The 72,089-nt window shown below is 40.6% G+C and overlaps 1 protein-coding gene across 4 annotated transcripts; it reads left to right on the forward strand.

Annotated features, from left to right (window-relative positions):
• Positions 1-4,547: 4,547 nt before the first annotated feature.
• On the forward strand, positions 4,548-56,143 carry GFPT1 (glutamine--fructose-6-phosphate transaminase 1). 4 transcript variants are annotated; one of them, XM_072937605.1, is made up of 19 exons: positions 4,548-4,745; positions 14,676-14,783; positions 16,766-16,873; positions 21,870-21,995; positions 25,022-25,080; positions 26,202-26,336; positions 27,740-27,801; positions 29,343-29,422; positions 32,585-32,690; positions 34,366-34,529; positions 35,415-35,510; positions 39,922-40,019; positions 41,435-41,555; positions 42,269-42,426; positions 47,100-47,214; positions 47,491-47,618; positions 48,147-48,314; positions 49,006-49,167; positions 49,830-56,143. In XM_072937605.1, exons 1-19 carry the CDS (start codon positions 4,739-4,741, stop codon positions 49,872-49,874), a joined length of 2,046 nt encoding a protein of 681 aa, XP_072793706.1. In that variant the 5' UTR covers positions 4,548-4,738; the 3' UTR covers positions 49,875-56,143. The 4 variants fall into 4 exon arrangements, with proteins under 4 accessions (XP_072793706.1, XP_072793707.1, XP_072793708.1 ...); XM_072937606.1 differs by lacking the exon at positions 4,548-4,745 and adding an exon at positions 4,806-4,846; XM_072937607.1 differs by lacking the exon at positions 4,548-4,745 and adding an exon at positions 4,841-4,859.
• Positions 56,144-72,089: the final 15,946 nt, after the last annotated feature.

Here is a 72,089-nt window from a genome sequence, read left to right on the forward strand (position 1 = left end):
GTCTTCTGTTCTATTCAGGCTTTTAGCTGACTGGATGAGGCCCACCCATATTATGTTTGTTTTCTTTTTTTTTTTTTTTTTTTTTGGTGGAGGGGGAAGATAATCAGGTTTATTTTTTTTTTAATGGAGGTACTGGGAATTGAACCCAGGACCCTGTGCATGCTAAGCGTGCACTCTACCACTGAGCTATACCCTCCCCTCTGCTCACACATTATGGAGGACAATGTCCACTTCATAATGTCCACTCTACTCAAAGTCCACCAATTTAAATGTTAATCTTATCCAAAAGCACCCTCACAGAAACATCCAGAATATAATATTTGACCAAATATCTGAGAACCCGTGTAGTCAAGTTGACACATAAAATAATGAACCTTCTCAGTGGGTATTACCTTCATCACCAACCTATTTCTCATTCCTTCTTCCATGTCTTGGCCTCCTTTCTCTGGCATTAGCATACTCAATTCCACATGCCCTTATATTGTCCCTTTCTTGGCCAGTGTCATCAACCAAGGTAATCTGTCCAGGTCTGCCTTCCTTCTAAATTCAGAATTATCTTTACCTTATCCCCATCAAAACTTGGGTTTCCTCAGTGACTTTTTCACACCTGGTATCCAAATGAAAAGTAATCCCATAGTTTTACTCTGAAGTGTTAGTAGATTATACTGATGTAAGGTAGATCTCTTTGGTGAGGGGGAAGTGTTCTGCATTAAGTATAAATGTACAGGTGGAGTTTAAGCAATGTGTTAGGGAAGGAGTGGAGGTAACTTCGGACAAGGGAACTTCTAGTTCCCTATCATCCTATTTTGTGAGTGACTATCTAGTCCTCTCTAGTCAAGCCCTAACTATTAAACATTTGGTTCCCTTCTTAATGCTTCCTTTCAAAAAAGGGCAAATGCAAAGATGCAAAGTTTAAGATAGTATTCTTCTTTAGGAAACTGGCAATAGGTTAATTATAGCTAGACCTTAAGATGCTTGAATAGAGTGGTGGGAGATGATACTGATAAAACTGGCAGGAGTGAGATCCTGAATAACCATATGTGTGTGCATTGGAGGCTGGACTTAATCCTGCAAGTGAAGGGTACCCTCCGAATCGGAAGTGGGGGAAAACAGGATCTGAATTGTGTTTTTGAAAGATCCCTCTGCTGTGAAGGTATAGTGATGGAACCATAAGGGTTCACTTAAGGGGTCTTTCTGAGGCTCTGACTGCTGACTTCTGTTCTTGTGTTCAATATTTCTCAGAAGCCTTCGTGGCTCAACCTGCTTCTTTTTCCTTTGATACTTGCCACCATCTTCTGTCCACTGAGGTACATACACCTCTGCACATAACTCCCTAAAAAGTGGGATATAAGTGCCCCTGTTTCCCATATTCTTGAAATGCACAGGTCTTTTTATATATTGAGATATAATTGACATATAACATTATATTCGTTTTAGGTATACCACATGATCTGATATATGTATATATTGCAAAATGACCACCCCAATGTCTAGTTAACATCCATCACCATAGTTACAAAAGTTTTGTCTTGTGATGAGAACTTTCAAGATCTACTCTCTTAGCAACTTTCAAATATACAGTATAGTACCATTAACTATAGTCACCATCCTGTACATTATATCCCTGATACTTATTTTATAGCTGGAAGTTGGTACCCAGGCCTTTTAAACTTTTTAAAAATGTTATTATTATTATTTTAATTTTTTTATTATTTTTTAAAATTTATTTTGAGATTTTTAGGGGGAGGGAGGTAATTAGGTTTATTTATTTATTTATTTATAGAGGAGTTACTGGGAATTGAACCCAGGACCCTGTGCATGCTAAGCAAGTACTCTACCACTTGAGCTACATCCTCCCCCTCCCCAGGCCTTTGTAACTTTAATAATTTTATTGCTATTAGAATTCAGATAAGGGATAACAAAAATCACAAACATAAGGACATTTAAAAGTCTTTAAAAGCTATTTCATGTATGGTTCTTCATTTCTTTAGAAATGGCAACAGGAAGGCCTGGTGGTCTTCAACCCATCTGGCTGCATGGCAAGAAGAAGGCTGAGAGCCATCAGATTTGGCAGGACTAACCTAGTGAACAGGGAAATGGACTTACATAAAAAGACAATGAATGACACTCCTTACCACCTTCATTACCATCTTTTTTTTTCTTTTTTTTAGTTAGTTCAGAACTTTCGTTCAGGAGACAAAATCTCTTCTATTTCCTCAGATGTTTGAATTAGACCCAGATGTCCCCTTTCCTTCACAGATCATTTATTTTCTTCTTTTGCAGCCTTTATTCCCAAAGGTCCAGCTAAGGCAAAGCTCCGTCTAGATGAGGTCACAAAGTTCCTCTGTATGAGTGTCTTGACTGGCACATGGTTACAAAGGGCTCTTTGTTGCAGTGGGTTGGTGAAGTTATTTAAGTTTGGGCTGGGAAAATATTGACCTTCAAAGTTTCTTCCTTACAACTGGTACATAAGCACCTTTCAAAATAGCTGTAGAATGGAGATGGACAAATCGATAGTCACGATGGAGTAGCAAGCAGAAGAGGAAAGAAGGGGTCAGTAGATTATTGTAGTTTGAGTTTGAGAGCTCTGGTGGTACTGCTGCATTTTCCTTGTGGCATCAACAGGTTTTCTAGCAGTACACAAAGGTATTGTTCAAACTTTGTTTTTTTGAGGGGGAGATAATTAGGTTTTTACTGACTTATTTATTTTATTTATTTTTAATGAAAGTACTGGGAATAGAACCCAAGACCTCATGCATACTAAGCATACATTCTACCACTGAGCTATTTGCACCCCGACCCTCTTCAAACTTTGCAATAATACCTTCACTCCTTGGTAATATCACTAAGGTCCTAGCAGAACCTCTTAGATGAGGGTTCTGAGGCTAAGATGTACATACACAGAATCTCTGCCTCTTGAATTAAGAAATGTGTTGTCCACTTTTTTTTTAACAGTGCCCTGGGTGATTGAGGAACTATTAAGGGCCTGAAATATTACAAGGTTTTCAGGTGAAAAATACTTTCATTAGTTAAATGTCACATTTTCTGGCTTTTCTTTGAGAACAGTGATGAAAAGGCATTTTTGTTCCTCTCTAAGAAAAACTGAAAAGCCCTTTGCTCACTTGATCAGATAACCAGCCATAGAAAGTCAGTTCTGCTAAGAACATATGGCTTTTTTCACTCATTCGAAGACTGATCCCTCACTTTGTGCTAGGGTTTATACGAGGTGTTAGGTATGTGAAGATTTTTTTCTCCAAAACTTAGCCTTACAGGGATATATACAAAGAAGATCATAAAATATCGAAGCATACTGCTTTAAAGGGAGCAGCTCAAAGAATAAGAGGTCAATGAACAAGGGGGGAGACATAAAGGGTTCTTCCCAAGAGGTAGTATTTAAGAAAAGACGGGGTGGGGAATTCCCCGAAGAGTAACCAATAAGTGCAAAAGACTAGAGAATGTTGGCCCGTATGGGAATCTACCTGCTCACTGTTGTTGGAGTGTAAACGTGGGGTAGTAAGAGAGAAGTGAGGTAAAACCAGACTTCTAGGGTAGGAGTCTATGCAATGTTCTGTAAGTCATGCAGGTTTTTATTTAATTCTAGTCTTGGACCATTAACAGAGTTATGATAACCATCTACATTTGATTAAAGATCGCATTTAAATCGTCTTAAAGCCAATGCTCAGATAATAAATTCTCAGAAACATCGTCTCTCTGATTAAATCTCTCTTGGCAGGAATGGTGCATTAATTCATGGAATTAATCGTTCATGAGTCAAACTAGGTCTGTCAAATCTAGGCAATTCTTACAGTCCTCTCCCGTGGGCCATCATAAGTCTGGGCCAGCAGAGTTTTCCTGAGCCCAGGCGCGAAGAGTAGGATAGTTGAGCCTTACATTCGACCCCTTCCCCCTCTGCAAAAAAAAAAGGGGGGGGGTTATGGAGGCAATGGATGGGGGTAGGAAAGGGGAGCAGAGGGCTTTAGAGGCCAAGCATATTACTTAGAGCTTAAGTCGGGAACTGTTACCAGAAAGACTGGCCGAACCTGAATGGAACCTCACACCCCTCACCTCACGCAGTTTTTGGTATTTTCCTTCAACCTCATGTCCCCTTCCACCCTGGCTTGTCTGTTTGCCCCCCAGGATCAGGCCTCCTGCTTTCTTCCTCCTCTTTCCCCGCTTGGTGGGATGCCAGAGCTTGAGGCCTTTGATTACACCAGGCGCGCGCCCCAACGCTATTTGCTCTGCTAACAATTCCATCCTCTGTCCTAATCTGTCCGTGGTTGCCTGCCAGCCACTGAGTTCGTTCTGCCCCACAGCGCAGCGCCTCCCGCTGCTCGCCCAGGGGCTGGGCGGCTCCAGGATCCTCAGGCGGATGCGGCCGCGAGCCAGTGCCACGTCTCCGCTGCCAGCAGGCCAGCGCCTGCGTGGGCTCGGGGGCGGGTCGGGGCGGGCGGCGAGGGGAGGCGGGATCTGCGCGTGAGCGGCGCGGACGCGGCCCAATGGGGCCTGCGGGCGGCGGCGGCGGCGGCGCGCTGCGCGCCGGGGGGCGGGGCCCGGCGGCAGTTGCTGGCAAGCCCGGGAGGCCGAGACCACTGTCGTTGCCTCGGCCGTCGCATCCCCGAGGGAGTCGTGTCGGCTGCCCCTTGGCTCCGAAGCCCGCGGATCGCCCCACACGCTCTCTGTGCGCTCCCGAACTCGCCAGCCGCTCCCCGCGCGCCCTGCCGACCGTGCCTCCTGCATCATGTGCGGTAAGGGGGCTGCGGGCGGGGGGCGTGTTGCGCGGCGGTGCTGGGGTGCGGTGCGCGCGCCGCTGAGGCCGGTGGCGCCGGCGGGAGCCGGAGTGTGGAGGGTGCGGAGTCTCGGTATTGGGCGCGGGGTGTACGGCGGCGGCTGCGGGTGCTGGGGGCGGGGGCCGGCCTGAGAGCTGGAGGGGAGAGGGTGGGAGACCCTAGGAGGGCACCTGAGAAGAGGGCGGGTCCTAGGGGGGACCTGGGGGCCGAAGGGGGATTTGCGCGAAGAAGGGATCCAGGAGGGAAGAGAAATACCTGCATTGGGAAAGGAGCGAGGGCCGAGGGAGCTAAGATGTGGAGGGGAGTGACTTCAGGAGTCTACCAGGTGAGTGAGGCAACCTGTGGCACATCAGGTGAGGTCTCTTGAATTTATCTTACATTTTTCTAGGATTTATCTTTTTAAAAATATTTATTTTTAGTTAACTTTATTTCGGGCAGACCCAGTAGAAGATAGAAACATAGCTAGAGCTACGACAATGACATTACACATGATCTTACTTTCTGCCACCCCTGTCTCAACAGAAACCGTTGCTAATCAATACCTTGGTGAATCGGCCCGGAAGTGACCGTGGAGATAGATCTTACGTCATTTATTACTTGCGTGTGCATCCATTTAAAACACTTACCTATGAAACATTGGTCTACATTTAATGTGTTTTACCTGGAACAGTTAAAACAGAAAGTTAGGCCCTTTTATTCCGTGTTTTGAGACTTAGTCCTCTTACTATTACCTAAAAGCACCAGTTAAAAGGAATTGTCAGAATTATATATGAAATGACCGCTATGCTCTGAAATTGGTATTAACTTGGCTATTGTCAGTAAAAAGAATTGAATTCTTACCTTTCTTACTGAAATTTAGAACTGACCTTACCCCTGGAAGAAAGAACACTTTTTTAAGCGTAGTATGTTTGTAATAAAATTGAAGCTATCTGGGTAACTTATTCTTTGTAGCCTTTTGCTAGAGGAATTTAGCAGGAAGTAGCTTATAGTCATCAGTGTATATTTTTCCTGTATTTAACTTTATGCTAATTTCAGCTTCTGCAATGAGGAGCAGGTTTAAATTTAGAGTAGATTAAAAAAAACGCACAAAAACAGAAAGCTATAAATAGCTTGCTAAAATTATTAATGTAGAGCTGACTTTAGAATCATTTATACTTTTGCTATGTCTAGGTAGTAGAGTGGTTTTGCAAAACACATAATTGAGTTCGGAGCTGTGAAATAATGAATTTGCCACCTGGTTAATCCCCAGTGTGCTTCCTTTGGTAATTAAGTGTTCCTGAGTGATAAGGTCTGTGCCTAGTCAAGCCACTACCTGGCTTTCTGATTGCAGGTCATTTCTTCATCTTGTTACAGGAGAAAAGGAAGTCAGAGTACAGTGGTGTAAAAATAAAATCAGATCTGGTTTAGAAAAGGTTTGAATAAGGGTGAGGCTTTTAGGGTGGAGATTAGGGGTTGGGAGTTTTCAGAGTCAACATCCCCATTCCACAGGGTTTTACTGCTGAGGTAACAGACAGGTGATAAGCAATAAAAAGGAATTAGTGTTTGAGGCATTTCTAACATCCTGCTTTCAACCCAGACCAGAGTTTTACATGATTTCAGGAATAGGGTCCAGAATTTATCTCCTCTTTAATGTAAGTTGTGAAAGTTAACTGTTAAGAAGACGAGTTTGTCTTTATTTTCCTCCCACATCTTCATTACCGAAATAAAAACTCTAGGCAGATAAATTGGATGGGAATGAGATTAAATGGCAGAATTTACCTTCTGATTACCTGCTGTTCAATTTTTTCTAAATGATTATTTCATTTCAACACTGCAGAATGCTGAAACGGAAGAATGAGGGCTAACGATTCTTTCTGACATGCTTTTTTCTAATCAGAAATACTGATAAAAGTGTTGTAATATTTATCAGGTTGTTTTGGGATGGATGTTAGTGTTATTGAGAAAAAAAGATTTTATGATCAAATAAATTTAGAAGCAACAGATTAAACAATGTTGAGCTGGCTTTTTTTTTTAATTGCAGGACATCTTAGAACTTCTAATGTGCTAATAATAATAAGTGTTCTGAATCTCCCAGAGAAAAGTAGTGTGTCTGTCTAGGTTTATTTTGTCTTCCTCTTATGCTTGGTTCTTTGGAATACACTTTGTCCTTTTAAATTTGTTTTACCTTTGGCTTTGGTGAGAGAGCGTCAATTCACTTAAGCTACCCACAGCTTTTAACAGATTTTGCTGTTTTTTTTAATAAATGTGGGGTTGTACCCTTCTGGTTCTGATGGTGTATATAAGTGACATTTTTGTAAATGAGGTCATATTTAAAAGCAGTAAGAGAGCTTCAATTTAAAAATATTCTGAAGTGAATCCTTCACTTTTTTTTTTTTTTTGGTAATTCTGTTGTCTAATGGCTTTGGGGCAAGTTGAGGAATGCTGAGACTGGCTGCTCAGATTAGTCATAAAACTAGTACTATTAACATATCCTTAGAAATCATACTGGGTATAAAGTAGTTGGTTAAGAAAATAATTAATTACTTAATGAGTATTTCCCCAGTTGCGTTCCCTGGAAAGGGGAAAGTTAACAGGTCCTGGTAATGAGTAGTAGAAGGTAGGAAAGAGTTTTGTAACACATAAGTTTGGGAAATTCTGCTTTTGAAGATTCGTAATTAGCAAGATTAAAGGTTTTAAGAAGTTCTACAAATAAACCTGTTAACTTCGTTTAACCCAGTATTTCTTAAACCTTTAATTATGGAGACTTTCTTTCACCTCATCCCTACTTAGCGTTCTCTTTCTGTGGTATAGAAATTTTTGACTGTACGTTTGAGGTACCTAGAAAGTGTTAGAAGATATTTGAAGTGATCGCTTTGTATTTGGCATTCTGCCCATTTGGAGAGATGAATAAAACAAGGGAATTGCCTTCAAGGAATTGCTGTCTGGTTGGAGGAAACAGTGACTACGTGTGCAACAGGTGTGGGTGGTAATTCACAGTCCTTGTTCACTTCCACGTTGTAGACAAGTGGAATGAATACAAATTCAGAGACAAGTTAGGCCAGGAATGTCCTGGATGATAGGGTAGGACTCTTACTCTGAGGAATGATGCCAGCTGGTAGAGAACTAGTGCATCATGAGAGGTACCACTGATGGCATGTTTTACTCAACAATGAATGGAGTCCGAAACAAATTGAGAACTACTACTAGTGGGTTTGAAAGACGAAATAGAAGTGCCAGGAAAAGAGGCCAAAGAACAGCGGTGAGAGGTAGAAGAGTTCTGGACAGAGTCTGCAAGAAAAAGGTCCTTCATGTTTAACACTGCAGAGAGAAGTTAATTGCATTTGGCTATAAAGAAATTATTAGAGAAGTTGCATTATATTGAAGGCAGAAGGATTTGAGGTTGTGTTGAGGAGGAGAGCAAGTATACCAACAGAAGAGAGAGTTTTGTGAAACTGAGGTCCCTAATAGAGTTGAGAAGTTGAGTTCCTGACTGTGAAATTAATACTGGTTAAGTCATACATACTCTAAGCATTGTCTCTAAATTGACCAAAAGTTGATTTATATCATTGGATAATAAAAATTCAACCCACTGTTGTGTAGGGTTCTCAGAATATTTTGATGTTAACAAAAAGTTCTGTATTTGCAAAGTGGAGGAATCACTTACCGAGTTACAAGTAGGAGAGGCTGGTTCAAGGCATAGTATGCTTTGTTTTCAGTCTCTAAGGAAGGATGAGAGGTTATGAAGGGTATTATAGTGTTAAGATGAAGGCAAAGTCTTCAGGTCTATAAGGTAAGAATCTACCAAACATGAGAAAGAAGCTGGAAAAGAAAAATGGGGATTTGAGAGTAGTCTAGATTCTAGGCTTTAGAATAATACCTGGGGGAAGTTTGAAAGTTAGACAAGCAGTGAATTAGCAGGATTGGTCAACATTTGGGAGGGCCCCTATGAAAGTGGACCTGAAATGGATGGATGACTTGAAATGGATGGACTTCACTGTAGAGGTGCTCAGGGGTGCAGGAGTGAGAGCATAATGAGCCCAGAGGGGCTGCCTTGGCAGGATGATGAAAAATTGTGGTCCGGTGTGATTGATCAGAGAGAGATGGGAAAGGTGGAATGTTGGGAGATTTGTGAGCAGGAGGTGCAAGCATTTTTTCAGGAAAGATGATGCCATAGGTAGACTGTGAGGGAGTGTATAATTAGAGATGTCAGGGTGTAAACAGTGCTTTGAATTCCAGAATGCTAAAAATGCAAGATAGAAGTGTGTTTTAGCTCCTTCCCGTGGCAACATGTGTTTACAACAAAGTAGGGAACACTTGAAGCAGCATTTTGTAAATAGAAAAAAGATTTTTGAACAATTAAAAAACACACAAATTATTGAAATCTCTCATGTGTCACTTCATGTAAGTTTTTCTTTGTGTTTTTAGGATTGTAGAAAATGTTACCTCAAATAATATTTCATCTTTTAAAGGAATCTTGCCTATAGAATGTTCTTTTGTAATTACATCATTGACTGTGTTTTATGGCAGGTATATAGTTGATGTGTTTAAGTTAATTGCAGAATTATTTATAATTACAAAGAGTTAGAAAAACCTCAGTAAATTGGGGAATGGTTAGGTAAAATATGAGGAATCTATTATGGACTATTATAATTATGCAGCCGTTAAATAGAATAGGGTAAATGACATAGAAGGATCTTCAATATCTTAAGAGAAAAAAGTACAGAACAGCATATATAGTATCATCACATTCATGTGTTAAGAAAAACTCTATAAAACCATATGCATGTAAGTTCATATATGTAGCAAAATTCATAATTGAAGGACTGAGACTGTGTGTGGAATTAATAGTATATCTTCCCATGTGAGGGTGGAAAAAGATTTTTCACAACTCATTCTATAGATTTTGTGTAATTTGAATCTTTAATGATGATGATTAATTAATGCGTAATGCATTATATGAAAAAAATTTATATGAAATTTGTGGCATTGTAGATAAATGTTGATTCAGAAAGTATAAAATTTATAGAAGGAAATTAAATATTGATAAATTCGATAAGTTCCAGTGTCTAGGGTCTCAAAATATTGAAGTTGTCAAGTAAAAAAATAGGTAAAAGCAGAATTTCTTGAAACTAACATAATATTGCAAGTCAATTATATTTCAAAAAAGTAAAATTTCTTATTCATAAAGACATAGATATAATCAGGGATAGAAACTTTAATAATTTGATTAGTCAGCTCATTTGCATTCCGTTTTCATTTCAATAAGGTCTAGCAGTCTTTGCCTACAACCAGATTGCTTTCCACCAGGTGTGTCAAATCTGATCTAGGCCATATCTGAGTATTTTGTTAAGCAGGGTGCTCATAAGTGCTTTTATGTCATTGAATTTAAGTTGCCATTTTCTGAGAATGATGGCTGTAGATGGAAGCATCTGCTTCAGTTAGGGAGATATTTATTCCACATGTGTTCCATTATTAAGAAAATTTGCACTTTGGAAGTACAAAGTGTGCTCCATACAACTACTGTGTGTGATATTTGTGCAATTACCAAAGCTGTGGAGAGTTGATGTTAAGGCTTTTGTGGTTACCTTAAGCAGAGCTGGTTATTTCGAGGTTTTTGATAAGATAGATCAAAGACTTGAAACAGGGATCAATCTAGTGATGGCTACTCTAATAAGCAAAACTCAGAATGTTGAATGATGAATTCCTCCCTGTAAACATGCCCTGCATACCTGATTAGCAGGATATTTGCCATTAAATTTTCCCAGCTACCTCAAGGTTACAGCTAACCCACTAATCTTCAACAACTGTGCTGTCAAATTGACAGATTCAATCTCTTATATTTCGTTTTCCTAACCAGGGATAATTTAGGTTAATCCCCCTTCTTTGTCCCAGCTCTGTTACTTTGATCTTAGAAAATTTCTTTACATGTGTCGTCCTTTTCTTCCTTTTAGTTCCCGCCCAGTTATGAAAGGAGAAATATTGCTCCTACTTCCTCCTCTATTCCTCCTCTTCTCCTTTTCTTTGTTTCAATAGTGAACCAAAAAAAAAAAATGACAGTAATGATTATTAGCAATAGTTGTGTTTCCTCTCAAGGAAAAGACAGGTTTTGAATTGGAATTGATATGTGGTATTTCATTGAATCTGAGATGCCACTTTGGGAGTGGGTGTAGCTCGGTGGCAGAGTGCATGCTTAGCATGCACGAGGTCCTGGGTTCAGTCCCCATTGCCTCCATTAAAAAAACAAACAAAAAAACCCTAAGATGCCACTTATTGAGAAATGCACCATTTTTTTTATGGATCACAAAGAAAGAAAATATGAATGTCTTAAAATCAATGCTGTCAGTATCTGAAGCCCTGGAAAGTATTCTGAGGATGCTTTCAGCCTGTCAGGCTAAGCTATCTGATTGTCTTTACCTTAAACCTGTGATGAATCTTAGCATCACTAATGGGGACGCACTAGACGATGTAAAATGCATACGTACTTGTGAGTAATTCTTGTCCGCCACGGTTAACTGAACTCAATCAGGCCTTTAGATCTTCCAGTTTACAGGATATGCAAGGAAAAGAGGAACTGGTTAGACCAAACTATGTGGAAACAACTAGACATGGCCAGAGGTGAGAAGTTCAGCCAGAAAATTGGCCCTGGCTTATTAGTAAGTCAGTGTCTTGGGGGGAAATAGGGCATCAGGGGAGAGCATTCTGGATTCAAAGAGATCTGCGAGTCACAACAGTCAAATATGAGGTGTGATCCCTTATTATATTCTAGAATGAACAAATCAGCCGTAAAAGACTTTTTTTTGGATAATAATGTCTCTATTCATATGTGAATGTGAACCTTGTATTAGGTGATACTAGAGCATTACCTTAGATGTGACAGTAGTATGGTTTCGTAGGGAAATGTCCTTGTTTTATATATGTTACTTTGCTTTTATTAATTCTTAACAATATGCTCTGAAAATACTAAGGCCCTTCACCAGATTTCCAGTTTTAATTTAGTAGAACAAATCATGTAAATGTTGTAACAAAGAAATAAGATGTGCTGTCTGTAGAGGTGTTAAAAAGTGCCAGATACACCAGGAATGGTGCTGTGGCAATCAAAGAAGAATCCTCAGAAATCATAGGACATCAAGCTGGCAGGGACTGAAGTTGTCCTTGAAGGTCGGAGAGAGGAAGTATTTGGCCCTTGTGCTGTGACTCCCCATGCAATAGAAGTTGCTCATCAGTCATGGCTTTCCTTCCTGTGTAGGAAATGGGGCCACTGAATCCTTTTCAGAGATGCTTTCTAGGGCTGCTACCAATTAATAACTTGTTGACACTAGTTGTGAAACCTGTTTTACCATTTCTCAGTCTAACTTCTTCATTTTGCAGAAGGAGAAACTGAGGCAGGGTGGTGTACTGGAAAGCTTTGGGGACATGAGTTAAAAGAATTTGCAAGATTTCTTCCGCACAAGAAACTTTTTCTATGAGCTAATATTTGTTTAGTGTGAATTTTATTAGTTTATCAAATATTAAAATTTAAGTTTGTATGGAGATGGATATTGCTTTAGAGAGTCTATCTTCCCCTATAAAATAGTACTCAGGATCTCAAGATTCACACAGTGAGCCTATATGAACCAGAGAGATTGAAGTTGAATATAATATCAAAGTTGAATGCTGTTGTTGAATTACATGTGTTGAAAATAGTAAATTTAATATTGCATCACTCTGAATTTAAAAAAAAAACATGTTGAGTCTATAACTTGTCTTAAAAAACAGTTGCTTTTTGTCATTAACATTTAAATTGTTTAACAAATTGGTATTTGATTATTATATTTAATCTTTAATTCTCTGAATGTATTACTTTTACCACTAGAATTAACATATCTTTAAGTGAGCAAACGAAACCAAACAAACAAACAAAAAACAGAGAGAACAGATAATGCAGGGTATACAGAAGTAGAAATGTAATGTTGTGTACATGAAATTTATATAATTTTCAAACCAATATTGCCTCAATAAAAAAAAACTTAAGGAATTACGTTATTAAAAAAAAGAGAGATGATTTAGTAGTGAACTTTTCTGGATGTGCTGCATTATTGGGATTTGGGCTTCCTCTTCAAGGCTTTCCAGAGTCCTCAGCCTGCAAAGAATTTTCAACAGTGTGATACGTTGTATTAGTTAATGACCTAGCAGATTATTTTGCAGTGTTGGAGAGCAGACTAGCTGAGAGTCAGAATTCTTTAGCACATTTATACCAAAGTTTTATTTTGGGAAAATACTTATATTTTATGTATTGTCTGTTCATGAGCTGATAAAAATACTTGTTTGGGACTGATAGTTTCTGTGTGCATTTCGTTGTTATCAAAGGTCAGTGACCCATGATGGGGGAAAGTGTAGAATACATAAAAGTTTGATTTACAAGTGGGTTATTGGTTTAGGTTGTTCATATTACAGCTGTTTTATTAAGGAACAGCAGTAACAACAAAAACCCCAGACCTCATGCAGTGTTGTGGTGCTGTGAAAGTGACATGCCTGTACAACACATGGTAACTTTACAAATCTTTGCAGTCATAATTTTTTTAAGTATGAATGAAATACAGGATTTCTATAAGTCTTTGGCCTTGTACTGTCTTTTTTTGGGAAAGTTCAAACGGTTGTTTCAGGTTGTTTTGGATTTTAGTTTTAAAATGTGATTTTCTTTGTATTTAAGGGTGTGGTAGTTTATCTGAAAAAATTGCACCATACTCATCATGGTAATCAGCATACACGTTATGGCTTTTTGTACCATCATACCATAGTATATTGGTACATATTGGTATATGTCGAATATTAACAATGTAATATTTTTGTATGCTGAAATGTTTTGATAAGACTAAGCTCTTTATAGAAATAAAGATACCTTTTCAAATAGAAATGAAAACTGGTCATTCTGGAGTTCTCCCCAGCAGAATTAATCCCCTTAAGAATCAATGGCATTATAGTGTAAGATAGTTGAGAAAAAGGAAAGTTCTTTCATAAATAAGCAACTTTAATTTACATTTCCTTGTATTTTGATTTTCAGTTTTTATACGTTTGAGCTATATATACCCTGGCCAAAACACAATCATGGAAGAAAGACTTCAGATAATTTCCATGGCTGCTGTTCCTAAAACGTGAACTTTCTTTTCCTGTGTTCTACTGCCTCTTTGCTTTTTTGGATCAGTTTGCATTGTACAAGTTCCTTTATTTATAGTTTTGCTTTTCCAAATGATTGCTCCTTTTCTATGAGTTCTCAAGAGTTGTTAACATGGATTATAGTTATCTGTCCTTTGCTAGTATCTGGTGGACAAGTAAGAAACCATTTTCTCTTATGATGATTATATATTTTTTTATCCCACTTTTCTCTAAGATTGAATTATTTAGATTGTGAGTATTCTTCACATCATTGATATTTATAAGTTATTTATTCCTGAATGTATTGATAGCATGGTCATTGGAAGTAAGAAAAATTATTCCGTCTGTATAGCTTTGGAGGGCCCATATGCTGTTTAAAATACTTAGTTAAGAAAATGTTTTCCTTTAAAGAGAATGCTCAGTGTATAGGACATGAACCCCAAATTTTGGTGATTGGTTAATTTTGAAAAATTAGATTTTAGTTGACAGAATGTCAGTGATGGAAGGTATGACCAGTCTTACAAGATTTTTTTGAAAAAACTAAGCATTTATTTTGATGTATTTGCTTCAGTCTTTTATACTCATGAGAAATTCTCCTTTGAAAAAATTTCACTGCCTTTGACAATTTGAAGTGAATATTTCTTTCCTTTTTAAAGATGGACTCTAGCTTCACATTTTTACACATCTTGGACAATTACGCAAATGAGGATTTTGTCATAATTGTGCCATTTTGATTCTCTAGTCAGAGTTTTCTATTAAGTATTTGTTTACTTGCAGGTATATTTGCGTACTTAAACTACCATGTTCCTCGCACAAGACGAGAGATCTTGGAGACCCTAATCAAAGGCCTTCAGAGACTGGAGTACAGAGGATACGATTCTGCTGGTATTTCCTCTAAAAAAATATTATGGGTGTTGTATGATTCTTGAATCTAAATAGGAAGGTTGTTTGTTTGTTTTACTAGATTCTTTTGTTGTTTTCAGTAAATCTAAAATCTGAAGGATCTTTTATTATGTTTAAAGGGTTTGTTCATGTAATTCCAATGGTATTACCATTTATATAGAGTATTGCTTCTTAGGAGCATCTTCTTTTGGTAAAAATGTTACTATGAAAACAAGTCTCCTGGGGCATTTTCATTATAGACCAGAGTTCTTGAAGGCCTTGCTCGCTAAGTTTTTTTTTTTCCTTTCTTGTAATTTTAATTTCTTTTTCTCCATGGATTCCATGCTCCTGGCATAATGAACTTCCCTCAGATTCTTCTATCTTAAATAAATAAAAATAACTTTTTGTCAACTTTATGTTCTATTCTAGCTCCTTCCCTTAATTATATCAGGGCTCACCAAAACCACCCCCAGTTTCAGTGATTCCCTAGGAGGCATACACTCCAGAATTCTCTCCCCGTGGAGTCACACAGGATGTTCCCAATTCCCTTAGCGAGATGGGTACCGTGTGAAATGTTGTGTACCGGGAAAGGTCATTAGTAGACCTCGGTGCCCAAGATTGTCATTGGGGGCTGGTTCCATAGATGCCTTCTGCCTAACTTGTACCAAAATCCTAGGCTCCTAGAAGGGAAGCAGATATTCACCATAAGCCACCTTGTTTGCACCAACAGCTTAGGTGCAGTAAGCCATTCTAAATCAGTTAGGGTGGTGGGAACCCTCCTGAAGTCTAGGTTCACAGGTGCCAGCCAGAGGTCACCTTTGCAAGGAGGCCTTTCTAAGGATAGCGGCCTTGGGCTTGCTATGTTAACTTTTTCTGTACACTCAACATTGCTGGATGTAATGGGCATTTGTCTTCCATGGCTTTCCTCAGCAATGGAAAGTCAGCTCCTCAAGTCCTTTGTTCTTAAAGTCTCTCCTTAGCTTCTCTGACAGTACATCTTCCTACCACGCCGATTATTTCTTTTCTGTCTGGTTTGGGGGCTCCTTTTCTTCCACCTATTGCTTATACTGATATTCTTCAAAATACTTTCCTGGGCATGCTTTTCTTCTTTTGTATCTTTGCGGGTGAGCTCTGACTTCATCAGCCTCGTGTATGTTGGCAGCTTACAATCCAGATGTTGTATTTCCTGAACTGCAGACCTGTGTTTCCAACTGCCTCCTCGAAATTTCTCCCTGGATAAACCACGATATAAACTTTGCATGTTCATAATTGAGCTGAATACACTTCAGCTCCCACCTGACTTTCACTCTGTATTCTTTCTGTGTTCGTTTTATCAGCAATCATTCAACAAGTCCTTTGAGCCTGGGAGGTGTCCTGCCTTCGCACGCCACAGGCAGGCAGTTCTGCTTCTCAGCATCACCTGTCTCTTCATGACCTTTGTGTTGTTTAAGCCCTCTTCATTTTTGCTTTGCTGTAGCTATAACTTCAGACAGCTGGTGTCATTTCCAGTTTTTCTCCTCCAGTCTTTCCAAAGAGAGGTTTCTAAACTTTTTTTGCCATATAACTGCCCTAATTGAAACTATTCAGCACTTTTCCATTACCTTGGGGTAACTTTTTTCAGATGTCTTGGGGACGTTAGTAGACTCTGGAGAGAGGAGTTCCCTGACATTTTCTCTTTATCCTGCTTCTGAGGTGGAGGCCTGTCATCTGTGTTTCTCCACTGTTCTGCATTTGCAACCTGTAGTTCTTTTACTGTCATCTAAAACCACACTGTATTGTAATTATTTTTTGCTTGTCTGTCTGCTCAATAGACTAGAAGCTGTCATGGTTCTTTATAACAGGTTTTCAGTAAACGTTGAATTGTTAAGTAAATGAATTAATTAGATGAAAAAATATTTTTTTGACTTAGAAGCTTTGCCTTAACAATGATAATCTGAGTAATAGCCAGTTTCTAAATCTTGCTTTTCTGCCTCTTGATGATTTAGGTGTGGGAGTTGACGGAGGTAATGACAAAGACTGGGAAGCAAATGCCTGCAAAATCCAGCTCATTAAGAAGAAAGGAAAAGTTAAGGCACTGGATGAAGAAGTTCACAGTAATGTACTTAGTTTGATTTTTGTCCCCCCTCCTCTTTTCTTCCTTTTCCCTTCCCTACCAAATTACTCTTCCTCCCGTATTTTGGGACCCATTTTAAGACTAGTGATTCTTCAAGTTGAAGGGAGGGAAGAAAAGTAGTTTTGATTCTGTCTGTACTGGTTTCAGTGTACCTTGATTTGAAAACTGATAGTAACTAGGAAAGGAAATGAATTATGTACGTTGTGTTCTGAGCAAGCTCAGCATCCTAAAATGAAGTAGCCATCATTCCTGAGGAAGGGCCTGTCACAAAACAAAAGGTATTATCAGTGGTGCCTTTATTCACGTATCTTCACTTGGTAGCCGTCTTCACTTTGGGCTAAAACTAGTTTGGGTGTTAGTCGGTCTGGATGTTGCACCTTTCAGTAGGTCTGATACAGTCAGGGAAGTAGCATATGTTCCCCTCATGATTTTCTTACTTCCCTGGCATAAAGTAGTTGCCAGAGATACACGTTCCACTAAAGAGTCTGTACTTTACAGTATTTAGTTCATTACAGTATGCTTATCCATTTTATCTTTTCACAGGAAACTTGAAAAACAAGACAAAAACTTTGAAGTAGATTGATTGGAAAAACATTTTTAAAAAATCCCCCATAAACACCAGGAAACTCGATTTTTTATATACGTAGTCAGATGGATGCCATCATAATCATTGTGAAGGAGTACAGGTCGTAGAGGAGAATGATGGATTCAGTCATTTTTTGCTTTCACATAAGCCAAACGTTTAGTTTTGTGGTACAGTTGACACTTGAACAACATGGGTTTGAACTGCGCAGATCTATGTGGATTTTTTTTTCAAGAGTATACACTACAGTACTACACTGTCCGTGGTTGGTTGAGTCTGACAGGGTAGAACCTTGGGTATGGAGGGCCAATTCTAAGTTATATGTGGATTTTTTTGCTGCGTGGTGGGTCAGGGCCCCGAAGCCCTTGTGTTGTTCAGGGGTCAGCTGTGCTTGTTTAACAAATTAAATCAGTACTTATTTTGCATGTGTTGTGGGTAAGATTAGCTTGGAATAAAGCAGACACCCAAATAACTACACTTGAGAAACTGCGGTTATAAATAGTCGGTCTGCTGTGTCTGTCGCATCCTGTTTACCAGGCTGATTATAGTAGGTTCTACAGGAAAGAACGAACATTGCTCTAAGATCACAGGAGAGCTGGTTGCCACAATCTGGGGAGACTTGGGATATGGAAGGAATGGCTGCTGGTTATATTTGGGCAGTGAAGGTGAGAAGGGGGGACCTTCTGAGTAGAATAGCTTGAGTAAAGGTAAGAGTAGGGAAAGCAAGTTTGATGGAATAGGATATAGTCCTTTTAATCTACATTGTTGGTAGATGGGTGTGGAAGGAGGGAAAGCAGATTGTGACCCGAATCATCTTTGCATGGCAGCATACTGAAACATACCTCCTCCTACGGGAATGTCGTCAGGAAGCAGGGGGGAAACGGGTACTTGCAGACAGACATTCCTGGTGAATTTGTAACTGATGAATCACTTGAAGAGCAGTCTGGCAGTGTCAAAATGGGAGACACGGTACTAAGTGCCCTCTCTATAGTCCTCATAACCCATGAAGAAGGTAAAATTACCATCCTCATTTTGCAGATGAGGAAATTGAAACTCAGAGGAGCAGGTACTGTCATTAGATGGTGTCAGCAGTAAAGGCAGTGAAATTTGGGGGGCAGAGGAAGGACAAAAGAGGGCTGCTGCTCTAGGGAGCGACAACAATTAAAGATTTTTTTTTTACATTTTATGTCTTAAAGGTATAAAATACAAATGGTTATATGTTAACATTTATTATCTCAGGGTGTAGGCATTTCAGCATTTCATTATAACCAGTAAATTTAAATATACTTGAACTATTAAAAAAAAAAAAGAAGGATGACATCTGAGAAAAGGTACACAGAGGGCAAGAAGCCTTGGGAGTGAAGGGAGTGGGGGGCAGATAGAAGGTGCAAGAAAGGAAGTTGCTGAGGCGCTGCCGCTCAGTAAGGTCAAGGCACAGGTAGGGAGTGAGCCTTTATAGGAATTAATGTGAGAGAAAAACTAATTAAAACAGTTAGGAGGTGAGGAGGAAGCCTGAGTAAGGTGGAGACTGAGGGCCTATATAGGTGGGATTGAGGCTTAAGGAGAGTTTAGAAGATGTCTTGAGCCGAGGAGATGAGAGCTATGCTCTTAATGAATAAGGAACATGGGTACATGTTCTTTCAGTGACAACAGTGAAATAGGTTTCTTGATTACCATGAATCTGAAATGGACTCAATTTACAGAATTCTGTGACTTTTCTTCAGTGTTGCTTGGCAGCTTGGAGTGAGTGGAGGAAAGAGAAAACAGTGTGGAGTTATCTGTGCTTAATGTTCAACGAGGAGCTTTAGAATGGAGTAACAGTGAATGGGGAGAGTCAGGATTGGAGTCGTGATTAATTTATAAAACATGAAACATTTCTTGTAGGAAATATGCTTATTGTAATAACAATGATTTTTTTTTCTTATTAGACATTAGATAGTGTTCCTTTGGCAACAGGGATATAGTTATGGTAATTACCATGAATTTAGAATGGATTCAATTTAGAGACTCTTGTTACTTTCTCCCGTGTTGCTTGCCAGCATGTGGGGGGACATACTGCTTTTAATTATAATTAGCCCAGAAAACTAGTCATATGTTTTCATTGCTTGCATCGAGCTGTTAAATAGTGAAAAACAGTAATCCTTACTTTTCTGAAGGTCATTTATCAGATCGCCTTTGTTATTCAGAACACAGCTAAGCCAGGAAAGAATATATTGAAGGTTTTATCCATTGATTGAGTGAGCCATCAAAAGATTGAGTATCTGCCCTACATAGCTTAATGTGTAGGATTCAAAGATCGTAAGACAGGCTACTGTAGAACTTGAATTCTGGTAGAAGCCAGGCTGACGTGTCATAAATGTTGTAATAGTACAGCAGAGTATACCATTGTGCTTCTGGAGTGCTTTAGAGTCAACCAGCCTTGAGTTCAGATCCTGTCTCTGCTTCCTGTTAGCTATGGCCTAGGGCAGGTTCTGTGACCCCTCTGAGCCTCAGTTTGTTTATCTATAAAATGGAGACAATTGTACCTAACTAGTCAGTAACAAAATGAGTATTTATTGAGTGCCCCTTATGTTTCAGCCATTGTTCTAGGCCCTGAGGACAGAGAACAAGATAAAGCAAACTCCCTGCCCAGATGGGGTTTACTGTCTGGTGAGTGGGCCAGACAGCAAACAAATACACAGTGTCAGGTGGGGATTAGTGCTGTGAAGAAAAAGTACGGCAGAGGTGACATTTGAGCAGAGGTCATGGACTGTGAAGGAGGGACTTCTAGGCAAAGGGAACACCAAGTGCATAGATCCTGTGTGGGCTGGGCCTGCTTGCAGCTGAAAGTCAGTGGGGCTGGAGCTTAGTGAGTGGGGGGAGAGTGGCAGGAGATGAGGCTAGAGTGGTGGCTGGGGGCTTGGTTGTGTAGGTCTCAAGAATGGTGGATTTTACTGTGTGTGTTGTGGGAAGCTGTTAGGAAATTTGCATAGGGGAGTGACAGGATCTAACTTCTGTTTTGAAAGAATCACTTTGGTTGATGTGCAAAGATTAGATTACGAAGAAGGAAGACTGGGCGCGGGGAGGCCAGTTAGGATTCAGTTGAGCTAGGCCAGTTTAGAGCTGATGGAGGCTTAGGCCCCAGCGACAGGGTTAGAGTGGTGACAAGTCTTTAGTAACTAGCACGAAGTAAGCGCTCAGTAAATGTTAGCTGTTGTTCTCTTTGTAGCTTTGTTAGTTGTTATTTGTTGGTAGCTATGTGTTGAGAGCTTCGAGGAGTAATTGGAGAGGGTTGGGAGATGAGGATGGAAAGATAGGTGGGCCAGATGGTGAAGGGCCTCATAAAACATGAAAAGGCCTTGTGAGAAAATGGTTCTCTGGTTGTATGTTAGAATTTTAGAATCTTTTTATAAATCCTCGTGACCTGGTTTAGGATGATTCATTTGGGTAGCTAGGGATGCAAACCACATTTTAAGCAACTGGAAGTCAGTTCAAGGATTTTAAGCATTGTTTCCTGATCAGATTTATATTTTAAAAAGACCTCTGATTGGCCAGTATAAATCCCACCAAGACTGTGTACTAATAAAATGCATGGACTTTCCCATTCAGACTTCTGAGCAGTTTGTTCTTAATTTAGTCCTAATTCTGATAAACTTTGTTATCTGGTTTCTTAGCCAAATGAATTTTATATTGGAAAGTTAGAAGGGGGCATTACTAGTAAATACTAGAACTTCCCCCCCACCCCCTGAAGAAGCAAGAAGAGAGAACTTATAAGGAAAAGGAATTAGAATATCTGCTTTTCAAGACAAAGGAGAATCTGCCTATATCTTCATGATTTCATGGTGTTGCTTTGTTCTCAAGGACTGTTCTTTGATTTTGGAAGCTCTCCATAATTGCAGTTTGTATTGTGAAATATGTTTACATTCACTGGGGACCAAAGAAATTGCGGTCGTAAGGTGTTATGGCACTGAAAATAAATTTATTCTTACATATCTAATTAAAGTGATACTTATTTTTTTAAAGGAAAGAATTAAATGTAGATTTTTAAAAATCACACTAACTCTTTTTGTCCATAAGTTTAAAGATTTTCAAGCCTCCAGAAAAGTTGAAAGAGTAGTACATTAATCACCCATATACTCCATCTGGTTTTACCAGATGTTAGCATTTTGTCACATTTGCTTTATCTCTTTGTATACCTTTTTTTGGTTGTTACTGGAACCATTTGCCCTAAATATTTCAGCTGCATTAACTCCTCTAAGTCTTTTAACTACTATTTTGAATATGCCTGATCTTCAGTTTCAATCATTGTATATTCTAGGTGAGCAGCACTGTAATAATTATATTTAAATACAGCTTATAGCATTATCTCCACAGCATGATTTAATATTGGAATTTTTCATTTTCTCTTCTTCAGAGCAACAAGATATGGATTTGGATATAGAATTTGATGTGCACCTTGGAATAGCTCATACCCGTTGGGCAACGCATGGTGAGCCCAATCCTGTCAACAGCCATCCTCAGCGTTCTGATAAAAATAATGGTATGAACAGATTGTATGTGCCTTGCAATGTTTGTAGGGGGCCAATAATGGGAGAAGAATGAAAGCTCTGAGTTTTCATTATTTTAATCTGGAAAATTTCAAGCCTATTCCGAAGTAGAGAGTATGCAGAATCTGACGTGTCCATCGCCCTCAGCTTTAACATACATCAGTACGTGATCAGTTATGTTTGTTTATACCCCGACCCAGATTATTTTGGAAGTAGCATTTAATTTGTAAATATGTAAGTACGTATCTCTAAAAGGTAAGGGCTTAGTAGAAGGATGTATCTATGTCTCCTAAGAGACTTCTCCCTTTCTCTCCTTTTTCCTTGCAGTTTACTCTGTTGTTTGTCCTGTAGAGTTTCCTACAGTCTAGATCTTGCTAATGGCATGTATCCTGTGGCATCATTTAACATGATTCTCTGTTCCTTCCATTTTTTATAAATGGGTATGATATTTAGTTACATGCATAATGTTTGGACATTTTTCTTTTTGTATTGTTAGAGGTCACTGATGATCATAGCCAAGAATAATGATTTCTTTAGGGGTTATACAATGGCGACAGTCTAATACTATCATTCCTTCTTCATTTATTATCTCAAATACTTCTATAGAGAGAACTTTTCCATATCAACTGCTTGATTACCCTGATGTACAGATTGTACAGGAAAGACAGAATAAATGTTTGAATTTTTTCCCCCCTTTATTTATCATTTTCCAAATGAAATGGTTCTAATGCTCTAAGATGAACAATGAGCTCCTTTTAATTACTATCAATTCATGGATTTACAATCTTTCATATGTTTCAAAACGCTGAGGTATCTATATTGATGCACGAATTTTCGCATCTTTAGTCACTGGGAGCTTCCTGAGGTTGGCTCCTGAGTCCTTCTGCTGTGACCCCAGTAGGCTCAGTAGTCTGTTATTTTCTGGCAGTGCAGGATGTTCCAGGTTCATCGAGCCTGCCCTAGACCTGGAGCCAGCCATTTCTCTGAGTAGCCCTAAGTAGTTCCTTTTAGTGGAAATGATACTGAAAGACCATAAACCAGGTCCTGGAAGTGCTTATTGCGCGGGCCTTTTCAGTGGGCAGAGCCTGTGTGGGTGTGTGCATGTGTGCACGTACACATTTCAAGAGAAAACAGCATGATTTTACACTAACACTTCTAGTTCATATCTGGGGCTGCACGGCTTTACTGTTAACCTCATTGATCTGTGTATTTCCCGTCAATCACACTTAACTTAGTTCTTCACACCAGCAACGTACTTACTGGATCTATTGCATGATATGCATAGCACAGACCCATAATACCAACACTACCGCAACAGTAAGTTTACTGTTTTTTGTTAATTTTTTCTGTCCTGAGGGTACATCTCTTAAGAATATGTAATCAAATTACTGTGTTTTAGAGTCACTTGGGATAATTCTTCTTTATGTGGCTGTGCTAATAGCTGGAGACAGTGTTATGTTAATATATTTTGAGCTTTAGGGATTGATTTTCTTTAAAAAACAATTTTATTTAAAATGTTTGCATAGTTCTGAGGTTACTCCTATAAAAAAGGCAAATGAAAATAAGTCCTAGCTTCTAGCTTGTTTCCTCTTCCTTATTCCACCTCTTCTTTTGTATAGCTGTTAAACAACATTTGTAGAGTCTGTTCTACCATTTTAAAAAAAATAAGCAAACACATATGTTTATGTGTGTGTACATGCATATATGTGTGTGTGTAGGTCCCTTTACGGTAAGATTTTGTAATTCAGAAGCTACCTGTTTAGGTTTTTCATAATTGTTGAACTGGATTAGCATGCTAACAACCACTCAAACTTTCAGTATTGACAAGGTCTTTATAAAATAAGATTCCTGGAAAATTTTATCTAGATTATATTTAGAAAATTTGATTGTGTTTTAAGGCTTTACATTAGCCATTTATGATCCTCTGTATTTTAACATAGAAATATTTTTTAGACCTATTTGTGGTGTCTTTCGTGGTACCTTTTCTTTCTTAGAAATCTAGTGAAATGTTTATTTTATCATTTGGTTTGTAGTGCATTCCGTTCAAGCTCATTTAATGTCAGACCAGAATGTCAGATCTTTAATATGTTAAAAACATTTTGATAATTTCATGTAAGATTGAATTTAGTGGTAATTTCCTTCCTGACTTAAATGAACTTTGTTTCTTTTTTAATTTCTTTTCTTTTTTAAATGGAGATACTGGGAATTGGACCAAGTACATTGTGCATGCTCAGCATGCGCTCTACCAACTAAGCTATACCCCTACCGCCATACATGAACTTCAAATAATAAATCCACATTAGTAGTCTTGTCTTTACATTCATGTCAGTAGCTACAAATAATATTGTCGGCTCTTGATTGTACATGCTTGTATTTTTGAAAGTTATTTGTCAAAAGAGATGAAAATTATTCCATTATCATATATATTTGATCTTGGAATACTATTTTAACATTCATTTATCTGACATTCTAGGAATTTTCTGGACCTTGGATAAATAAACTATAGAACTTAAAAGCTGGTTTTTCTTATGAAGTTCTTTAACTTTAGTTTTAAACTCATTTAGTGTAGATTAGATAATTGTTTTTGGTTGAAAGCCTTTCTCTTTAAAGGTAGGAATGTCTTACGCATAACAATGAATGACAAAGAAGCTGGAATAATAGTTATTTAGTTCAACTCTCTCATATTACAAGTGAGGAAATGGGCCCATAACCATATTTCTTGCACTTGGTAACACTGGGCTAGTACTTTAGCGACGACTGAAGTTGATGTCCCTAATTCCAGTTTATTGTATCTCCCCACTCTTCCCACCTCTTAGCACTGTGTGCTTCTACATATAAATTATGCTGCTGGTCTACCTGAGGATAGTCTGATGATGAAAAGCAGATAATACTTGATTACGCCTAGATGTACAGCATGTAGCAATTTTTTGACTTGCGAAAAATCTATTAACAGTGATGGCTATTTATAATGTTTATTAAACCTATGATTTTTTGTCATCAATACTTTTATCTCTTTTAGAATTTATTGTTATTCACAATGGGATCATCACCAACTACAAAGACTTGAAAAAGTTTTTGGTAAGTAAAGTGACCTGAAAAGATCACTGGTCTTTGAGAACACTTCTAACTAGAGCAATGAGGCTGTTTGTTGGGATGTGCAGTAAATCCTGTCTAGATACGATCAGGTAATCCCTAAGTCACCTCCAAGGGTTTGGTGCTTTACTGGAGTTTTCTTTGTTGACAGTGGAACATTTTTGTTTCCTGTATGAAAAGGAAATAACTATTTGGCTTTATTATAAATGACCCAAAAGCTCAAATAACATTGGAATTTGAGGGAAGTGTCTTTTGAATTGTGAGAGACCTTGTTTGTCATTTTTAAAAGATTCTAGAGTATGTAAGGAAACTCAAGACAGATTAAATGAAGGCTTTGTACCCTAAATAGCTGTGTACTGTATAATAATGGTAATGATGGTGACCTTCATGGGTGCCTTCTCACACCTATCCAGTTCAACCTCCCTCAGCGACAGAAGCCTTCTGTGTGTGCTGTCCCAGTAGGGTCGCTGCTGTCCACATGTGGCTGTTGAGCTAGGATGAGTGAGGAACTCAATTTGAAATTCTATTTCACTTTAATCATTTTAAATTTAAACAGCCACGTAAAGCTAACAGCCATTGTATTGGACAATGAAATATCATTAAAAAAAGAATCATTATATTCATTATGGAGTTAGTACTTTGTGAATGGTAAATATTTCATTATATTTTAATTTTTTTAAAATGTATTTAAGTCATACATGGCATATATAGATTTATATAATTATATGTATATATTTGGTCACAGAGAATACCTTGCTATATTTATTTATTATTTATTAAGCCTTTTTTGGGGGGATGGGGGAGAGATAGTTAGGTTTATCTTTTTTTTTTGTTGAAGGTACTAGGGATTGAACCCAGGACCTCTTGCATGCTAAGCACATGCTCTACCACTGAGCTGTACTCACCCCCAGTACCTCACTGTTTAGGATTCACCATAATTAGATGGTGACCTTAATTTCAAACAGTGGGTAACTGGGGTATGGTGATCAAAAAATGATTAAAAATTAGTTAATGAGACTTTAGAGGAAAAAATTCCATAGAAAAGATTTGGATATTATGAATATTTCCTTAAATGTGTCAAACATTTTTTTCCTTTCTAATTACAGGAAAGCAAAGGCTATGACTTTGAATCTGAAACGGACACAGAGACGATTGCCAAGCTTGTGAAGTACATGTACGACAATCGGGAGAGTCAGGACACCAGCTTTACTACCTTGGTGGAGAGGGTCATCCAACAACTGGTATTAAACCACACTTCTAAAGATAATCATTGCCGACATTAATCCCAGTAAACTCTTAATAACTTTGATAAGAAGAAACTATGCAAATTTCTTGAGTAATTTTTGCTTTTATTTCCCATATATGTAACTATTCAACTTGAGTAATTTTGGGAGACTATTGTTTTAATGATTTTACTGCTTTCACAATAGTTTTGTGTTATGGGTATTAAAAATAATCCAAAATCCAAGAATTTGTCCAAAAATTGTGGATATACACACAAAAACTCATACACACTACACACTAACATATACATAGCACACATTGTCGAGGATTTATCTCTTTCTCCCTTCTTGCTCACTCTAGTGTTCGTCTCAGTAACTTAGCAAAGGGTACCTTCAGCGAAAGGCACACTCTTTGTTCTGGGATGATGTCTGCCTGTCTCTGAGCCAGTACAGTCAATTTGGTTTTCCTTATAGGGACTGTTCCTTGGCCCTGTACCTCTACAGAAGATTATTTCCCAGCCCGGGAGAAAAGTGATATTCTTTTGATCTCATCCCAGCTGCCCTAATTAAAGATTAAAGATATCAAAGATACACAAAGGCCCAAGTACAGAGTGACTTCCACCCCCCGACCCTGCTCATAACTCTAACTTTCCCATTTAACAGCCCCTTACCTCTCTGCGAGGGTCCAACCGTCACCTCCCCTCTCCCCCCAAATCTTACGATGCCTGCAGCTAAAGGAGGAGTCAGGAAGGTGGAGAAGATAGAGGCCTGCTCCTTCCTTTTCCCCAAGGCAGAGTAGTGTGCCTTCCAAGCCTTTTCCTGTTTCTACTCATTGTATAACCCAGTTTGTTCTATTCCTTCCCTCTCCTACCTTGCGTTTCTCCTTCATTCATTCTTGATTTCCTTAGGCCCTGTCCTTGAGGAGTTCGGGTTGAGGGGGTGGCATGATGTGCATGTTAATAATTGTGATTGTGTATACTTTTCTCTCCAATATCAAGGTCAGAGAGAATGGAAGTTAACAGTGGTGTAAAGTTACTAGGCCAGAGGATGGGTTTTAGATATGGAGGTTGGAATCATTTCTAATCATGTCCTTCCGTTTCTGACGCATAGTATGGGAGAGATGAGGTACCTACTGAGAAATGCTGGTAGCATGCACAAAACTGGCTGTCCAAATAGTATGTTTTGGAGCTTTTATCTGTTGAGCCTATTTCAAGAATTGGCTTATATAAAAAATGGGTCTTGGATTCATCAAGACCCAAAAGTAAGCGTCTACCTAAAATTTAGACTCATTTATAAACTAGTGCAAAAGAGCAGTTATATGAACAAAAAATTTCTATATTGAAGTCAGTATATTTTAGGCATTTACACTTGATAATTGATTATAGTATATATATTGCTAATGCATTTTTTTCCCTCTGTAGGAAGGTGCTTTTGCCCTTGTATTTAAAAGTGTTCATTTTCCTGGCCAAGCAGTTGGCACAAGGTATATATAAATTTAATAATGACTAATAATTTTATGTGTTTTGAAACTTTTGAATTGTAAGCTTATTCTCTGTACACTATAAATGGCCCTTCATTTTAAAGGCTCTGCCCATTTTTAGAGATATTTGTTTGAGTTTACAGTCATCCCTTGGTATCCATGAAGGATTGATTCCACAAACCCCCATGAATACCAAAATCCGTGTATGCTCCGGTCCCCTATATAAAATGGTATAGTATTTGCATAGAACCTATACACATCCTCCTGAACACTTTGTCATCTCTAGATTACTTACGATATCTAATACAATGTGTTATGTAGATAGTTGTAAATACAGGGCAAATGTTATGTAAATAGTTGCCAGTATGCAGCAAATACAAGTTTTGCTTTTGGAGCTTTCTGGATTTTTTTTTCCCCAAATATTTTCAATCCACAGTTGGTTGAATCTGCAGATATGGGGCCCATGCATATGGGAGGCCAACTGTTTATTTTCATATGTTCCTTCTTGTTTGTTGTTTTACCATTCTTCCGCTTAACAGAATTCCTTAACAAAACGAATACATTTTGGCATTTATAATTGGCCTTTTGTCTGTAGTGGGAAACCATTGTTACTTTGTGAATTTGGTTATTGAATATTCTGTAATTTCAAATCCAAAGCATTAACTTTATCCATATTTTTTGGAACTGTATATTCTACACAGAGTCTGAGATAATTGTATACCATCACGACTTTTGCCAGGATATTTAAGCCTAATTCTGAAGTGCTTTTTAGGACAGTGCGGAGCCCTAAGACTTGGGAGAGAGACCTGTCTGTAAAATGAAGTCAGGATGACTAGAGAGAAGGTGCTAGACACTCATATATTGTTCATATATCGAAAGAAGGGTTCCATTTAACGTTAAAAAGAGAAAACATTTCAAAATTTGTAGATACTGACAGGCATATGCAGAATAGATAAACAAGATTATACTGCATAGCACAGGGAAATATATACCAGATCTTGTGGTAGTTCACAGCAAAAAAAAAGTGACAATGAATATATGTATGTTCATGTATAACTGAAAAATTGTGCTCTACACTGAATTTAACACAACATTGCAAACTGACTATAACTCAATAAAAAAAAAGTTTAAAAAAAAAAAGGAGAAAACTTTCTAACGCATTTTTATAGGACAGGGGTCTGCAAACTTTTTCGGTAACAGGCCAGATAGTAAATATATTAGGCTTTCTGGGCCATGTCGCCTGTGTGGCAGCTACTTGCTGTTGTAATGTGAAAACAGCTGTAGGAAATGTGCAAAAGAGCAGGCATGGCTGTGTTCCAATAAAAATAGACAAACCTAGACTGTGGGTCAAAGTTTGCTGACCTCTGTTACGGAATATTTTTTAAAAATTATGTTTATGTCGTTCTTTTGTTATATCTGAAGTCGAACTTGGAGGGAGAATTTAAACATTATTTGAAGAGTGTTCCCTCATCGTATTTAAATTTTACATCATTAGTGCATTATTTATAAAAATGGTTTAATTCTGTTTAATTTTGTACTGACAGACGAGGTAGCCCTCTGTTGATTGGTGTACGAAGTGAACATAAACTGTCTACTGACCACATTCCAATACTTTACAGAACAGGTAAAAACTACTACAGCATGCCATGGGGAAAATGTGTCAATTGAGTGCAGTAGATATAAAGAATTGTTTTCCGTAAATTGAGTAAATGTAAATGTTAGATCCACTCATATATAAAGTTCTGTCTAGACATGAAAAAGATGATTTTTTGTGATTTCTCTGACAAGTAGGTTTTTTTTCTGTTGTATATCCTTAGCTAGGACTCAGATTGGATCAAAATTCACACGGTGGGGATCACAGGGAGAAAGAGGTGGGAAATGCACTCTGCATGGATGGGGAGGAATCTTATCCTCTTTTGTTTACTAATTCTTTGTTCTTGGAGTGAATGTGCTGGGCCTCTAAAAATGTGCTTATTTTATGGAGAAACATTTTGACATTATTTTTCTAATTTGCAGAATATATTTTGTCTGTCTGCTTTTGGCATAGAAAATTGCGTTTAATAATTTGTTTCTTTAAAAATCTCTGAGATTTGAGAAAACAGTTGACATTGTAAAGTTTTTTTCTTTGTTTTAAATTAAAATCATATAGAATACATTATTATAAATAAGATGCTAAAATTAGGACAAGAGCATTGTGTGCTAGGCTATTATAGATTGAACTCTGTGGTAGTTATTTGAATCATTTAGCCTGACTTTTAAATTAAAATATGTTTTAATGGTTTTTTATTTTATGCATGATATTGTTTACATTTTACTTTTAGGTTTACATTCGATATTCTTATTGGCTTTGTTTGAATTTGGAATTCTTGTTTTTTTTTTTTAAATTTGAAGTTTATCTTTTCAGCTATACAAACAGGATCATTTTATTGTTATAATTAGATTAAAAATGGTGGGCTCCTTTCATTTACTTTTTTACTAAAAGCTTTCCATGTAAAAGATACAGGGAGTGGTAAATTTAGGAAATTAAACCCCAAATTATTAATGCATAATTCTTGGTTTCTTGGAAAAATTTAGCAAAGTACTCTAAACCTATTTATCTTTAAATAGTGACTGCTTTCACTGCTTTATCTAGAGCAGAAAGTCATTTCCTTAAATAACCTTCAGTCCTGAGATGTTAGAACTCCTTATTTCCCTCCTCCCACCTCCTCTCTTTTCAGAAGAGGAACTACCAGTATGAATCTTGGATCCAGAGCAGATTTCTGTTAATAATTCTGCGTGTGTATTTACTGCTTATATGTTACCTTGCACATTACTTAGGCTACTTTTAGAAGCAATGGAAAAACACTGGCTAAAGTCCTAAGTTGGAAGAAAAATTGATCACAAGACAGATCTTTTTGAGATCAGGGCTTGTCTTTTAGTAACCCTGATTTCTCTAGCTCCTAGTTGGTAGATAATATGTGGCTTAGTAGAGTTTAAAAAGTACAGCCTTTTAAGAGGAGAGTGTAAAGGCTGTGTAAAGGGAGACACTGGACTGGCTTTCAGTTTGCTATTTTTTTCCAGGATGATAATAATTGTATTTCACTTAAATCAAAATCAGATGAGATAATCAGTGTATCCGAAGAGATTTTACAGATTCTGAGAGTCATATGGATGTCAAGTAGTAATGTTCTTTTCATTTAAATAGGCAGTGATACCTCAAGTTCTTCTAAATATTGTGATTAAATCTACCTTGTTACTTGCAGAATGAAATAACCAATATTTGGAGAAACAATATGGTAAAACTCAATCGCAGTAGGACATTTTATAAGCAAAGCTGGTTGTATTTATTTTAGAAAATGCAGGTGCTGGCCTGTCCTTTTGCTTATTGTTTTATTCACTTTTTTACATACAGTAAAGTTCAGTCTTCTTGGTGTACAATTTCATGAGTTCTGTCAAGCACAAACAGTTGTAATAACCACCTCCACGATCAAGATAAAGAACAGTTTCATTCCCTAGAAAGTTCCCTTCAGCTGCTCCTCTCTAGTCAAGCCTTGTCCCCACACCCAGCCCCTGGCAAACACTGATTTGTTTGCTCTTTCTACAGGGTTACCTTCTCTGAGATGTCATCTTATACTTATTTTTCAAAGTGTGGTATCTTTTCTGCTGTTGAACTTGGTTGGGGAGAGCTGTTTTGTTTTCATGCCTAAAACACAGCAAATAATGATGGACTTTGGAGAACTTTGGATATATGTTTCTAAGAATAATTATTACAAAGTCTTTATAGACATGGATTTTAGAGGATGGACTCAATATGAGTTTTTACAAGTATATTTATGGTCTTCTGTGGCCATTGTGTCCATTGGTTATAAGTTCTGCTATGTCCTGATCTTGGAGAAAGGTGCTTTTTTGGGTCTCTGTGACATTTATATAGTCTTAAGTTACTAGATATTTTCTACATTTGGCTAATTTGTCAAACTTCATTATGGTTTCTAGTTTTGACTGTAGTTGTGAATAAGCAAAAAGGAAAAAATACTTCTTCATCAATGGCTTGATGAATTAAATAGAGATGCCAGAATTCTAAAGTGCTAGAATTAAAAGATGTTAATCATTGCACAAGGACCATGCTTTATCCTGACTTAAATGAAATGTAAGAAAACCCAATTTTAAGGAGAGGTTCTGGGTTTATAGTTCCAGTCCTTAACAGCAGGTGCCACATGTGATACACCTTGGTCAGAGCATTATAAGTGTCTTTGTTTTATTTTTAAATCAGAATTAGTGTAGACTGCATCTTGATTTATTATGCTGACTTACTGCTAAAATCTAGAGAAGTTTTGTTATGAGATCGTAAAAATTAATTTGCCATTAGCCTCTTTTATTTTTCACTGCACAGTTCTGATATTTGTGATGTAATTTTAACGATAAGTTTAGGTATACAAACTTAATACGTATTAATTCCATGAAGCTTTGTTTAAAGTTAAATTAAGATCAGGCTATACATACATTAAAAAAAGACTTAGTGACATTATTTGCTTTTTACTTGGAAAAGCGATATTACATTAAAAAATGTATGATGTAGCACTGATCTGCCACGCTCTTTTTGATAGTTGCTCTTTCACTCTACACCCTTTGTCTGTTCTTGTTGGCTTATTGCATGGAAGTAGAGTGATCTACCTGGCACTGAAAAGTTGCTGAAATTATTTTGTGTTGCTATGATTTTTTTTAATTCATTTTGTAGAAAAGAATGTATCTTGATATACTGGCCATGGTTTTCTGCCTGTTTGCTGATTCTGTGAACTCTGTGCTCTAGGCAAAGATAAGAAAGGAAGCTGCAATCTCTCTCGTGTGGACAGCACAACTTGCCTTTTCCCTGTTGAAGAAAAAGCGGTGGAGTATTACTTTGCTTCTGATGCAAGGTGAGCTTCCTTAGCTCATTCATAGAGAATTTTAGTAAAGGTTCTCATGCTACAGGGAACCAAGAAGTCCTTTGGTATAAATCAAGTCATATTGTACAGGAGAACTTTGTTAATTAAGGATGTGAAAGTGACCTTTTTTGGAGACAGAGTTCTAGATTTTCTCAAAGTATGTAGGTCAGTTCATAGAGAAGAGGTAATAGTCCTTGAGACTTGTTCCGGTGTGTTGACTCTGAGCTTGTGTATTTTTTTCCCTCTTCTTTTAGGAGCCTTATCCCAGGTTTTTAGGGAGAAGAGATTTTAGTTGGAGAGGAGAATAGCTTAGGATCACATCAATTACAGCTTAGTTGCTACTCTGTATTGTAGTTTTAGTCCAGCTTGGACACTTTTCTTTTTAATTCAGAAGTAATTGGCAGCGGAATCACTCTGTAGGAAATAGTACTAGACTCAGATATTTTGAGAAAAAAGGCAGTGGGATGCTTAGTGGCATTTATAAATGAAATATGAGTAGTAATGAGGATAGAATGGAATCACTCAAATCGCCGACAGTTATTTGAGTCATTCATTGTGCCTGAAAGTAAGAGGATCTAAAAATGAATAACCATGCAATTTAGGACCGCAGTGGATGTGTTATCTCAGTAGGAAAACAGGCTTCACTGTTTTCTAAAATTTACAGGTGTGTAAGGTGTGTAGTCAGTGAAGTGTGTCATTAAGTAGGTTTGTTACGGAGTTGACAGTTATGGCTTAAATAAACTGAAGGTTGCAGAAGCATGTCAGCCTTTTTTCATTCACTCATACATTCACATTGAACACTCCAGCAAAGCCATGCTGGGCTTAGGAGATAGTGGTGAGTAAGAATAAAAATACTGCGTGTCCTTAAGGAGCTCTTCCTTAATGGGGGAGACAAATTTTAATCAGTCGGCACCAAGTACAGAATTCCAGCCATGACAAGAGCTACAGAGTGACTTAACCCTCCTGTGAGTACATTTCTTTGAGGGAACGATGCTTGAACTGAGGGTTAAGGAGATATTAGGAGTTAACTGGGTGAAGAGGTGGAGGAAAGAACATTCATTCTCTGCAGATGGATTGCCCCTTGGGAGTTTGGGATGGATGTGAGTGTGGCTGGAAAAGAGAGAGGAAGTTTGGTAGGAGGTGAGGCCAGAGAAAGAGGTAGGGGTCCTGGTGAAGGCATCTTGCTGTTGAGCGGTTTGTTGGGCGAGGGAGAAGTCTTGCTTAGATGTCCATTTGGGAAGAAATGGGGAGGTTGGAGGGAGTGTGGCTGGAAGGTAGGAGGTTCTGCAGTCATCCAGCCAGGAGCTGATGGTAGCTTGAGCCGCTTTGTGGTGGTGGACATCGAAGCTCTGGGAAACATTTAGGAGTTATAACTGGGGGACTTAGTGATAGGTGGAAGGAGGAGGAAATAGCCACACTTTCTGATCTGATCTGATCTAAGTTGGTTTTGGTTGCCACACACAGCACCTTTTCTACACTGTCCACAGTGACCACCCTTCTCCTTCATTCCCCTGTAGGGAACAGCATTGGTAACCAGAACGTTACCAGAGATACTGCAGGTTGATGGAGTTTGTGTTTAAATGTGGTGCTTTTGTCCTAATGATAGTTATATTTATAATCATCATCCTTGATTACTGATCGCACTGTCTCCTTGAACATCCGGTAGTGCTGTCATAGAGCACACCAATCGCGTCATCTTTCTTGAAGATGACGACGTTGCAGCGGTGGTGGACGGCCGTCTCTCTATCCATCGAATTAAGCGGACTGCAGGAGACCACCCCGGACGAGCTGTGCAAACCCTCCAGATGGAACTTCAGCAGATCATGAAAGGTGACCGTTTTTGTCATATTATAGCTTGGCGTCCTTCCTGTCTTAGTGAAGGAATCTGATAACAATGTGAGCAAACCCTTCCACCTGATCAGTGAAGGGATAACCTCCGAAAACATAGCTGCTGGTTGACATGACTTCCCCTTCAAACTTGTTCATGGTGAGTTGTTTCTAACATTAAAAAGAAATTGATTATTTAAATAGTACTTGATATTTTTAAGATACTTTGTAAACATAGTTTGTGTTCTGTTCTTTATTCCTCTCTCCTTCTCTCTGTGCTTCAGTTTTCTCGTGTGTGAAATGGGGATAGTGGGACTCACTTCACAAGGTTGTCTGGGGACTAAGCCCTTAGGACAGTGCCCGATGTGCTTAGTGAGCCCGACGTGAAGTTTGCTGCTGTTAACTGTTCTGATACTGTGATTGTGGTTTTTATTTTCCGTTCTGACGGGATTGTGGTGAAAATCAAGCCACATTTATTGCATAACAGCTATATGTCAGGTCTTTACTACACTGCAATGCTATGAAATGGCTGCTATTCTACATTATTCTACAGATTAAGGAATTTCCCCAGAGCCACTTAGCTAGTAAGCGATAGAACGGTGATTGGAACCTAGATCTGATCTAAAATGTAAGCCTGTCCCACTGCCCTGTTTTGCTGTAGCTGCATATTTGAGGTATGAAGTTAATGAAAGTGTTTTTCCTCCTTCCTTGCTCAGTTTTCTTCACATGCGGTAAAATACCGTATATGAATATTGTTCTCTATCGCATGACCTTTTGTTTCATTTCTTTTACTAAGATTCTGTTAAAGGAGAAAGACTTAGTTGTGTACAAATTTCTTATCCTTTGGATTTTTTTTTTGTTTTAATGATACAATTTTTATTACTTTAGGCAACTTCAGTTCATTCATGCAGAAGGAGATTTTTGAGCAGCCAGAGTCAGTGGTGAACACAATGAGAGGAAGAGTCAACTTTGATGACTACACTGGTAATTACATAAGTTATTTTATTGCTTCAGAGTCTTCTGTGGGGGTTGGCATCGACAGCCTGCAAGTTCATTGTGCTTTACAGCCTTAGAACCACTCCACTGCAAGCCATCAGAGGAGTCCAGTCCTCTTTTAAAAATCCTTCAGTGTATGGTTCTACTGATACGAGGTGCATTGGGTTAGTGAGATTGATAAATCCAGAAAGTAGATGATGGGTTACCAAGGGCTGGGGAGAGGCGGGGAGTGGAGAGTCGGTGTTTAGTGGGTACAGAGTTTAAGCTTGGGATGATGAAAAAGTTCTGGGATGGATGGTGGGGATGGTTGCACAACCATATGAATGCGCTTCATGCCACTGATTTGTACACTTAAAAATAGTTAAAATGCTGAATTTTATGTTATGTTTATTTTACCACAGTGAAAAATAAGGGAATAATAAGTAATGGTTGCCAGGAACTGAGGGGATGGGGGTAATGGAGAGTGTGTGACTGCTAATGGGTATGGAGTTTTTTGGGGAGTTAATGAAAATCTTCAATTTGATAGTGGTGATGGTTGCACAACTCTGAATGTACTAAACACCACTGATTGTACGCTTTAAAAGGGTGAATTTTATGGTCTGTGAATATTAATAAACTGGTTATGAAAAATATAAAAAATGACTGGAAAGTCACATTTGAAAGTTGTCAGTTATGGGAATATTAGGGTAATTTTCCTGGAAAAAAGCCCTTTAGTGTACCACTTAAAACATTTAACATCTTTTCAGTTCAAAAATCCTTTACTGGGCGCCTGCTGTGTACCAGGGACTGTCCTGAGAGCCGTGGATTCTCAGAGGAATGAGACCCGGTCCGCTTGCTGGCCAGCTTACTTGTATCTCTGCAGCCTAGCTTTTCTCTCCCAGTTTATAAATGAGTAAAGTGTGAACTTCCCAGAGGTTTTCCAGGTGTTGGCCTAAAGTCTTATGGAATAATCTGTCCCTTCCTGCATGTTTAAGGTAGGGGTGAGAGTGCAGCTCTGGTCTTACTCCTGGAAATTTTCGTTAGACCTTGTGTTGCAGGAGTTTTTGCACTTGCTGAGATGAGCTTGAGATTGACTGCCTGTGGTCATAGGACGTCCATAAACTGTTGATTGCTGAATGAGATTTTCACAACACTCCTGTTTTGTCATGACCAGTTAAATAAACAGTTCAGCAAACAAGCTTTGAGCTAAGCTTCTCAGTGTTAGGAATTAGTTTTTGATGTGAAATCTTTTCCTGAATCTGTGTTATTTAAACAATATTAAGTGCCTTTTCCTTTGTGCCACGTTCTGCTGATAGAGAATAATTTCTCTGAATAAGTGCTGTTTTTGTGTACTTTTCTGAGTGGCAGCACACTCTTTCTCAGGAGGAGAGGTTTGTTGAAGGCTGAATCATGAATTGAACATCTGTGTGCGGAGAACCATGCAGAACGTATCAGGGACTGTGGGAAAGTTACCTCTGCTGTGGTCTCCTCCTTGAGGTTCTTTGAAGAGGAATGCATATATAATTAACTGTTTAAAGAAAGATAAACTATGATAAATGGCATTAGAAACACAGTTTAATGTTGAAATGTTTCAAGTTTAATGTTGAATTTAGAGAAAGTAGAGGGTGAATCTGTTTGTGGGCAGGGGCTTTGGGGGCCAGAGATGGTTCCGTGAAGTAGGCGAGTGTGGGTTTAAAGGCTTTGAACGATTTGAATAGGTGAAGATAAAGATGGGGGCATTGCAACTGGGTGGAACACATTTGCTAAGGGAAGATAGTGGAAAACCATCAGAAATTTATTTGTGGAATAACACGCAGTCCAGTTTGTCTGCCACATCTAGTACTTCAAAAGGAGTAGAGAGCAGTAAGTCTAGGAAAGAAGGTCGGAGGAACTACCAAGGAGAGCTTTGGATGCATTCTTTTGGGTATGAGGGGGACCTCCGTTTGTAGAAATTGCACAGCTATTAGGAGACTTAGGAGCCAGGGGTGATCATACCTTTACCAAGGTGACCTGGGTGCTGGTCTCCTGTATGCGCTGAAGGAGCAAGAGGCTGAGCTGCAGTTGCCAGTTAGGATGTTGTCCCGTCTGGGGTAAAGCAGTGGGAAGGGGAGGGAAACGGGGATCAGGGAAGAAACAGGAGCACTCTGCAGCAGGACCTGCATCTGCCTGGGCTGGGGAGAGGGGGTGTTGAAGACGGTTGAGCTGGAAGAACTGGGAGAGTAGCAGTAAATGGGACGGAAATAAGATTAGGAAAAAGGTTTGTTTTCTAAGGGAAGGGAATGAGATAAACTTTGAGAAGTCATGATTTTACAACTTTTATCTGTGGTATGTGTTCCTCATAAAAGTCCTGTAATATAAACAGGATAGCCGTTACCCTTTTTTCATTGTTAAGATAAGGAAATCAGACTCTGTCTGTATGAACGTCTTGCCAAAGGTCACGCTGCTAGTCCTTTTCAGAGCCAGACTAGCTCCCGTGTTCAGTGCTGTCCCGAGAGTGCTGCAGCCCGCCCCTGTCCTCCAGGCACTCCGGCTGCTGCCGTCAGTACCAGCCTAGCTTCTCAGAAGTAGGCTTCTCTCGAAAGCATCCGTTCAGACCATGGGTGACTCCTTCCAGAGCTGTCCCAGACGCCCCTCAGTCAGCACGCAGTTTGCTTGGACCAGTGTTAGGGAAACACTTGTGACTGTCTGATCTCAGCATCTTGCCTCCTGTCATTCTTGGTCATCATTTGAAACACAAGTCCCTCTGATCGTCCGACTGCTTTATACTTAGTCATCTCCAAACCGGTTTGCCTTCGCATGACTCCCCCCTCTCCCTTGTGGTTTCCTTTCTTCCCACATCTTTTCAACCCATGCTGAGGCCCGTGGGAAAACACTGTAGGCAGAGGTACATGAAAAGGAGCAGCCAGAGGGCCAGGCCAGTCTGGCTGCAGTGGCCTGGGTGAGAGGGGACGTGCTGGGAGATGCGGTCAGAGCGGAGCAGGAGACAGGGCGTGTGGCCACTCAAAGGCCATAGTGAGGAGTTTGGACTTCATTTCAGTTATTTGGGAAGCTGGTGAAGCTTTTCATGTTTTATTTTCCATTTTACTAATTTCTTAAAATAGAGAAATATCACAATACCCTCTCAGTATTGAAATTTAAAAGGAAAAGCATAAAAATTACTCAAAAATATAAAAGCAAGTCATAGAGCTTGGTTCCATATTATCACTGGTTCAGGTAGGAAAGAGTCGGGGAGGTGAAGAGTGGGGGCAGAGCAGACGGACGGACGGACGACGTGTCGGACGCAGGAAGATGCTGCCTCGGGTGTCCGTCAGCTGTGCGCTGAGCTGTCTGGTGGCTGCGCTGCCTGGGGCAGTATAATCACTTGGCAGCGGCTCAGAGTGTTAGTTGACTAATTGAATGACTGTTGGATGAAAGTTTCTCACAGGTAGGAAACTAGCCTTGTATAGCAGGGTCTGCGGACAAGGCACCGGAGAAGAACGCATACGTGGCTGTAGAGACAGAAAAAGAAAGCGGACAGACCCGTTAGCGGGTTTTGAGGTCAGAGTTGTGTTTTTAAAGAATCCCTCTAGAAAGTTATTCTGGCTGTGTGTGGAGAACAGGCTCCCGGAGGAGGAGAGCAGAGTCGGGAGAACGTGGCTGTCGTCCGGGGAGGGCTGCCGGCTCGGGTGGTGACGTTAGAGGTGCAGCCTGGCGGGGGGCTCACGGGACTTGCTCGCGCCCTGGTCGTGGAGCAGTCGCGGGACGTTGATGAATGCGGGTGGCGTTTGCTGAGACAGGAAAGACTGAGAGGAGAGTGGTTTGTATCGTGGTCGGAGTGCTGTTCTGGGTTCATAATGAAAATGGACATAACTAAAATGATTTTTTTTACCCAGGCAGACTTAACGGAGATATAATTAGATTTAATAAAACTGACCATTCTTAGTGCACAATTCAGTGAGTCTGGGCAAACTTCCGCAACATGGTCATAATCCTGAATAACCTGCAGTCCAGACCCAGCACAGGTCCTTCACGCTAGGGATCTCCTCATGCCCCTTTGTAGTCAGCCCTTTCCCCACATCCGCCAGCAGCATCTGCTGGTCTACCGTCTGTGTCCCTATAGTTTTGCCTTTAAGATAACTTTTAATCTAAAGGGAATGTGAAAACTACCAAACAAGGTAGAGTGTGGTAAGTACTGTAGTTGTGTGGGCATGCTGAGGGGAGTGGGGAGGAAGGTTAATTACAAGTTTGGGGTGGACAGTTATGTTGTGAGTTAATTTAATTTACTTTTCAAAACTAGAGAGAACTATGCTTCTTAAGAGGAATATGAATTCTTTAAAAAAGCCGTGTTGTTACCCAGATTGGCAGTGGACGTGCGTGAAAGTGATTGCCTACTTCATGTGGTTCTTTCCTAAATAGTTACAGACACACACTTTTATTTCAGTGAATTTGGGCGGTTTGAAGGATCACATTAAGGAGATCCAGAGGTGTCGGCGTTTGATTCTTATTGCTTGTGGAACAAGTTACCATGCTGGTGTAGCAGTAAGTGGCTTCTTAAAATTTTAATTGTGTTATGTTGGGTATTAGAAGATCTCTGCAGACCAGTGGTATCTCAGCAACACACCATGTAAAACTGTTTTGTTAAAACATCCCGTTTTCTTTTCATATAGTGATGACAAAAATCAAGACGATGTGGGGGAGAAATTTTAATAGCTACTTGGAATTATTTATCAATGGGTGATCCGCTTTAGAAGGACCTTTAGATATGCAGGTAGAGCACTGCAGCTGACTTCATGAAAGGCTAAGACTGGACAGTTGTCGTGCGATCCCGGCCTGGTGGTCCCGAGTGCACGGCTGCTTCTGATGGAGCGGTCACGGGGGTTTGTGGATCGTTGTTCACTTGCCCCAGACAAATGGCTGCGTGAACCTCAACAGGATTTTACTTGGTGGGCACATTTGTTCTTTAAATTGTTTTTTTGGAAGCTGAAATTCTGTATCAAAGACATACATTGATTGTCAGTATAGACGCATAGGAAGATGACAGTCTTTATTCCAGTAACTCAGAAGCACATCTGGTTTCCTTGCAAGAGACAGGTTGTGGGCTGTTGATGTCAACTTCTGTAAGTACAGAAGACCTGGACACACTCGGTTTTTACTTTAAGGATTGATTTCCAAAGTTCATGAAAGTCATTTTTTTTTATTTGCTGGGGCATAAATATTAATTATCTACCGTTGTGGGAGCCATTCATTTGCCTGGTTGAGTGAAACCAGCTGGTCACCCAGCACTTGCTTCTCCATAGGCTTTGTTCCCCCTTTTCCTTCCCCTGCACCCACCTCGCCCCCAATCACATGACCCTAAAAAGGAAAGTTTGTGCAGTTTTGAAGGGAAGAGTTGTAAGAAAGTGATTGTTTTGAGCATGGGTAAAAAAGAATGAATTAAAGACATTAATGAAAATTAAGGGATTGGGTAATTCAGTGGTGGCTTAGATCTCTTATTGGATGAGCCCTCTATTCAAAAATAAAAAAAATTTGATTAAATGTTTCATCTAATGCTAAGCCTGAACTGTAGGGCATAAATTATTATGCTGTGTTAGAATTCTCTAATTTGAGGAGACTTATGTAAGAGTTTTGTTTTGTTTTTTTGGTGGGTGCTAACTTAGAACAGTGCTTTTTCCCCTTCTCAAAAATTTTTTTATGTGTGGGTGTATTTGCTTATAAGAATACACACATTGATTGTCTAAAGAGACTTGTGCTGAGATGTTAATGGTGCTTATCTGCTGGGTGGAGGGATTTTGGCTATTTTTTCATGCTTTAATCTGTAGTTTTTATTTTCCAACAATGCATATGTATCATTTTTATAATCAGGAGAAGTAAAAACTACACATTGAGTCTGAAGTAGTTCAGTGAAAAACTATTGGAAGTATAGGTTGTATGACCAAGTCATCTTTTCTCTGCAGACACGTCAAGTTCTTGAAGAGTTGACCGAGTTGCCTGTTATGGTGGAGCTAGCCAGTGATTTCCTGGACAGAAACACACCAGTTTTTCGAGATGATGTTTGCTTTTTCATTAGTCAGTCAGGTAACCTGCTAATTTTAAGGACTTCCGGAAAAGGAAAGTCACTCTGACAATTATAGCATGCATTGGCAAAACCCATATTTAAAGATAAACTAGGGACGTGGGGGGTACAAAGGCAGAGTGCATGCTTGGCGTGCATGAAGTCCTGGGTTCGATCCCAGTACCTCCTTTAAGGGGGGAGAAAAAGAAGAACTGGTATTGCAGGTGACTTGAGAAATACAGGTTTATTTTGATTTTATGGAATTCTGAATGAGTTAATAAAATTAACACATTTTATACCCAGAAGAGCTGAGTTTTCAAAGACAGGGAAAGGAGAGCCTAAGAAGTAGGATCCTGTAATTAAAAATTTTACAAATTTATTATTTTAAATGCATGTTTTAAAACAAATGAGGGGAAAGTGGGGGAGGGATAAATTGGGAATTTGGGATTAACAGGTACCCACAACTACATATAAAATAGATAAACAACAAGGCCCTGCTGTATAGCACAGGGAACTGTACTCAGTATCTGTAATAACCTATCTGGAAGAATTGGAAAAGGTATATGTGTAACTGAATCACTTTGATGTACACCTGAAACACTGTAAATCAACTACACTTCAATTAAAAAAAACTGAATGATATAGGTGAAAGTGTAGTCAATTTTCTGTTCCAGCATCTAAGAAACAGCATGTGTTGACTGCTCTGTGTGTTACTTTTGTCTCCCTTTTTACACAGGTGAGACAGCAGATACCCTGATGGGTCTTCGATACTGTAAGGAGAGAGGAGCTCTAACCGTGGGGATCACGAACACGGTCGGCAGCTCCATATCAAGAGAGACCGACTGTGGAGTTCACATCAATGCCGGGCCTGAGATTGGCGTGGCCAGCACAAAGGTAAATTCTTGACTTAGTTCTCATGTGATTATTTAATCACTGTGTTGATGAAACAGACTAATCTGTATATTTCATTTGTTAGCACTAACAGTATTCATGTAGTTTACTAATCATTACGATTATCTTAAGACTTAAGGGTCAATAACAGATGAAACACTTGATGTCCCCTTCCACACCCTCATCCTAAGAGTGTAAAAGAGACAAATGTACCTAATGTAAGTCCACTTAGGAACGATCTCTGCTGGCTCTCCCCATTCATCACTTACATTCCTCTTGCCACATGGGGTGGGACTCGTGGGAAGTATAACGTCCTCTTCTTTGATTAAGTACAGTCGGGAGTTAAAAAACAACAGAGTAGAAACATCCCATTTAATTGTAATGATTTTGTCAGTTTCATTTACGTAGTTACACTTTCCTAATAAATGTGCCAGAAGATGCACAGCTACCTTTGAAAGTCTGTAAGGAAGAGTGTGCTTTTGGTAACAAATTTGGTGACTTGAAAGAATCAAAGTGAGTATTATATGACAGTATCTGTTTCTCCTTAGACATTCATCTGTGGAGATTTAAAAGCACCTTAAAAAAACAAGACAAAAATAAAAACACCTTCTTTTTTTTTAAGGTCTAGTGAGACTGCTTTGCTCTTTGAATCTGGGGCACACATAAGGTAGTACTAGTAATAAAAATAGGAGGCTTAGAAAGCTGTGTAACTGCAAAAGATGTCTCTCTGCAAGTATATTACTCTTTATGATTTCAAAATTTCAGTTTCTTATGTATTTTTCTGCTGAAATTAATATTTCTTGCTGATTATTTAATAAGCTGCTTAGATGTTGAAGGCTTTGAGTTTAATTAAAGATGTGTGGACGATGATGTTAACATACAAGACCGCATTTGGTTTTTTTTTTTTCCTTTTAAAGAACCTCGTGGAGAACTTCTTTGTGGAGAAGTTATAATTCCCACGTAAAAACTCTGAGTTAGGTTTTTGGTTTTTGGTTACTTTGATATTGCTAACACTATAATTTAGAGAAAGCTGAATCCTGAATTTTCTCCATGTGGTAATTAAAACACATAAGATACTTGTGCATGGGTTTCCATTCTGTGCCTGAATCAATAACCAGCCTCTCTCAGGAGCAGCGAGTGGATTCTTGGAACAGCGTCCAGACAGACAGTTTTGATCAGGGCTTAGAATCCCAGGTCCTTCATTCAAACACATTTGAAACAAGGGCTTCCCAGCGTGTCATGTGTGGGACATGGAATCACACCGCACTGAACGGACGCTGTTGATTTACCTGTTTTTTGGTGGGGGGAGGTAATTAGGTTAGTTTGTTTTTGTTTGTTTGTTTAAATTGAGGTACTGGGAATTGAACCCAGGACCTCGTGTATGCTAAACACGCACTCTGCCACTGAGCTACACCCTCCCCTTGTTGACTTACCTTTTCACTGAATCTTTCTTGAACTGTGAGCTGCCAGGGGAAATACAGTTTTTTTGAATTCTAATTAGTTCATTCATGAAAACGTAAATTTTCCTCAGTGTTTTATTATAATTTTCAAACATACAGCAGAGTTAAAAGAATTTTCCATTAACCACCATATACCCATCACCTAGATTCTGCCAGTAACCCTTTTTTTTGCAGCTTTACTGAGGTATAATTTTCATACCATAGCACTCACAATTTGAAGTGTAGTTTTAGTCAATTTGGCTGTGTGACTGTCACCACAGTCCAACTTTAGAAGACTGAATCTCCTGAAAAAGCTCCTCCGTGCCCCTTTGCAGTCAGTCCCCACTCCTGCCCCTCAGCCTCGGCTTCAGGCAACTGCTTTGCTTTCTCTTGCTGCATTATTTCATTTTCTAGAAATTTCTTAAGGATACAGCTATATAATGCATGCTTTTGTATCTGGCTTCTATTTAACATGAGGTTCTTAAATTTATGTTGTTATTTATATAAGTAGTTCCTTTTTTTTTTGCATGCCCTTTAAAAAAAATCTTTTTGTTTTGAAATAACTGTAGATTTATGGGAAGTTGCAAAGATAGTAAAGAAGTCCATATACTCTTCACTCAGTTTCCCCCAGTGGTTACATCTTGTTTAAGAAAATAAGCATCGTTTTATTATATATACTTTAATTTCTTTAAAAAAATGACTCCCTGAAAATTTTTAGTATTATGGTAGTTTAGTCTTACTTTAATTTTTCTTCTATTCTAATTTTGTTTTCTTCAGCTGCCTTAGAAATTCTGGGCTTGGAGTTATTTAAAAGTTTGGGATGTTTAGTTATAGACCATTTATGAATGGCAAATAGAAGTTTATATGTTGACGGGTGATGAAAGAAGTTCATCTTTGGCTCCGCGATGGAGCTAACACAAGAACTCTGTGATCTTGATTACAAATTCCCAACTTTGCTAGGAAAACTGTCAGGGTTAGAGAGGTATTACTAACTTTCTCATAATATCAGACCATCGGCAGTTTGATATTTCTGTGGGAATCAATGGGGATAAATGTGCAGATTCAGCAATTCTGTATGTTATTGCAGGTGTTTAGAATTTCACCACAGTACTGACTTTTGTTGATTTTTAAGAATAAACCAATATAATTTTATTTTTGGCTGAATAAAAAGTAAAAACCAAGTTGAAAAGTTCAGAGTCAACATTTTCCTGGTAAATTCTTTCAAACCTCAGTAATTCTCAGTGTGAGATGTAGCTTATTTTTCTCATAATTGGTTTCCTGATATGTGTTGATGAAATGAAGAACATGAAATTGTAAATTAAGCTTAATGCAATAGAAAAATGTGTGTATTAAAGTTACTCTGTTTAATATTTGTACTTAAAAACCCGCATTCAGGTGTTCTAGGTCCAAACAAAGAAACATATTCTGTAGAATAACATTTTTAGTTATGGGTTGGAGGAACGGGAATGTTCATTATCCTGAACAATTTGAATTGGGAACGGTTTAGGTAACCCAGGAGTCCAAGATACTGGGTCTTGGTAGTATATTCTGTGGTTAGTTAGTTGATTGAAAAGTGAACTTTAGTAGGAAGAAGTTGGACAGAATCTTTAGTCTTGCAACATAAGTTCCATCCAAGAACTGAGACTACAGGAAATGTCACAAACCAGTAGAGAGAGAGAGGGTGGGGCGAAATGGAGGGAAGATTGAAGATTGTGTATTTATAAAAATAAAAACAGAAGTTAACACCTTGCACTAAAATTAGTTTCAGGTGGACTAAAAATGTGAAAAAAAATCAAAAAGGGACAATGAAAACAACAGAATTAAGAAACTTTAATAAATACTTACCTGATGTTAGGATGGAAGGACTAAGTTTAAAAGTACGTACTGTATAAAAGTTAAAAAAATAAATAAAACTTCTGTGTCAGTGAGCACCATTATAAACGTTTAACCTAAACCAGAAAAATGTATTTGAGCAATAGAGACCTTCTTAAGACCGACATTAAAGAAAACAGACCCAAGTGGAAAAACAAGAATAATGAAATTAACTTTCAAAAGAGGAAAAGCATAAATGGCTAACAAACATGAAAAAATCTTAGGCTTTTGGATTCAAGATACGTTTGGTGAAGTAGTAGTGAGAGTCCACTGTCCAGCAGTCTAATGGTAAAAATTTGTTAAAAGGATCATTCTCAGTATTGCAAAGAATGTGGTAAAGTAGGCATTCTCACATCTGTAAGAGGCTACCGGGAATGAAAATGGTCTTGGCAGTGCGACTGCAAGCCTTAAAATATTCGCACTACTATAGCCTGGGAAAATAAGTGTCTTTTAGTTCAGGCTTTCATTAATAAAAAGTTTGTTTTGAGCCTGTATGTTAGGCATGATGCTAAATGCTTTATGTTTGTTTCATTTAATTCTCATAATTATCTTCTAAGTGTTATGTGTCTTTAAGAGATGGGCTGCGTGAAGCCCAAAAGATGAACAAACTTCTCAAGGTTATTCCACACTCGTAGACGAGGTAGAGAGCAGGCTGTCCTGGGAAAGTGCTTGTGATGTCAATTAAGAATAAAAGCAACCTATCAAACTACACCTACTAATAATTTTCTCAACAATATAAAGAAGAAAACAAAGTTAAGTTTTCACAGATGCTATTAATATAATTATTCCTATTAATTAACAAGACTGAGGATTATTCTTATTTCTATTTACTTTCCTACAGTTGAACTTTAAAAAATTTCTTAGCCAGACTTAAAAAAAAAAAAAAAGGTGGGGGTGAGAACAGACAGTAGGCAGAAGTGAAAAATCAAAAAGAAAGTTTAAAGAAAACCCGACAAAACCAGTGCAAGTACCTCAAAGAGAGGCGTTCAAACCCTTGATTTTGACTTACATCCAAACCTTAACAGATTTACTCTCTGCTCACCTTCCTTTAGCTTGTTGCTCTTTTTCCCATTCTTGAGGGTTTTAGGGATTTCATAAGCAGTCATTACAGGAAACTTAACATTTTGTATCTGGAAGTAAAGGTGAAATCGTTTGTTCAGACTCAGAAAAAGAGATCCTAAAGCGTGGATTTCCTAAAGCGTGGTTCAGTTGGCTGTTGCTAATGCTGTTTTTTTTTTTCTTTAAATAGAGACTTTAAAAACCAATAGGAATTTCTTGTTTATTTTCATCTTTTTTTAAATTAAAAGCTCCAAGTTCTTCAAATGCAACTGCAGCTAATTGGTCTGTCCTTTTGTGGTGTTTCAGGCATATACCAGCCAGTTTGTGTCCCTCGTGATGTTTGCCCTCATGATGTGTGACGACAGGATCTCCATGCAGGAGAGACGCAAAGAGATCATGCTTGGCCTGAAGCGGCTGCCTGGTACGAGGACGCTCACGTTCTGTCCTTTCCTTGTCCGAGGAAGTGGGAGACGGGTGAAATTCTCCTCTCACCCTCACGGCTGTGGCCTGTACCTATTTAGTCAGTAAGATCTTTCCATGTTCCTCCTGTGCATCTGAAAACCCCTCACTGATAGCACAGAAGACTAGAAACGTTGGTCTTGTATCAGTGGCTACCAATATATTGCCGTTGTTATCATTATTATATCCGTCTAGTTTATTGTCCTTTTTTCATAGATTGTGCTATTATCCTTAACAGATTTGATTAAGGAAGTCTTGAGCATGGATGATGAAATTCAGAAACTGGCAACAGAGCTGTATCATCAGAAGTCGGTCTTGATAATGGGACGTGGCTATCATTACGCTACTTGTCTTGAAGGGGCCCTAGTAAGTCTCAGAATTTCAGTCTGTTACCTGGGACACAGTTGGGTGGAGCTTCTGAAAGTGCCTTTGTGTTTATGCGTTCTGATTTCTTTACCTTGAGAAAGTGTAACAGAATACATACTCTAAATATAAAAATCAAGAAGGGTGCATTTTAGCATGATAACTTGGGTTGAGCAAGTAACTTGGGTTAATTTTTTTTTTCCAAATACGAATAAAATAAATTTTAAATTCTTCAGGTGTGAGATTTAATTGGGGTCAAACATGAAGCAAGTAGGAAAAAGTGAAAGATACGAGTACATTTGTGATAATCTAAAATCTTCAAAAAGTCCTTGTGAAGTTCTAAAACTTCCAGTTACTTGTTAATGTTATAAAAATAATGATCTGTTAACCTGTTAGCTATGTTTGCGCATCGGTGGTCCTTTAATGCTTTTGGATAAGTAGACAGGGACTTCAGATAGCAGATGTTTTGTGTAATATTTACTTAAGAATGGGAAAAACAGACTGAAGGCTAATCTAGTTCTTTCCTGTTAGAAAATCAAAGAAATCACGTACATGCACTCTGAAGGCATCCTCGCTGGTGAGCTGAAACACGGCCCCCTGGCTTTGGTGGATAAGTTGATGCCTGTCATCATGATCATCATGAGAGACCACACGTACGCCAAGTGTCAGAATGCCCTTCAGCAGGTGGTTGCTAGGCAGGTAAGCCAGGGGCTGCTGTGAGGACACCTTGGGGGTCTAAGAGCTGGGTCACTAAAGCTTATTTGAATTTTATGACATTTAAAGTGGTAGACCAGTGCCCAGCAGATGGCTTTCAAAACTTGCTTAGGTTTACATGGAATAATCTGAGGAGATACTCAAGAGTTTTGATAGGACCCAGCTCATAGATCTCGTAAGACACAGAACCAGGACCCAAACTGAGGTCTTGGTCTCCAAATCCTGTCTTCTTTCACTGGGCTATGCTGCTCTCTTTTAATTTAATATTCTTAAATGTGTATTTCAGGAGGAACTAGATTTTACACTAATATTACGAGTACTGTGCTTAACTGAGTTTTCTTCAGATCACTTGGCTTTGTATATAAATCCCCAAAGATACTAATCTCTAGTCGCAACGTAGTGGTTACAGACTTGGGCTTCGAAGGCAGGTAGTTTTAGATTCCTGTACCGAGCCTGGTATTTCTTAGTTGTGTGAGTTTAAACAAAGCACTGAGTCCCTCAGAGCTCCTCTTTGCTCGACTGTGAGTGAGACTTAACCATGTGGGATTGTGAGTTTAAATGAGCCTGTGTCAGTGAGGCCAGATGCTAATTGTGCAGAGCAAGATTTGCACGCTCATGTGCTGCAGCCTTGCCTCTGCTTAACCAGCGCTTCTGTGTGTGTGGTTTTCTTTCCCAGGGACGGCCAGTGGTGATCTGTGATAAGGAAGATACGGAGACCATCAAGAACACGAAAAGAACAATCAAGGTGCCCCACTCGGTGGACTGCCTGCAGGGCATTCTCAGCGTGATCCCCTTACAGTTACTGGCCTTCCACCTGGCGGTGCTGCGAGGCTATGATGTAAGTGAGGGATCTTGGGCTGGCTCTCCCCCTGGTACATTCTGGTAGTTTCCTTCTAAATTCTTAGCAGTAGAACTTGAGAAATCCATGGTAGGTGTCTGTCATCTGTGATATTTGCACGGCCCAGTCTGTAGGTTACACCCTACCATTTTCATACCCATAGAACTTGAAGGGATCTTGAATGTCACCTCCATGATTGGAGGTCACCTCATTGGGGAATCTCCACCTGTTTTCTCTCTGTGTTTCTTGGTGGGGTAGCTATTGGACGTTCTTCGTTTGGGACTGTCACACATTGTAGGATTCTCAGCATTCATGGTCCCCCATTCATTGTGACAACAACCAACGTGATAATCAGAACATCCTGCTCTTATCCATTTCTGGTGTCCCCTGAGAGGGCTGCCACCTCATAGAGGACCACAGGAGTTCTTTGTGTGCTCAAATGGCTCCTTTGGAATTCTTTTTCCTAACTGATCTCACATCTTTTATAGACACATTATATGACCATATTTTCTAATCTAATTCTTTGTAGTCTGTAATAAAGGTGATTAATGAACACGTTGTTTTCTGTTTTTATAACAAAAATAATTTGGTTATGCCAACCCCATCCCCACCCCCAATCTGTATAATCTTTAAAATCTTGCTCTTTTTTTTTTTTTTTTCAGGTTGATTTCCCCCGGAACCTTGCCAAATCTGTAACTGTAGAATAAGGGGCATCTGAAACTGGGCCATACCGCAACACAAGACACCTTTTGTATTTAAAACCTTGATTTAAAATATCACCCCTCGAAGCCTTTTTTAGTAAATCCTTATTTATATGTCAGTTATAATTACTCCATTCAATTGTGATTTTTGTGAAATTACCTCATATTTTTCCAGTAATTTGTGGGGGAGTTTGAATAATGGAATCTACATTGGTATCGGTATCAGAGATTTAGCTCTCATTTTCTCTAAAGGATGTGGAGTGTTGGATTTCTGGGCCCTCCACTTCAGTCTGAGAGGATTGTGTGCTTTTAAAATAATTGGCATATGTTTTAACATACTTTTGTTCATTCAGGCCAATGAAAGAGTTAGTGCATTTAATTGGAATATTTAAAGCCAGCAGCAGTGTACTTGGACATTTAATTAAGATTTTGCTAATTTTTAAAGAGAAGATGCTGTGATTTATTTTGAGATTTGTTTGTATTTTCTTTTTAAGTCAAACTGTAAAACTCAAAACTGTAAACTTTTCTTGGTGGGATTTCTATCTAAGTTAATCTTAGTCTCTCAAACTTGTTGCCTGTGGGTCAAGGTATCTTAGGAAGCTAAATAGTATAGTAGTTCATTGGTTTTCTCCAGCCCTTAGCAGAAAATATTTGCACAATTTCATAGCACAAACCTTAAATTTGAGCTGCTTTAAACAACTGACAATATGATTTTAAATCTGAAGACGGGACACATAACATGTCGGATCTCCTGCTCCGTGTTTTTTCATCTCCTGGAAGTGGTTTTAATTTCTTTGTATGTGTAGTTTTTTTTAAAAAATTACTGCTGAGTGACAGATTTTATCTTCTTCTTTGAAATCACCCCAGAGTTGCTATCAGCTGCCTCAAAATGTATCAGTAGTGATATACTGAGAATTCTCTCCAGCTCTGTCCCAGAGAAGAGTCCGTGCAGTTAGTTTTAACTTCCTTCACTGCCTGGTTGCGTCTAGTGCCTTCGTGCCAGTTTGGAGGCTCCTTGCAGTTGTTTGGAGCGTTTGCAGGTCTTCTGACGAATCATTTGACTCTAAATGTATGTGATGAGCTAAGATTAGAAAAAGCTATGTGCTTTTTTACACTGGTATTAGTGAAGGATTATATAAAATTTAGTATTACTTTCTACGTATTTTCTCTCTCTATATTCTGTGTTCTACCCCTGAAATATATTTAGGAATGAAAAAGATATAAATAAATTAGGTAATGTTGAGGTGCCTTCAGCTGGCTAGTGTCAGAAATGGAAACTTACAAATTAGATTGAAATATTTAGAATAGAATATTAGTTTGACACCCAAAAAGTTGCAAATAATAATCTCTTCATGGAGCTTTTTGGGCCAGATCTTGGGGGTTATAGGACAGTATTTGTTTTGGTTAAGTCCTTCTCTTTCAAAAGTTTTCATTTATCAATTGTGATGGTAAGATGTTTAGTATAATTATTTAAGCAAGCTCAGTCTTTTCCATTTTCTGTGTTTGAACTTCCTGAGGAGGTTAAGATGTTCTGATAGCTGTTGTAAGAGAAGCATAGAATTCTTTCTGCCTGTGTGTTAGGGTCGGAGAAAAAACTGGCATATCTTGAGGTAATTCAGAAGGACTCTCAGATGTAGACTAGAAACCTGTTTTTAAAAATGAAATACGATTACTCTTCTCATCACATATATGCTACCACAGCTACATTTATCTACTTCAATGGTTTCTAATAATATTTTGTGTAGGCCTGCTAGTTTTAGTATATGTAGTGTCATTCTTATGTTTGTTATATTAGCATTTTATGCACGTGATTTGTATGGATTCGCAGCATTTCTGAAGTTTGAATTCGCTTTCTAAGTGATGTGAAATCAGTCATCAGTTTTCAGTCCCTGTTTTTTCTCTCCTTCTGTGTGCATATTTTTCTGTGCTTGTTTTTCTTGCTCTCAAACACATACATTTCCAGCTAGGATAAGTTCTGAACCACATCTCAAAAGCCAATAGTAGCAAAAAAGAAGTGATATTTTCCAAACAAACGTGGTTTCTCTTTCCTACTCCTCCTTCTTGCTCCCTACCCCCTTTAACGTAGTGATTTTTAGATGCTTTTATGAATTATGCCCTCAAAACAGATACTGTACTGAGGCAAACTGCCAGTAAGTGTGGATGCCCAGTTAAAACCAATGTAAGACAAGAAAATGTGATTTCTCAAGAAAGATATTCTACAAAAGAGTCCTTTATATAAAGAATTCTTTCTTGTAGTACACTTAAATTTTAAATTCACTCCTGCATGACTAAGAGTTCCTTGCCCCAGGCTGTGAGCCCTTTTGAGGCCAGGGGTCATGTTAGCATCTAACACATGGCCCAGGAAATGATTGCTGCTTTGGCATCCGTCCGTCAGCTTTCCTCTCTTGTTAAATCACCTATGCTGTAGGAATAAATGGTAGGTGGAAAACCGATGTTAACTCTTTTTAGTTTGTTGTAAGTGTGTCAGCAACCTTTAAGGAAAAGTCGCTGTGCTAGGAACTGAAAAATACATCCTGTTTAAAGCAAGTCCACTTGTCCCCAGGTGGACTCACCTCTCATGGAGACCAGGGTCACTGGAAGACACCGGGTGAGAGGGTGGGAAATGGAGCTGAGCTGTTAAGTGCCGTGAATGGATTTGTTCGACTTAAGTGGTGGTCAGAGTTTTGGTACGAATCACGTTCATAAGAGGCGAAATGCAGTTTGGAGAGTCCGCTGTAATCACAGGCTGTTCATCCACGTGCCTGGGGCTCTGGGGGAGCAGTGTGGAGGTGCAGGCGTGAGGACGGCCGCGCCAGCACTGAGAGGGAACTGACACAGGGCGCCGTGCAGATGTCGGTCAGAGAGCTAACAGAGATTTCTCTCCTAGGTTCTTAGAGAGTCGTTTCCGAGATGATGTTGTCTTATCCTTTTGAATACAGGTCGCTTGGTCTGAGTTAATGATAAGGATGGGAAGAAAGGAACCCTTCTTTCTAGCTCCTTGGTAATACTCCTTTGACACATTTCTATTAACTCTTTAAAGAAGGAAAACCAGCTGAAATATTTGCTTTAACAAACATTTTAAGAAGTCCTTTGGGGTCACTTTTCTCCCCTTTTTAAAAATTAGAATATATACTATATAGCAATAAAAGGGAAAGACTAATATTAACTATTTATTGAATGCTACAATTTAAGTGATTTTTCTAAAAAGCACAATGTCATTGAAAATGTTTATTTAAAAAGAGTTCATAGCTCACATTAAATTTGTGAAGGCCAAAGAAATTGACAGGAACAGTAAAGGAAGATAAAGAAGACTTACATCCCATGTTTAGTAGATTTTGAATGCCAGGTAGTGTTTTACCCACAAAAACATATTTCAGATTACTTTCTTTGTTTGTAGTGTTAGAACCTCAAGTTCAGAAGTTTTAATAATTGAATCAGTTTCCCCCACAATATTTAAAGATAGTTAATATATCAGTATTTCCCTACTTTGATGAATTTAACTATCCTCAGATCTGTGACATGAGAACCAATAGGACTGATAATATTAGCTTTGAACCAGTAGTATCCAGGGTTAAAATAAAAATCACAGTCAACTAGCAAGACTGTGAAGTGATGCCGTATTAACTTGTTGTAACAGTCTGTAATAGCTTGATATCAATGTTACGGAATACACCATAAATAATGGCTAATGAGAACTTTTTTAGGAAATTCTCAAATTACCTTTCTTATACACTAGTTTTCAGAATGAATACAGAAATGATCCTGTTAGCTTTTTAAGACTGTTCTGTGGTTAGTTTTTTTTTTTTCTTAAGTATAACTTTTGGTATTTGTTTAAATTGTATTTCTTGTGAGCTGGAATTTTACAGTCGTCCTAGTTTTATTTCAGTGTTCTGTTCTTTACAATGAATGTTTAGTTTGCTGAGCCAGTTGGTCGTTTCTTCTTCATGTCTTCTAAGTCTGGTGACTCTAATTCTGAACTGTGAATAAGTGAGCAAAAACTTGCTGAGAATTGCATTTTGAAGCAATCTGCCAATATATTTGAAGTGTATTCATGTTTGTTGTTGTGTTAAAGATTGTATTGTACTAAGAATGTAGCCAATGTTTACTTTAGTTGTTAGTAAACATTTCTGATGCTAAAAGTTTATTCATTACTGTTGCTTTTAAAAATAAGAATATTGCATAAGTATAATCAAAAACCATGTTTTCAATCCAACTTCCCAATTATTTTAAAAAGGATCATTAGGTAAAATCAAAGGCTCTACCTTTTCTGATGTCACACTCTGTAGATATACTTTCTTGAGTCTTTTAGAATTTCTTGTGACAATATGTGGTTTCTAGCAAATCTACAGGGTATCAGAGACCAGCAACTTTAAGTGAATTGATAGTTTCAAGGGAAGGCTATTTAAGATGGGTGCGTAGCAAGACAGCATATACTCCAGATCTAAAGTTTCTGTAGTATCTGGCAATCTGTTAATTATAGAACAAAGACTCCTTTTACAGGATCCTTTTATAAACAGCAAGCTAAAATCTCTACCCCCCAGTGCTTACAGCACTTGCTGTGTTTTGCAGGAGAGAGACAGAGTTACGCCAGAGCGGTCTAAATGAATAGACGTGCTGTTTTGCCTATCCGTAGGACTGAGTCCAATCTCTCCTCTCTCACTTTCGCTCCGTGTTGCTCTGCAGCAAAGCTGGGGGCTGCCACACCAGCAGGGATCATTTTTTCCACAGGTCACAATTTTTACAAAAAAAATTCAGCCTTACTCCTAGTGAAAAGGTTTTTTAAAATTCTCTTTAGTTCACTATCAGTAAGCGTTTACTGAGTGCTTATTAAAGGCCAAGAAATAATTTCCCTAAAACTTGAGGCCACTTTTCATTGAAGTGAATTTAAGGAAAAATAAATTCTTTAATTTTTTTTGGATGAAGGGAAGAAGTACTTATTACGTTTCTCTCATTAATCTGAAGGTAAATGGTTCTCCTTCATTTTAAAAAACGACGTAGAAATTTTATTAGTTTAACAAACATCCTGGAGATAAAAACTCATCTTGTAATAATATACAGAGAAGTAGCCAGGTTATAGGTCATTTAACCAGCTGACCCCTTCCCAGGAAGTTTATATATAACAAAGTAAATATTATTTTCTTTTTGGTTAGCATGTATACAAGAGATTATTTCCAAGGTTGAAAAGACGTATTTGGGAACTTCATATTAACATGATTCATTGTCTCCAACACCAGGGTTCACATATGTATTTTCTCATAGAGAATGCTGTTATGTATCTGCATTTCCCTTTTCATATTGCAAGAAATTTTTGAATATGGAGTATAGATGTGTAGTTGAAAATATGAAATAAAAAATGGAGCTTGTACACAATTGGAGAAATGCTCTCTGGATAGAATTACAGTTATTTCCTTTCCATTCTTTTATCATTCTGCCTCTCTGTATGTTTATATAAAGTTAAAAAGATTATATGCCTGTAAGGGTGAAGGCAGTTGGCATGTTTACTTTTAATTTCTGCAGTATAGCATATGATTTAGAAGCATCCAGCAGTGCAGATAAGGTGCATCATGGAACTCAGAGCAGTTGCCCACCTGGAGGGTCATTAGGGATTAATTTTTGCCTCTATCAAGCTCAGCCTTTTATGTTTTGAAATGGAGATAAATATGGTGAGGTCTTAGAAGGAAAATGGCCAGAATAGCCAAAGCCTGTAAAATACAAGTAAATACTCACCAAGAATTCTAGATCCATTATACCCAAAAGGCAGATGACCACTTGGTTCTTAACTGACATATTCTTAATTTGTGAGACCCAGAGGTTGATACCCATTAATTTTAGATTATTGTACAATATCCCGGCTGCAAAGGTCTAGATGTATCAGGATCGCTGCAGTTTGTTTCTGCCGACAGCCCCTTTCAGGTGACACTGTTGTCCTCATTAGGAAAAGCTAGTGTGGCACCAGGCAAAGATGTGTTGCTGTTGCAAGTTCAAGGTGAGACGGACTCATTAGGAAGCTTTGTCTTCAGATAATGCCCCTAATTGGGATGGAAAATCATCTGAGACAGTGAAGACTTTCAGTTTCTAGGCAAGTGAAATTGCATTAAATTCAAGTTTCTTTAGACTTGAATGTATCTAGTCGGTGTGATTTATGGGGGCTTTTGTTTTTATTTTTTTCCTGTTTACTTTGTATGTAGACATGTTTTAAAACATTAAGTACATTCGCTTTGAATTGTTATCTCTTGCTTTTTTGTATTTGTCCTTTGAATAAAATGTAAACCCAAGATTGTTTTTATTCTTAATTTATTTTCCTGCTGCTGTGTAGAAGCCTAGGACCTCTGGGAGATCTTTGTAGAATTTCTCTCTTACGGTCTTGGTTATCAACTTGGACTCATGTGTTACTAAAGTTCAAAGCATTTCTTTGAAAGAAACAAATTAGTTTGAGATTTCTGCCATTAAATGATGTGAATTTGGGGCTTAAATCTGCACAACTCTAACTCCTGAAGGACCTGATTGGTATCCTGGTCATCATTGTTTTCTAGTACAGTTTTACAAAGAGAGACTATATGTCTCCCTTAGAGACATGTCTCCTTTTAGGCCTTGGGGACGTAGCTCTCAAATTTTAACGTGCCTGAGAAGCCTGTTAAACAGTGCAGATTCTCAGGTTGGCAGCAGAGACTACTATTCGGTGGGGAGTTGCAGCCCAGGAACCTGCATTTCTAACCATCCTCAAAGATGATCTGGATATAGGTGGCCGAGAAACATCACCTTTAGATCTCATAGCTTCATTATGTCCATTGTACAAACTTGAGCAAGAGTGTGTGACTGTGGTTCTCTGTCTCCCTGGAGGGAAATATTCCTTGCAATGTTCAGTAACCATCTTTTTATTTATTAAAAATTTTTTTTTCAATTGAAGTACAGTCAGCTACAGTGTGTCAATTTCTGGTGTGCAGCACAATGTCCCAGTCATGCATATACATACATATATTTGTTTTCATATTCTTTTCCATTAAAGGTTATCACAAGATACTGAATATAGTTACCTGTGCTGTATAGAAGAAACTTTTAAAAAAAATCTACTTTTATAAATAGTGGCTAATGTTTGCAAATCTCAAACTCCCAAATTTATCCCTTCCCACTCCCTTTCCCCCAGTAATCATAAGATTATTTACTATGTCTGCGAGTCTGTTTCTGTTTTGTAGATGAGTTAATAGTGTCCTTTTTTCCCTTTTTTTTTAGATTCCACTTATGAATGATACCATATGGTATTTTTCTATTTTTGACTTACTTCGCTTAGAATGACGATCTCTAGTTCCATCCGTGTTGCTGCAAATGGTGTGATTTTATTCTTTTTTATGACTGAGTAGTATTCCACTGTATAAATATACCACAATTTCTTTATCCAGTCCATCTTCCTCTTTATATTCATGGGCTGACCTACTTAAGTGTGTCCTTTAGACTATGCTGTGGGAAGAAGCACTGTGTGCCCCTGCAGCTCTGAATGTGAGTGAAATAATGAGAAAAAGTATCTTGCATATTGTGGTATTGTGATTTATAATAAGAAACCTATATCTGGTCTTTGTCCAGTTTCTGGCACAGAGTTCCTAAAACCCTTGGAATTTCCTGAGTAAATGAGCATCATAAAGGTGTTTTTATGTTAATAAGGTGATTTTTGGAAAGCTCCTAGGTCACCTAAGGATGGGGGCTGGTTGCCGGGGGAACCAACCCAAGTGATTAAAGAGTTGGAACTTTCAGTCCCACCTCCGATTCCCAGGGAGAGGAGAGGGGCTGGAGGTTGAATCAGTCAACAACGACCAATGATTTAATCAACCTTGGCTACGTGACAAGGCCTCCAGAAAAACACCGAAGGATAGGGTTTGGAGAGCTTCCGGGTTGGTGAACACACAGAACTGCTGGGAGACCACGGAAACTTTGTACCCCTTCCCCATACTTGCCCTGTGCGTGTCGTCTGTCTGGCTGCTGATTCATATCCTTTAACATCCTTTGTAATAAACCAGTAATCTAGTGAGTACACAGGTTTCCTGAGTTCTGTAAGCCGCTCTAGCAAATTAATGGAACCCTAGGAGGAGGTCATGGGAACCTCTGATTCACAGCCCGCCAGAAGCACAGGGAAGAGCCTGGGTTTGGGATTGGCATCTAAAGTGGAGGGCAGTCTTATGGGAATGAGCCCTCACCCTGTGGACTGCGATGCTCTCTCCATGTAGATGGTGTCAGGATTGAGTTCGTTGCTTGGTGGTGTGGGGAAACCCCTCCCCACCTGTAGCAATAGCAACTGGTATCAGATCATTAATATGGTGGTTCAGATATTTACAACACTCTGAAGAAAGTAATGATGTAGAAGTCCTGATTTATGCAAAAAGTTATTCAGCTCCTTCCCTTCTTGCTCCCCAGTTGGTGCAGAGCTAAGCAGAGGCTTCATTTTCTTGGCGTGATTCTTGAATTGAAACACACTAGGATAAGCCAATTTGCCCTTCTCCAAAAGTCATTTTTGACTCCCATATACCCTGAAAATGTGTGAATTGAAAGCTGAATTGAGACTGAAAAATGATAGTGAACTGGGGCCTTGCAGCTCTTAAACACTTATTACCTGAGAAAATACCTATAAAAGGACTTTTAATCCTGTAATAGATGTAACATATGTAATAGATGTAACATATGGAAGGTGAAACTTACCAGAAATATGAATGGGAAGGAGGCAATAGAGAGAGAAGGTATTACTTATTTTCTATTAAATTAAGAACTCTAAAAAGTGAGCCAGGTTTAAAAGAAGAGAGAGAAATCCAAAATTGGACCCACATTCATAAATAACTTTAACTCTGTGTGTTGCAACCTCGCTGTATCTCTGCGGATCTGATTTCCTGGCCTCTCAGGGAGAACATTTCAGGTAAAAGCTGTACTTGATGCTCAGCCATCAGTTGCTTTGTACACTTGAAAATAATGAAGTTCTTGGTTCCAGTTCGTTTCGCTTTTCTTTTATGTTATTAATGCCCGTGTCTTTGAAAACTAGAATGTGGAATGCTACGTGGCAAATGTTAAATAGTGGGAAAAGCTGTCGGAAAATAATCTGATGTCAATTTTCTTCCCTCCTGGAGGAGAGCAATCCTTTCCCCCAGTGCTTGGGCCCAGACCCACTGGCCGCAGGCGGGCAGATGGAGGGTGGCTGTCACTGCTGGGTCCTCTGAAGGCCACTCTCCTGGAGGAATCGGGGATTCCGCTGGGTGTAAGTGGGTCAGACATGCTTGGACGTGTCTGAACCGGTGGGTGGGGCCCTCCAGACGCCTATTTGGGGGAGGACCTGAGCAGCTCCCTGCGGGTTAGGCTGGGTGCCTTTGACCTCCGCCACTGGAGGGGAGGATATCCTGAGACGAGCCAGGTGCCACCACGTGGACTGGTCCTTGGACACGTGGCTGGATTCTGCGGCAGGCAGGAGCATCTGCTGCTAGAAATGTCAATAAGACAATTAGAAGGTGGGCGCAGCAACCTGGGTTGGTGCCTGTTAATTGAGCAGAGCACGAGGGGAAGGGAGGGTTTCTCCGCAGCCTCAGCGCACACCACTGAGTGCCCTGACTTCCGGGGAGCGCCCAGAAGGGACGGGACCCTGCGGACACTCCCGCGGGGTAGGCGCGTTGCGTTTCAGGGGCGCATCTAAGAGCATCCCCTAAGATGCTCTGCGAGCAGGTGGGAGAAAAACCCAGAGTGAGGATGGGTTACAGCTGCCCATATGTTAATGTCATTTCACTGGCCCTGCCGGCCTGTGGGGCCCAAGGAAACTTGGGTTACATAAAAAAGGAAAAGCATACTGTAGTTGGCAAACAAAATGATGCATCTTTGTGTGTGCGTGTGTGTGAGAAATGAGCTTTCATTTAGGAGCTTTGGCTGTGATTTCAACCGGTTCCCCACCACTTTTTAAATGATATTTTCTGAGCCTGGAAACTAAGCAGGCAGATCATGGAATTTTGGCTGGAGATGTTTTTTAAAAAATGTAGGCTAGCAGTGAAAAAGGAGGCGGGAATTTGGCTGGGAGGCCTTTATGGGCTGCAAACCCAGCAGGGTTACCATGGTGGTGCTTCTACTGTTTATATAAACAAAGGTTTTTCCTGACAAACATACTTCATATTTAATAATCCTCAATTCACAGGGGCCTCTTCTCTTTGCATGAAGCTGGTTCAAGCCATTTGGACTTGAGTAGAATTGTATTATTTTCTGAGGCTGTTTTCAGGCACACAGTACACTTCAAAATCAAGTGTAAATTACTGATATCTTGAAGTGCAAGCAAGAGTGAAGGGTATCCAGTGATGGGAAGAGAGATTAACCCGCAGTTGGAAAATATAAGATAGGCTTGTCAGCGATCTGAAGTCTATGGACCCGCCCACCCGGAGCATTCAGAGTAGAGGCTGCCATTTTAATTCAGTTCACATGCCGGGCAAGACTCGTGCTCCATCCACCTCCCTAACTTCCCCGTCTCTCTGAAGAGCGCTGTGCCCTTCCCAGTCAACCACGTCTGAGATTCCCCTTGCCCGAGATTTTAGCTCACATCCAATCATTTGTGAAATCTTAACAAGCACCTGTATTGCAAGTGGACCCATTGGGTTATTAGGAATGAAAAATGCTACTCTCTTGAACTAAAGCACAAAAGGGGATTTAGTGGATCATGTAACTGGAAAGACAGGGGTAGATCTGGCCTCAGGAATCACTGGATCCAGCTTACATGCCCAGATCTCCAGAGGGTGCCAGATTCTGGCACCTCTGACTTCAGTTGCTCTCTGGAGTCTCTAGGTGGACTCAGTCCTTCTAGAAACTTAAGGAATGAATAACGAACTTAAAGAGTGCTTTCAGGCATCCTTTTCCCCAGAACATGAAGTGATAAGGAACCTCCAAAAGCTCGGGTAAAACTGCAGTTTTCTCCCTCCTGAACATCTGGACACATCTGTAGACCTTATCTAGAGGCTCAAAGTAGCTTATGGGGGCCTCTTCAGTGTTGCCTCATCACGGCTCCCCAGAGGCTCCGAAGCCAGCAGGGAGCACCGAGGGTCTGTCTCCTCCTGTGAGCACCAGACTTCTCCACGGACGTCCCTTCCAGCATTCCTCTAATGAATAAGCTGGTTCTATTCCAAGGGTACCAAAGTGCGTGATGCATGGCGCCAGGCCTCCAGGGATCCAGGCGGACCCTGATGATGTCCCGTGGGTATCCAGCTTCGAAGCCCCTCACAACCACAGGACCTCAGTGTCCCCCGCCTCTCCCAATGACACACGCATTTCTGCAAGTCCTCAGGAGTTTTGCTCAGGTGTTGGGGAGCAAACCCACTCCTAGGGGCTCCTGCCAGGTCTCCTTTGGTTGTCTGCCATGCCTGTCGTGCCCTCTCTCGGGCCACGTCTGGCTCCACAGGCTCCTCGCTGGTTACCCCAAAGCTGCAGACCCTTGAGGTACCACAGGGCTCAGTTCCTGGGGCAGGTGGGGCTGGGACAACACACCATGACATCCACTCTCTCACCCTTTGCTCTGCTGTCTCCTTTTCAAGTTTCTTCTCCTCCAGGTGCCCTGTTCCCCTCCCCTTCATGAACACCGCGGGTCTTCCAGGCTTCGGCGCTAACTACGTGCTATTTTAACGGGTGACCAAGGAAGGACACACAGAGTTGGTTGCAGACCCCCAGGGCTGGGATCCAGATGTGCTCAGTTCTCTGCTTTTTTCTTTCATAACCAATGAACACTTTCTCTGTCAAAAATGGTATCTGAGGGGACTGTTGGTTAAAAAGGTTAAAAAAAAAAAAGGCACCTTGCAAATACAGCAGGGGTTTTAGTCTTGAGAATTTGAGAAACTTGGGGGAGGGCAGTGGAATAATACTGACCGGGCTGTTTGCATGAGGGTCCCCGGAAAGAGAGGGGCTGAAGACAGCACCAACCTGGTCTAAAGACAGTGGCTGACCGTCAGGGGAAAGGACAACGTTGAGTTAAGGTGGCCTTGGCCAGGGCCCCTATTGGTGCTGAGACCTGAGAGTATTGGGAAGAGAGGGAGACCAATGGGCGGAGAAGGTGTCACTTTTACAAGAGAAGACAGTGACTGTCACAGAGTGGCCCAGGATCCCAGGGATTTGTTCAACTAATTGGTTGAAACGTACTTGTGGGGGGTCCACAGTACCCACAATTCCGCAGGTGGGGCTGAACCAGAAAAATGCCATTTTGTGCTGTTACTGTGACCTTCTTGTACCCATCCCCAGGTGGGTGGGACCGGGAGGAAGCAGAGTGTGACTCGAATGGACAGAGCAGAGAAATTGCTGCAGAATCAAAACCTTGGACGGAAGACAGACTGGTGCTCAGGATTAAAACAGTTGCGGCGACGGGCAGAGGCCACAAGGGGGCAGTGTCTCCCCACCCTGTCTTGGTCCAAATGGGTAAAATCCCGCGGGAGTCGGAGGAAGAAAGGAAATGTAGCCGCTCCGAGAGGCCCTTTATCTCTCTGTATTTTTATTCGTTTCTCGGCCGGGTGCGCTGCGCCTGCCATAGCGGGGCGTGAATGGCCCTGGATGCTGCTGGGGGTGGATGTTGTGCCCAGAGCCCGTCTAGAGCCGACCCGAATAGCCATCCCAGGGACCCGCTCGTGCTGCAGACCCCGGGGGCACCCCACTCCCTGCTCTCACCCACTCTCGGCCTCCCCTCTTCCCCCTTCCAGAAATGCTTGGTGAGCAGCCACTGTGCACCAGGCACTTTTCTAGGTCCTGGGTGCGCTGGCCGTTCTGGAACCTAGGTTCTGGAGGGGAGGGGCAGAGGTCTCCCCGCAGCTCCTCCCACCCGGCCACCACCTCCACCTGTGCCCGGAACCCCAGACGCACCCGGCCGGCAGTCAACCCAGGCCTGCGGAAGATGCTGCAGTCGACCCAGGCCTGCCTTTGGAAGGCCAGGTGACAGAGGGCCATCAGCCTTGCCACATCTTTTGTCTCCGCACCCGGGGTGTGGCTGGGATAACCCAGAATGGTGATCGGGCGACAGAAGCTGCAGAGGCGCGCAGTGACCACCAGGTGGTGCTTGGAGTCACCAAAGGGTCGGTGATCGCAGGGACGAGTATTTCTTTGGGACCACAATCCATCACAGTGACTTGGCAAGCATGGCATTGCTTTGGAACAGCTCCCTTGTCCCCCAGCTTGCTCAGAAAACTCCCAAGAGTGCTCTGAACGTGAAGATGAGTATTCAGTTGCAAGATGCGATCATTCTGCCTTCCCACCCAGGGTCAGGGCAGGAGTCAAGGAGCTGGTATCAGCAGGGCTTGGCCCCTTGGCTAAAACCTGTTTCCCTCTGTCCTTTAGATTTCTGTAGTTTCTTTTTGCCTCCTTAACTGGGTCCAGGAAATGGTTGTTGCCTGGGAAAACTGAGCCTGGAAGAGTCCTGGCTTCTTGTGGAAAGAGGGGTTGCCAGCGTGAGAAGTAGGGTTCCAGGCTGAGGATGCCCTGGCCAGGTGGGTGTGTTAATTAGGTGCTGGATTTACACACAAAAAGCCCTCCTACTGTCATGCAAAGCCTCATACCTCTCCTACTGTTTGGTGGCTAACGCCCGTCTGGTGCTGAAATCCTCCATTTTAAATCCCCACCAGGCTGTTTTTGGTTTTGTTTTTAATTGAGTTATAGTCAGTTTACAATGTTGTGTCAATTTCTGTTGTACAGCACGATTCTTCAGTCACACATGAATATGTACATATTCATTTTCCTATTCTTTTTCACTGTGAGCTACTATAAGATCTTGAATATGTTTCCCTATGCTGTACAGTATAAACTTGTTTATCTATTCTATATATACCTGTCAGTATCTATAAATCCTGAACTCCCAGTCTATCCCCTCCCACCCCCACAACCACAGATGGGCTGGTTTTGAGCAGAGGATTCAACAAGCTGACACAGCCGCCCTCTCCAGCCAGATGGTTTTCTGTCTGACATTTGTTGGCAAATTGCAACTTTCCAGGACTTGAAAACTCAGGTGTTGAAATCAAGAAAGTGAATCTATCTTCAAATATCTCCTGAAAATGTGTTCTCTCTCTCTCTTTCTTTTTATTTTTTGGCTGCTACCCCTTTGGCACAAGGAACACAGCGGAGGGCAGCAAGGCTGGGACACATTTTAGCCCATAGCACAGTGAGGACCAGAAAAGCCTCCCAGAGTCTCCAAGGTAAGTGTCTGCCTCAGGGTCCCAGGCTGGGTGTGACCAGGGCACCTTTGTCTCTGGCTGTAGCCAAAACGAGGGTCCAAGGAAGGTGGGATTTTTGCCTTGATTTGGAAGTTGGATGTGGGTTATTCTGAATTCCTGGGTGTCGTGGTAGCCTTGGGACTCTGGGTCTGATTAATGTCTGCTTCTTGCTGCATGAGCAATGGCCCTGGTGGACAGAAGGGCAGACGTCAGCCTCTCTCAGGTGGCCAGCTTCACGGCTGACTTGGAGAGACTGGTTTGTTAGAGATCTGGTTGCAAGCACAGCAGAAAGGACCTGGGCTGGGGGATGCGGCCGGGAGTCCCAGCCACCCTGAACTGCAGATACAAATGGATGGACCATGATTCAGCCTTGAACTCCTGAATGCCAGACCAGCTTGTCATTGTTTGACCAGTGTGTGTGTGAGTCTCAGCTGCTGCCTGCTAGTAGAAACTCACATTTCAGTCAACTTCACAGCCCACGGCCCATGCAGGGTCCTCACCCCCGCCCTCACCTCTCCCTGAGCCTCTCTCAGCATGCTCTCCTAGAAGGGCCAGCCATGTGTGGTCCTGGCTCTGCCTCCACCTTGCGTCTGCGTGTGGCTGCCCTGGCCTGCGACAAGGGACGCTGCTCTTCTTTCCACTATTCTGTGCAAAGATGTGGGTAAGCTTTTCTCTTAATGCCCTGTGATGTGGCCGGGATAGGCTGACATTTTTCATGGACTGTTCTGGAGGCTTGGATAAGCAGAGGGCAGTGAGGTGCAGTGTCCTGGGGATCCATCTACGTGATGGGTGGCTCTGAGGGCCACTGGCCTGTCCTCGGGGAGCAGAGTTCTAATGCCATCAGCTGTCCCCCAGAGAGGGCTGCATACACCTTCCCTACACCCTGACCTTCAAGTGGGAGAGAGGGTGGGGACCGGAATTCACCTTTGGGACAGACTTGACTTTGTCCCCAGGCCCAGCGAGAAGGGGAAATGCCTTTTCACCACAGCCCAGGGCTCAGAGCCTTTCATTTCCTGTGGCGGGATCTGCCTTTCCTAGGACATTTGACAGCGGGGCTGTTCCTCCAGCCCCACCCGTCGGGCCCTGCGGGATGGACATCGCAGAGCAGCAGCGCACGGGCTGCACACTTGGCCGGGATCTGACGTGGAGGACATCAAAGTCCAGTCCCTCTGCCTCCCTCAGCATCGAGTGACACGCCCAGAACATCTACTTTTAGCTTCCTGGTGGCTGCACAGGCCCCCTCAGGGGACAGTGTGTTATTTGCTGGACTCAAGATGGTTTCTCAGAAAAAGGCAAATCTGCCTCGGGGGTGGGGATTTAAGTATCGACTCCCCGTTATGGACACAAACTGCCCGGAGCCTTGGCGTGTACTTTCCCAGAGCTTACTGACGTCTCCAGGCTCGGATCCCAGCTTGAGCACCACGTGGGTTTCTGTGCTCAGGCTGACCCCCATTCCTCACACCAGCTACTTCAAAGCTCTCCATTCCCCTCAAACCTCCTGCCTACCACCTGCCCCTCTTTCTTGGCAGCTGCCCTAATCTGCAGAGAAAATAGAACCAGCAGCCCGCCCCTCTTCACACCCCCCACCGTCTTCCATCAACGTCCTGCAGGGAGGCGTGGCGGCCACCAGCTTCTCTCCTTTCTCTGGTCACACTATAGAGGGCTTGCTGCCCCGCCGAGCCTGGCTCCCCCATATTCGGATCGGCAGCTGTGGAAGGCAGCCTCTAAACAGCCTCTGGTTCCGTCTTGCTTGCCCTGTCTTGCTCCCCGGCTGGCCCGCTCTTCTGGAAGCTGCCATGCCCAGAGCTGCCCCAGGGAGAGGCCGGTGAAGCAAGGAACTGAGGGGGAGCCTTGAGCCAACAGCCAGCAAGGGACTGCCTTCCTCCGTCTGACAGCCTGGAAGTGAACCTTCTCTCAGTCTAGCCTTCGAGTGAGGCTGTATCCCAGCTGGTACCTTGACTGCAGCCTGAGTCAGAGGACCCAGCTAACCCTGTCCAGATCCCCGACTCTCAGGAACTGTGAAGTAATAAATGCCTACTACTTTAAACTGTTAAATTTTGAAGTCGTTTATCACGCAGCTATACAAAACGAATACAGTGGCTCTCAGACTTGTCAATTTCTTAGCCCTGAAAATTTTGAAAAAATGGTGGGGTCCACACGAGGTTGGCACCTTTTTAGTTTACAAGATAGGTCTTGAAAAGTGACAACCAATTTTTACTCTCATTATTTTTATAAAAGAAGGATCATTTTTATCTTAATTTTCATCACAGTGTTTTACACATATGATGCAATTCATCTATTTAAAATTTGAGGAATTTTGATAATTCTAAACAGTTGTAAACTTGCTTTCATAATTCAGATACAGAATGGCTTCCACATCCTAAAAAGTTTCCTTTTCCACCTTTGCAGTCAAACCCCTCCCAACCTGGGCCCCACACAACCTTTGATCTGCTTAAGAGAAAGTACATTTGAATATAAAAAAAACTTAGGAAGGATGTAGTCTCAAGTAAAAGTCAACCTTTAAACTGAACATGTTTGAATGTATAAACCGAATACGTTTTAAATGTGTAAACCAACCTTTAGTTTATTTACACATGGCCTTATTAAATTGTAGCCTGATGGCTTTTCAGCACCGCTGTTCAAGCTCCCATCCATATTAGATCAGCTAGGCTGCTGTAACAAAGATTCCTGAATACAGTGGTTTATTTTATTTTATTTTTTTTACATTTTTTTATTGAGTGATAGTCATTTTACAATGTTGTGTCAAATTCCAGTGTAGAGCACAATTTTTCAGTTATACATGAACATACATATATTCATTGTCACATTTTTTTTCCACTGTGAGCTACCACAAGATCTTGTATATATTTCCCCGTGCTATACAGTATAATCTTGTTTATCTATTCTGCATTTTAAAATCCCAGTCTGTCCCTTCCCATCCCCCGCCCCCTTGGCAACCACAAGATTGTATTCTATGTCTATGAGTCTGTTCCTGTTTTGCATTTATGTTTTGTTTTGTTTTGTTTTGTTTTAGATTCCTCATATGAGCGATCTCATATGGTATTTTTCTTTCTCTTTTGGGCTTACTTCACTTAGAATGACAATCTCCAGGAGCATTCATGTTGCTGCAGACAGCATTATATTGTTGGTTTTTATGGCGGAATAGTACTCCACTGAATACAGTGGCTTAAATAAGAGTTTTTACTCCCTCACATCCTGTTCCAAAGGTAGGTAGGCAGTCGGGACAGGAGGAGGGCTCCCCTCTACAAGGTCATCCAGGAACCCAGACTGGTGAGCCGATTCCACCAGCCTCTGAAAGTGACCTCCTTCTCTGGGTCCAGAATAGCTGCTGCGGTTTCCCAGCAAATAGGAAGAGCGTGTGTCCGCAGTAAACATCTTCAAGGAAATAACCCAGAAGTTTCACACCTAACTTTTGCTAATATAGCATCAGCTCAAATTCATCAAATGACCAAACCTGTGGGATACGGGAGGCAGGGAAACACAGACTGTGCTGGGTGACCAAATGCCCAGTTAAGAGCAAGAGGATTCTCTTACTAACCAAAAGAAGGAGCCAGCGTTATGCCCTGTTTTTAAATTGTCAAGCTCTGCCTCTCTTCTGGTTCCAACTGTCAGCATTTCCAGGGTTTCTCGTCTTTAAAAATGGACCCCGAACGCCACTGTCTCCTTGTTGGGCCTGTCCTCACCCTCTCTTTCTCCTTTCTGACTCCTGTTCACTCAGCCCTGGCACTGTGGCTCTCCTGCAACTCGTGGCTAAGACTCTGGTCCTGTTTTTGTTGAACCCATGCTTCCCAGTGCTTTCCTTACTGGGTGCTTCTTCAGCCCCTAACATGTTGACATCTTCTCTTGACCGCTGTCTTTCCTTCATTCATTTACTACCATAACCTTGTGTTTCCTACATTCATGTAGTCACTCTTAGTTAGTCCTGCTCTGAATGACTCCCTCGCTGCCTTCTGTGCCCTCTCAGCATTTCCAAGGACACGGCTCTCTTTTACCTTTTTCTCTGCACACTCACCTGAGCAGATCTGCTCCTGCCATAAGTCAGTAAGGATTGTGTTTGGCTGCAGGTAACAGAAACCCAACGTATGGTGGCTGATATAAGCAAGAGGATCATCTTTCTCATTTAAGAGGGAGTTTTGGGGCAGGTTGTCTGTCCAGGGCTGTCTGTGCACCTTGTGTTTCAGAACCAGATCCCATGGCCTCTTGTAGTGATAGGAGTGCCACGGGAAGTGAGGGATCTAGCTGGGTACAATGCAGATGTGAACAAAGCTGGGAGTATTAAGAAAGAAGGAGAAGATGAATACTGGATGGGAAAGCAGTGGGGGGCACCCATGGCTTTAGCATCTATCTGCTGACAATTTCAAAAATCTTTATCTTTGGGGGTGAGGGTATAGCTCAATGGTAGAGCATGTGCTTAGCATGCACAAAGTCCTGGGCTCAATCCCCAGTGCTTTCATTAAAATAATGATAAATGAGCCTAATTACCTACCTCCCCAAATAAACCCCTAGTAAACAAACAAAACATTTTTCAAAAACTAAAAAAAAATCTATATTTTCTGTACAAATGGCCAATCTGCACATGGAACGATTCTAAACATCAGTAATGATTAGGGAAATGCAAATCTAAATGACAATGAGATACTGCCTCGCACACATCAGAATGGTTACCATGAAAAACAAACAAACAAACAAACAAACAAACAAACAAACAACAGAAAACAAGTGTTGGTGAGGACGTGAAGAAGTTGGAAGCCTTGTGCATTGTGGCTGGGAAGGCAAAATGGTGCAGCTGTTGTGGAAAACAGAATGTCGATTCCTTAGAAAATTAAGTATAGTATTACCATATGATCCAGCAACTCCATGCCTAGGTATACACCCAAAGGAATTGAAAATAGGGGTGCAGATAGACATTTGTACACCCATGTTCACCGCAGGATTATTCACAATAGCCAAAAGGTGGAAGTAACCCAAATGTCCATTGACAGGTGACAGATGGATGGATAAACAAAACATGGTATACCTGTGCAACAGAAGAGGAGCATATATCAGAAAGGGATGAAGTTCTGATCACGCTGCAACATGGCTAAACCGCGAAGACATGATGCTAAGTGAAATAAGCCAGACACAAAAGGACAAATGTTGTATGATCCCACTTTACATGAGGCTCCTAGAATAGGCGAATTCATACAGGCAGAAAGTCGAACAGAGGTTACCAGGGGCTGAGGGGAGGGAAGAGTGGGAAGTTATTGCTTAATGGGTACAGAATTTCAGTTTTGCAAGACTGAAAAGAATGATGAAAAGAATTCTGGAGATGGGTGATGATGGTGGTTGCACAACAGTGTGAATGTGCATAATGCTACTGACCATTGAAAAGTGGTTGAAGTGGTAAATTTTATGTTTTATATATATATATAAGATATATATATATATATCTTACCACAATTAAAAAAACCTGTATCTTCAGTTTTGAACTCCTATGAAAAGACTTATTTGTTTAGATGCTAGACATTTCAATTTGGATATCTCATCTCCAACACTCTATGCTCGGAACCGAATTCATGAAGTCCCACCCAGGGCTCTAAGGTTTAGCTCACGAGTGGCTGGGCTCTCCTTTGCCTTTTTCCAGAATGCTGCCCATCAGGGGAAGTCAGAGAGGGGAATGCCTTCTCAAGCCACCCAGAGATCTGGACCAGCCTTTCCTCAGGACCAGGGGCTTACATGGGACATGGCGGTTTAGCCAGCATCCATCCTGGTCAGCTCTTGTGCCCAGATCTGTTGTTAAATAAGTTGACCCTTGCTCCAGCCTTAAGGCTGTGGGGGCCTACCCTCTACAAATGGGCTGTGCACTGACTTCTCTGAGAAGAAGGATTTTCTCTAAGGGGACTTGCAGTGTCTGCTGACATATGAGAGAGTCTGGCATAATGTAAGGATTTCTGCTTCACCCAGCATTTCTACACACACAAATTAAAGTAATTCTCAACTTGAACGATCTGAAAACCGTGTACTAAACTTACTGGGAGACATGCTAATTAACAGTGAGGATGGGGGAAGATCAGACACAGGCGTCAGCTCAGGCACACATACGATCTCATTTTTACCCCCGGAAGCCTGACTGGAGAGTGTATTTGTTACCTATTGCTCTGTAGCAAATAGCCCCAAACTTAGTGGCTCAAAGCAACAGTGTTTAGGGTCTCATGGTTTCTGTGGGTCAGGTTGTGGCTTGGCTGGGTCCTTAGGCTCAGGATCTCACAAGCCCAAGGTCTCAGCTGGGGCCATGGTCATTCCAGGCTCCCCTGGGCAGGATCCTCTCCCAAGTGCACTCATGTTACAGAAACCTGAACCCCTTCAAGAGACCAAGCAACACTCAGAGGGTTGGAGAACTCAGGTTTATTACACCAGCAGGCCCAGAGGAGTCAACACTCCAAGCTCTGGACCCCGTCTGTAGATTTACACAAACTTTTATAGGGTTTTAGGTTTTGATTAAGTTTGTGCCATATACAAATGAGGTGTTAGAAATGGACCAATCAGGAGTGAGCTTTTGGGAACCAATGGAATTTTAGGGGTAGGTTTCATCTTCCTAGAAGCAAGCCATTTTACAGAAGCACAAAAGTGGGAAGGCAATGGCCCTGCCTGGGAGGTCTTGCTGGTCCCTTTGTGGGTTTTGCCCCTTCACTCAGCGTTGTTGGCAGGAGCCAGCTGCTCGAAGGCTGTTGGCCAGAGGCCACCCTCAGTTGCTGGCCATGTGGACCTCTCTGAAGGGCAGCTCCCAACGCGGCAGCTGGTCCTTCAGGGTGCGCAAGCTGGAAGAGCCAGAGAGGGAGAGGGTGAGCAAGACGGAAGCCGCTGTCCTGGAATCTAATCTCAGAAGTGACATCCCATTCCTTTTGACTATGTTCTCCTAATTAGAAGTCTGTCACGAGGTCCAGCCCACATCCAAAGGGAGGGGGCTACACCAGGGGGATGGGGGTGGTCACCAGGAGCCATCTTGGAAAGTGCCCACCACAGAGTTCTTTCCCCTCAGTATAATTCATCTTGCAGGCAACTTCAATCAACCAGTGGGATCAACCAAAATGTAGGAGGTGGATTAATCAGCTGACATATCTCTGAGCAGTTCTCGCCACTGCTGCAGCGATCTTTGCTACTGGTGTCAATTTCAGTGTTTTTCAGCCCAGACGGTGAAGTTGCAGACAGGGCGGAAGGACCAGGTTTCCTCTCTGGGCTTTGAAGGAGGAGAGAGCACTAGTTCCCAAGGCTGCTACTTCTCTCCTTGTCTGACTAGCTCCCCGTGGTTTGGCTTTGCTCTGTGGTTTGTTTACATGACTGGGCCAGGAAGATGACTTAACCCATCCAGGCTGAACTCAGGGCTGATTTCAAAGTGAACCATCAGTCAAAATAAGCCATAACCAACATGACGAGTAGAAATCCATGTCTTTGCTACAGATGTACCATTACATATCATACTCTGGGCCTTTGCACGTGCTGTTGCCCATCTGAAATGCCCTCCTTACCTGGCCTGTCCATCCTTCCTGAACCTTCCTGATGATTCCTGTCCACACAGCTCTTTCCCTGTCTTCTCTGAAGAGCAGCTAACCTATGTGCCACCCAGTTTAGCTCCTGGGTACATCCTGCCTCGCGGGTTCTTTATTTCCTGTGTGTGGGGTTTATGCTCTGGCTCCAACAAAACGGAAGCTTCTCCAGGGCAAGGACTGTGATCCAAGCCCTTCACACCCACCGTGGTACCCAGCCCACTACCAGCAGAATTCACTGATACTTGAGGGCAGAGGCTGCTCAGGTCTTATACTTTGAGCTCTGTGCACAGTGCCTGTTCGTGGCAGGATTTCCCTAAATGAATCTGAGTTTGACGCTGATGTCTATAGCATTTGCAAAGATGGACCTGTTATGGAGGAGGCGGGGAGAGAGGGTTGCAGCCTCTCCCTACAGGGAGTGGTGACGGGGCAAGGAACCCGCTTTCACTCAGTTCCCTCTCTGCTCACGTCACACGTCCTTGTCCATTTCACTCTCA

The sequence above is a fragment of the Vicugna pacos genome, chromosome 15 (genome assembly GCF_048564905.1).
Source record: "Vicugna pacos chromosome 15, VicPac4, whole genome shotgun sequence".
In the NCBI taxonomy this organism is placed as follows: domain Eukaryota; kingdom Metazoa; phylum Chordata; class Mammalia; order Artiodactyla; family Camelidae; genus Vicugna; species Vicugna pacos.

Bases quoted from the DNA above. Each gene is read 5' to 3' on its own strand.
- GFPT1 (XM_072937605.1), top strand. The intron at 34,530-35,414 runs GTGACCGTTTTT...TTATTACTTTAG, and splicing joins ACTTCAGCAGATCATGAAAG to GCAACTTCAGTTCATTCATG. The intron at 47,215-47,490 runs GTACGAGGACGC...TATCCTTAACAG, and splicing joins TGGCCTGAAGCGGCTGCCTG to ATTTGATTAAGGAAGTCTTG.